The sequence below is a fragment of the Thalia democratica genome, chromosome 7 (assembly GCF_965202585.1).
Source record: "Thalia democratica chromosome 7, ktThaDemo2.hap1.1, whole genome shotgun sequence".
Classification (NCBI taxonomy): Eukaryota; Metazoa; Chordata; class Thaliacea; order Salpida; family Salpidae; genus Thalia; species Thalia democratica.
Window position 1 is genome coordinate 34087517 of NC_139171.1, and position 72089 is coordinate 34159605.

The 72089-nt window shown below is 26.7% G+C and overlaps 3 protein-coding genes across 3 annotated transcripts; 2 read left to right on the plus strand and 1 right to left on the minus strand.

Moving 5' to 3' along the window:
* Nucleotides 1-485: 485 nt before the first annotated feature.
* LOC145840159 (E3 ubiquitin-protein ligase HACE1-like) lies at nucleotides 486-24606 on the minus strand. The gene is made up of 22 exons (XM_082947309.1): nucleotides 24484-24606; nucleotides 23318-23372; nucleotides 19288-19377; nucleotides 19127-19231; nucleotides 18956-19046; nucleotides 18102-18218; nucleotides 17804-17983; nucleotides 17519-17647; nucleotides 11578-11703; nucleotides 10213-10273; nucleotides 9380-9511; nucleotides 6790-6904; nucleotides 5946-6030; nucleotides 5598-5747; nucleotides 4995-5102; nucleotides 3812-3960; nucleotides 3163-3344; nucleotides 2763-2857; nucleotides 2436-2541; nucleotides 1968-2092; nucleotides 1397-1578; nucleotides 486-757 (listed from the first exon to the last, which is right to left on the minus strand). Exons 1-22 carry the CDS (start codon nucleotides 24557-24559, stop codon nucleotides 655-657), a joined length of 2562 nt encoding a protein of 853 aa, XP_082803435.1. The 5' UTR covers nucleotides 24560-24606; the 3' UTR covers nucleotides 486-654.
* Nucleotides 24607-35177: 10571 nt separating this feature from the next.
* LOC145841286 (uncharacterized) lies at nucleotides 35178-36552 on the plus strand. The gene is made up of 2 exons (XM_082948652.1): nucleotides 35178-35404; nucleotides 35717-36552. The coding sequence occupies exons 1-2, from the start codon at nucleotides 35178-35180 to the stop codon at nucleotides 36495-36497; spliced, it is 1008 nt and encodes a 335-aa protein (XP_082804778.1). The 3' UTR covers nucleotides 36498-36552.
* Nucleotides 36553-52624: 16072 nt separating this feature from the next.
* LOC145840460 (KIF-binding protein-like) lies at nucleotides 52625-70124 on the plus strand. The gene is made up of 12 exons (XM_082947724.1): nucleotides 52625-52822; nucleotides 55460-55556; nucleotides 58488-58594; nucleotides 60090-60274; nucleotides 62348-62554; nucleotides 62968-63078; nucleotides 63953-64098; nucleotides 65272-65370; nucleotides 65624-65763; nucleotides 66626-66754; nucleotides 68992-69108; nucleotides 69727-70124. Exons 1-12 carry the CDS (start codon nucleotides 52641-52643, stop codon nucleotides 69911-69913), a joined length of 1707 nt encoding a protein of 568 aa, XP_082803850.1. The 5' UTR covers nucleotides 52625-52640; the 3' UTR covers nucleotides 69914-70124.
* The last annotated feature ends 1965 nt before the right edge of the window (nucleotides 70125-72089 follow it).

Here is a 72089-nt window from a genome sequence, read left to right on the forward strand (position 1 = left end):
CCTGGTTTAAAAATTAAAAATAGTATAAAGTTTAAAAGTGGTCTCTGAAGCATGTAAATATTTCAGTTAAGTTAGCTTCAGTGCTCTTAAACAAATTAAATTACTCATGAATACTTTTTTATTCTTCTTTAAAGGTTAATTTGATTACCAAAATAAATAAATAAAACTTTTGATTAATTTGTAAATTAGAACAGTAAACAACAAAAATATTTATCTCTTTCAGCTGAAGATTGTTTAAGATATTTTACTGCAATAAATCAGTAATACTTGGAATGTTAGAAAATAAACATTTTAAAATAAACTAGAAAAAACGTGCATAAAAAAACTGCGTGTTTTGATATAAAGCTAATACACTTGGAAAACACGAAAGACACAACAAGAATATTCAGGTGTAATAAAAAATTATTAATATCTCTAAAAAAGGCATTAACTTGTAGTCAAGTAAAAAATAATAATACAAGTAAGAACAACTTTAGCATAATGTTGACACAGTGTAATTTTAATAAAAACAAAATAAACTTTTTATTAAAAATTAACATTTTAAATAAACTTTTTAATAAAAAAACAATAAAACTTTGTAAGGTTAAAAACTATCTATAGTGCTTAAACAATAATAACTTATAATGAGTAAAAGAATTGAGGAACAAGCCTTGGTTAAGTGAAAGAATATCCTAATTTTCCATTCTCTGCCACAATCATCAGTTTTTCAAACATTTCATCAGTGTTCTTGTACGGTGGCAACTTCAACATGTTCAAACTGGAAAACAAAAACTTATTTGTTTCGTTACAGCCTTCAGCAGCAAAACATTTCATGTGTAAAAATACAAAAAAGCTCCATATTCAAACTTTTGTAAAGTATTGTAGCTAATAAAATTAGCTACAAATAGATTTGCAAAGAAACACAATAAAATCGTAAATAGAAGATAAAAAAATACAATTAATATGTCGTTTATTTTTCTTCATTATCCTTACTAATTGTTGTAAAAATTAAACTTTACCTATGTCATTGTTTTATATCAAACCAATTTTTTTAAGTTGTCTATGTGACAAAATTGAAATATTTAAATAAAGTCAAAATGATATAAGAAAATTTAAACAAATAGCATTAATACACTCACTGAAAGTTAATTTAATTTTAAATCTTCACTATCAATATTTAGGTATGGTCAAGAATAAGCAAATTTTTAGTTTGCAGTGTTACTTGGGCTTTTACAAATCAGTAACACTTTTTTTTTGTGTCAGATATTTCAGTCCCTATTTAAAAAAAAACTCTTCAGCTAAAATAAGGAATACAAACAAAATTTAAGATTAGGACGCAAACTAAATCCCAGTTTCAAAAACAACTTTTTTGAAACAAAAAACTCTACAGTGAATCGGAACTGGCAAATATTCTAACCACGTGCTGGCGGTGGGGAGTCGGGCGGGATCCTTGCTGGCGCACGGCGTCAACGCGAACTTGAAGTGGTGGTACTGGAAGAGGGAGGGAGGCATCCGGGACCTCCCCGTGCAAAAGTGGAGGAGCTGGCTCCTGTTGACGTTGGTCATCCTCCGCACCGCTTCCCAGAACATCACCACCGTCTGATTGGGTAATAGTATAATTATATTTTTTCAGGGTTGCCAAGTATTGTTGAAAAAATTCTTTCGTGTTTTTTGTGACTTTTGTCCAAAATTAAATGTTTTTTTTTCAAAATTATTTCATAATTTTTCAATTTCCAGTTTTTTCTAGGTTTTATAGCAACCTGTTTTCTAAATTAAACACAAAAATTTTAGACTAAAATGGCAGAAAGTTTATTTTTGTTTTCATAGTTTTTTAAAATAAAAACAAAATATTTATTTTACTTATGGAGACTTATTCTTATTTAATTTAAATTTACAGAAATTTATAAACTTACATTTTATAAAGACCTTTTTTCTAAATATGTTAATTATAATCTAGATGTACTTTTTTGTTTTGTAACCAAACTCACCGGGTGATCGAGGTCGAAGTTGTCGTAATATTGGGTGATGGACATCCAGTAGTCCACACTGATGTCCGTGGAACCGGTCAGTATGAAGTCCAGTTCGGTTTCAGTGAACAGTTGCAAGTATTTCGCTGAAAAAATAATAACTTGATTTCTTGTGCGCTTTTGGGTAAGCAGAGTATTTTTAGTCAAGCGCTAAAGTGAAAAGTTATAAAAAATATATTTTACAAAATAAGTTAAATCGAAACTTTAACAATAAACTCTAAGAAGTGCACTGAAGCGTTCTGGTTATTTGAATAAATTTTCTTCTAAAATTTTTTATCATAAACTTTCCTGCTATTTATTCTTAGTTTATATCAAATTCCATACTCATAGTTACATAAAATAACTGTTTTTCTGTACATGTTGTACCAATTTCAAAACTAGTTTTACAAAGAAAATAATTCTATTAAAAAATTCGGACTAGTTAGCAACCTGGCACGACTTCGTAGAAACCGGTCAGGAAATAATCGATTTGAGTCCTGATGGCTCCGGTCATTCTCAGCTCGGTTACAAGCTGCACGTATTCATCCTTGTTGCTCTGCATATTGCAGTCAATAGCAGTTGTGAGTAAACTTTAAAACATCTTGATACTTTTTAAAAACAGTTACATTTCTGTCAGTGATTATTTCACGGTATTCATTTAATTGTTCAAGTTTTTTATATTAGCTTACACTTCTTTATAGATATTCAACCACAGTAAACTTAAACAGGTGCAATGAGCTGTATAGAACATATATTTCAACACAATTAATTTTTTACCTGGGTAACTGAAATTTTAGAACCGTTCGGTAGAAGTTCGATTTCCCTCATCGCGCCAAAAACATCCGTTTCAACCTGAAACGTCAGACCAAGACCTGTTGGAAAAAAAATGTTGTTATTTTCAAAGCAACGTATGAGTCGTTGTAAATATTTGTTTATACTTAAAAAATCATTTGAAACTTATACACTATCTTTAACTTTTTAGACATTCTTTACAAAGAATCGATCGCTAGAATATTTTTTTAACAACGAATTTAGTTTAAATAAAAATAGGCGCCTAGCTTTTATTTACAGTTGTAGAAAACACTTTTTAAATTCTCAAAACAGGTCGGCATCCCTGAAAATCACATTTTTTAGAATTTCGAAGAAAAAAACTTCTTTCACACACGCGAGAGCTCACCCATGCCGGTGATGTCGTTGTCGAGGATCCACTGCAGGTTTTTCGCGTACTCCTCGTCTATGCTCGCCACGTCGTCGTAGTTCACCTTGACGCCCAGCAGGTGCTTGTAGAAGGACCTGGTGAAGTGCACGTCCACCAGCTGCCGGTAGAACATCGCCAGACCGAGTATTTGACCCGCGAACCTGGGCATCGTGGATTTTTGTGAGGCAACAGGAGGGTTGTACAAAAAATATAATAAAAACAGCTTCCGGTAAATTTTTGCGACGCGTTTCGCCACGATGAAATAGTCAGTCTTACGGAGTTTTTTAAACTAGTGAAAGTTTTTTAAACTAGTTTCGGTGCTCTTGTTACTGAATTTAACACCGTATTTTTGTTCTAAAATATAAATTGAAGTTCTCAACTTATACAGGTATAATGAAACAGATCTTTATGATTTCATTTACAAATTCTAATACTTCAATAGTTTGCCTTGTATGACTCTTCAGTTATAACTTGAATCTTATTCAAACAAAATACTGTTTGAATAAAACAAAAAAAATGACTAAAAAGCCCTACACGGCAAAACATCGTTTTACATTCCGAACCTGTCAACAAAACCTCGGTAATTAGTTCATTTTGAACAAAACAAAATAAAGCGATGTGAACCAACCTGAAGTAGTTGAGATGATCGGGGTTGATGGACGATTGGGAGTTGGGTTGGAAAGTGCAGCCGTCGGCCGATTGCGAGAACAGACCGTACTCCGGGTTGACGATTTCGGCCAGCAGGACATTGAACCACTCCCGCATCACTCCTTCCCCCTGTGTAAAATGCATCACTTATTACGTCACAATACGTTTTGGGGTATTGTTTTTATTGTATTGTGATTCTATTGTCATGGTCTAAATTACAGAGACATAGACCACAGTTATAAATTACAAAAAACATGTATTCATTTTTGTGAATTTTAAACTTCTATAATTATACTTTTACATGGTTTAGATAGCTAAAACTCGTAATCACATAAAGTTTTATTTGTTTAAATAATATTTCAAAAATACTGACCACTAAATAATAATTTAAGATAAAAATTTCTGAAAAATATAGTAAACAATGAACTTTACCGCAAGATCAACAACAACAGCATCCGAGACAATCCTACGACCGGTTTCGTCCTTATTAGGACTCATCAGGCAGGAATAGTCTCGAGAAACCGCTATTGTGATCTTAAACAAGCGGGCTTAAGTACAAAGTACTGAAGCGACCGTTTGTGGGTAAAGTTGAAAAAAATGATTAAGCTTGTTTAAGATCACAATAGCGGTTTCTCGAGACTATTCCTGCCTGATGAGTCCTAATAAGGACGAAACCGGTCGTAGGATTGTCTCGGATGCTGTTGTTGTTGATCTTGCGGTAAAGTTCATTGTTTATTATCGATTGCATAAAACATCTCAACTTTGTTGATGATGGCCAAAATAAATACTGGCTGAAAAATATAGCAAAAGCAACTTTCAGAACATCATGTTTTCTTAATAACAATTAAAAAAAAAGTTTTAGAAACTTAAACAAAAAATGATAATGCTAAAACTTTTTATATTATTGAGTTTAATTTATTACTTTTATACATAAATTAATTAACTGGTGCAGACAATGCTAGACTAAAGAACAGAAATTTTGAACATACTATCAACTTATTTTCTTAGTTTTAAATTTAGGCAAAAGTTTTTACTCCTACGACTTTTGAAAAGTTCAAGTAACTTAGCATTATGCAAATGATTAACTTAATATTTTTTGCTCTATAACTCAGTATTCCGCTCGTAAATGCATACAATTTCTGTTTATTCACTAACAAACATACCATGCCTTCCTCATTGGTGAACTGAACGCTGAAGCCTCTCCTCAACTTGCGAATGTCGACATTTTCAACTGCCTTGCAGCTGTCCGTGAACACATCTTGCCTGTTCACCTGAAAACGAATTAACTTTTATTATAACATTTGTCGGTATGCATGTTTATAAGTGGTTTAAGTTACAGTTTTTGATAATGAAAAAATTGAAAAAAAAAATTTGTTTTAGTTAGGAAGAAAATAGGTTTTCAAGTTTTTTAATGTAAAATTTTCATGGAGATTTGGTTGCATCTTTGCAAAAAAGTTTAAAACTTTTATTAGCACAAAACTAATTGAAATCATTTAACAATATTCTTATAGAGGGCGAATTAAAACTAAGGTAGGTCTAAAAAAAAAAAAAAAATATATATAAAACTTTAAAATTTATATATATATTTACTTTAAAAATAATTAACAAAATCATTTTTTCTAGTAATACCATCATTACACATAATTTATGTTTTAAAACACTTAACAAAAAAATTATATATAAGCTAAAACTATAATAACAAAAAACTATATATAAGTTTATTTAACAAAAAACATATAACATTTTTTTTTCATAATTGTACAAACCTGTAAAGGTACAATGTTATTGTGGTCAATGCTGGCAGTGGCTTTGAGGTGGTCATAAAACCATTTGTACCGTTTCTCAAATTCCTGGGCTTTTATAAGAGGAAGAAACGGCTCCATTAGAAGCTGGTTGTCCAACAAAAAGCAAAAGTACTGAATGTTAAAAAGTATCAGTTTTAAAATTAAATTTTTTAATATTTAGACTGAACGAAATCAACACAAGGATTATACAACAACTAAATGTTTTAAACAATGGACTGTAAAATACTAAACAAGCACCACATAATTATCTAAATTTGTATACAAACAAATAGAAACAGTAGTAACATAAAAAAAATGATTAAAACTCACGCTGAATATTATATCAGGTTGTCGAGTTATTATTTTGTTCATAACTAGTTCGTGCTTTTTCATAAACTTTTCAAAATCAAGCTCGCTGGAAAATATGTATAAAGTTAATGACAAAATTAAAATTTATATATAAACATACAGAAGAATGCATATGAAGTAAAATAGACATACATTCATTACAATACAAACATTTGGCTTTGGATTATGAATATGGTTATAATTTTGAAAATTATTATAGAAATGAACTATAAACTATTATCTCATTAACTAATTCATTATTTATGATAAGTGTTTCAATTGTATACTATATATAGTACGTAATTTTATACATAAACATAGTAACATAATTAAAAGTTAAAATAATATGTTCATAAAAATAATTAAAACTAATAAAAAGTTAGTAATTTCAAAACCCTATTTTAAATTCGATTCACAATATAACAGCTAAACATACAAATAAATAAAAAGTTTTTTGAATAATATTTATTATCATAAATTATTTATTATTATTTGGTTAACTTTTAAAATATTAGTTTTAAAATATCATACGTGTTTTGCTGAAATACAACTAACTTTAATTTTACAACATTATATAAATACGCAAAACTAAAAGATTTTACTATAAAAAATATTTTACAAAAAAGTAAAACTAAAAATTACAACTTGTATAAAAATTACAAAAAAAGAAACAAATATGAATCAGTAGGGATTTATTTTTATCTTTTTTCTGGCGTGACTTTTAATTTCATGCCCGCACCTACAAAACACACCAACTCTTTTTACATTGAAACTGTTGACTTACACTAGCTTCTAGAAAACTGCAGACAAAAATATACAAACACACCTGTGATCTTGTTGACTTGATGGTCGCCTCAAGCCGGCAAGCGCTGAAGTCGAGTTCATGACTGACACCAAAATCGACAGTCTTTCGCTCATAACTGGCAATAAACCCGGTTCATCTGGCAATATTTTCAGCAGATTGTACAATCAATAGTTATTTTTATTCTAACCAAAGTTATCACTATAAATATTTAAAACTTGAAAATTGTTGTTTGTATTAACCAAATATTGAAGAATTCTAATTTACACATTAAAAAAAACTTACAAAGCAATGAAGTCAATGTTAAAATTCAAATACAATTGTTAGACGTGTAACCTACAACATTCACACAAACATGCTGATGACTCATTGGTATAAATTTTTGTAAATATTGGTGATTAATTGTGTTAAACAATACAATCACAAAGCTTGTTATGCAAAGAATTGTCAGCTCTAATATTGTATAGTTTAGATAAACAAACAATATATCTGTTAACTTAATCTATTTATTTTAATACATTTTAATTTTTTAATATATATCTGTTTATGATAATACATTAGTTTTGATGAATTCAAAAAACTATGTGTTTGACACCCTTATCAATATAATAAAAAATAGTAAATATCTACCATTTATAAGTATTTAGGAAATTTTAAATTGTACGGAAATAATATTTTAAGTAGAATAATTAGTAATTAATTTTAATTATTCAAATTAATATAATTTTTATTTTACTATGTAAGTAAAAGATTTGATTTTATAAATTTAGTAGCAATTTTATTAAGCTAAACATGCTTGAGCTTTTTTAAACAAAAACTTAATTTTATTGCATAATTATTTTATTAAGTCATTTTGTTGTAATTAAATTCGTTTGGAACAATTACTGTTGTTCGTTTTATATTTTAAACTAGTAACAAAGTATTTTATGTCGATGAAAAGAACTCGACAAATATTTAACAAAAACAGATGTAGCTTTAATTAGGTTTAATTTATAGTAAACATATTGTCAAAAAACATCATACAAATACAAATTAACATATAATTATATGTTTTTTAATCTATCTAAAAAACGACAAAGTTATACTACATTTAAAAAATAAACTGTTTTTTTTTGAATGACAATTAATTATGTATATTTTTAATAATAAGCTAGTTTTGCAAAATTACTCCATAATCTGCTATGTTAGTTTTTTAGCAACAAGTAAAATAAACTAAGAAATACTTTGGATGCTTTGTACTTTTTAAAATTAAATGATACTTTAAGATAAACAAAAAAAAACATCACATTCCATTATATAAGAAATACTTAAAAATCCTCAGTCATTAACTATGTTTTATTTAACCAAAATTAAATATATAACCTAAAACAACTTCATAATTACTAAAATATACTTATTCGAGTTATTGGGAAAAGTTTGTATATTCACTGACTTATACCAATTGAAAAACTACGTATAGCTTTTTTTTAGATTAGAAAAAAAAAACAAAATAATCTAGCTGGGTTTTAAAAAATATACTATAATTTGCTTAGCGACTACCATCTTGAAACTTTAATTTTTTTTTATAGTTTATCATACCTCAAAATTGTAGATAAGGTATAAAATAAAGAATATCTATTACAAAAATTTATAAAAAGTTTTTAGTTTTTTAGTTTAGTTTACAGTTTATAATCCTTTCGATAAAAAAATAAAAAAATATGTTGAGTTTATTTGAATATTTAAAAGTCAACTATATTAACTATTTTTTCACAAAATTCCTACATGAAATCCTTATGATATATAATGAGAAGAAACCTAAAATAGCATTTACTTGTCTATTTTAAAAGTGAATAAAAACTATGATAATATTTATTGTTTATTAACTATTTTTTCATGATTCTTTAAATCAAAGGTAGTACTATAAAGAAAATAACTAAGTGTTTGATATCATTGAATTTTAGTATAAGCTGATTTGAATAAGTACAAACACAAAAATTTAAAACTTTATACTTGAGGTTGAAAACTTTTAAGATAAAAACGGCTAATAATCAATTTAAACCTATTTTTATTTACTCATAAATTATGTAAAATAAAATACAATATTTTTTCAGCTCACAATACGTTTACAATTTTTTGAAATAAAAAGTATAAAAACTGCTACAAAAAATAATTTGAAATGAGTATAAGATATAAACCAAGTTTTACTACTGTTTGCTTATTATATTTTTATTTGTCTTTATTTAATTTGATATACTTTCATAATCAACTATTCTTCTAAAAAGTTAAAGAAATCTGTTTAATGTAAATAAAAGCATTGGATGCAAACTAAAACTGTTATGGAGTAATTTTGCAAAACTAGTTTATTATTAAAATATATAATTATTTGCGATTCAAAAATAAACAGTTTGTTTTTTAATGTAGTGTAACTTTGTCGTTTTTTTATATAGATACAAAAAATATATTTGTTTGTATTTGTATGATGTTTTTCGACAATATGTTTACTACAAGTTAAATCTAAGTAAAGCTACATATGTATACTTTTTATGAATTGATTTATCTAACATGTTACCTACAACAAAAACTGTTTTATGTATAAAAAGTAAGCTAACTATAGTAACTTCTAAAAAAAAATTACCTTGATTATTTTCTTCATTATGTTGTAGTTCAGGTAGCAGCAAGTTAAACCAGTTGTCAACAGAAACCCACAACAGGGAAAAGTTTTTCAGGCAACTCAGCGATGGATAGACATCTGGTCTTTCCGTTGTATCTGTAAAATAGATTTTATGAATTATTTGGAAAACATTCAACTCTAACTTTTAAAGTTTAAGCTTATAATTTATTTTACTTATTACATCAACTGAAATAAAATCTATTAAATAGGAATGTTAATTGTTTTAAAAAAGACTGTTTACAAATAGAATATATAATGTTTTTTTTTTACTTCTAGTCTAAATATCTGAAAAATTTATTACTTTCTTACATACTTTAGTTCTCTTAAATAATTGCATAAAATGACTACTTTATACTTTATATTTATTAAAAATATGCAAATATATTAGTAGAATTTTTTTAGAAATATACTCGTACTTAAAATTTAAATTTTTCATCAAAAGAAAATGAATTTTTTAATAAATTTTACTAAAGTACTTAATGCTATTTGTTACAACTAGGCTTTTTATTTACTTTTGCTTGAGAAATTAAATGGCCGTTTTTGTTTGTAAATATTTACAAATATAAAAAAAAAAAGGAAAACAAATACTTATTTTTTCTGATGTTTGCTTATTGAAAATAAGTTTTATTTATTGTTATACATAATGAATTAAAACATAACCATAAGAGTTTAAGTAAAAATAAAATCTTGAATTTTCATGCTATTAACTTATTTTAAATATTGTTAAACATTAAATTAATCAACAAATATAAACATAAGACAAAGGATTATTAGAAAAGCGATATAATTCGGAATACCTGATTGGTTGAAATCTAAATATCCTTTCAGAATTCCCATACCTTTCGTAAGCTTACAGTTCTGAAAAAAATACATATAAATAAATCTAAATTGGGTCAACTATTTCAAATCATGGTTTTCTAAATTGGGCAATAGCCTAAATTTTAAGCGATTTTAACCATCAGGGGGCTTCAACTTGTAATGCGGCGAAAAAGTAAATGGGTAACTTAACTAACTAGTAAGGGATGATTGTTTTTTTTTTTTTAGTTTCAGCCAAGGCGATATTTATAAGATGAATTTAGGAAACCCTGTTTTATATTATTTTCTGTCTATTTTACTGTTTTTTAATAAAAATACGAAACAAAACTGTTTTAGATGTTGTCCAATGAAAATTTTTAAAATTAAACTGTTTTGAAAAAACGGGGAAAAAGTGTGTAATTTATACACGAGTGTGAAGTTAGCTTGAATAAAAAAAAATGTCTAAACTTTGGATCTAATTATTTTCCTTATCTTAATAGCTAATTAAAAACTTTCTTTTATTCTAGAGAACGGTCCTTTGTCTAAAAACTAAAAAAATATCTTTTGGATTAGGTTTTCGTTTTTTGAGTGGGGCCCCTTAGATAAAATTGGGTTTTTAATAATTTTTATTTATTTTATGAGTTTGAGTCAAAAAAATAATTAATATTAATTTTTTTTTCTAAACCTTCTTAATAGTATGTGTATAAACGGCTATAATTTTTTTTTTAGTAACTGTCAATATTTTCTACACTTTGGCCTTAATTGGGTTTTTTTATGAATTTTTTAATTTCATGAGTTTGAGTTCATAATTCATAAAATAACCCAATTAGGGTCAAATTGTACAAAATAGTAACAAATAGTAAAAAATAAAAGACTATAGCCGTTTATACACATATTATTAAGAAGGTTTAGAAATAAAAATTATTATTAATTATTTTTTTAACTCAAACTCATAAAATAAATAAAAATTATTAAAAACCCAATTTTATCTAAGGGGCCCCACTCAAAAAACGAAACCCCAATCCAAAAGATATTTTTATAGTTTTTAGACAAAGGACCGTTCTCTAGAATAAAAGAAAGTTTTTAATTAGCATTTAAGATAAGAAAAATAATTAGATCCAAAGTTTGGACATTTTTTTAAAATTTATTCAAGCTAACTTCACACTCGTTTCTTATACAGACAATCTAAATATTGGCTGTCTAAAACCACAGTGAAATACATACTATAATAATTGTTACTATTTTTGCACTTTAGTTATAATCAACAAAAAAACTTTAATATTGATTATTAAAACGGTTATAGTAGGTTCTCTTTTTTTTCTCAATTTGTATTGCTAAACTTATACAATTTAATTGAATAAACTTACAAGCGAACTTATGCAGCTAGAAACACTTAAAAGCTGTAAACTGATGTCACAAACACACTTGCACAATTTTTCAGCGATCATATCTATGATCAGTTTGTCTTCGAGAGATTTCAAACAGTCTAAAATCTGTAAAAAAAAATTATTATGAGTTATGAAGCAAATTATATGTAAAAAAGTATTTGTTGCAGTATCTTATGTTAATTAAAACAACTTTTTAAAATTACGGCAGTATTTAAAATACTCATATAGATATTAGTACCGTAACTAAAAAAAGTAAATTATATATACTTTTTAAATTGGAATATAATTTTACACATTTGTTAATCCAGTAATAAATAAAATAAAGTAAAATGTTAAAAGTAACTTTTTTATAATATATACTAAATAAGAATGTTTTTTAACCTTAAAACTTTTAGAAGTGTACCAATCACTTTTAACAGAAACTTTTAACAAAACTTCTAACCATAAAACAAGTTTCCTAATTTTCTATAAGATAATATTGTAATAACTATCAGCTAGAAGACGCTTTAAACGCTGCTAAACATATGTATAAAAAATTAAATTAAGAAACTATATAGCTTTATTGTTTTGGACTACAATTAACTTAATCAATATTGCATAATTTACTTTTAATAGCAGTTTAAGGGTTGTGTTTTTATTGTAGATTTTGCGCTTACTTTCATCATAATAAAGTGAGCATTACACAATTATTTGTGAGATATATAGTTTACACCTACAAGAAATAATCAAAATTCTACGTATTCTACCTATTCTTAGTATGGATAATCTATTGAATAGAAACAGTTGTAGATATTTAGTACTACTACTAAGGCTACTTTTTTAAAAGATACGTCAGATATTTTTATAAAAAAAAAACTAAATAGCAATACAAAGTATAAGATTGGTCAGTTACTGTCAGCATTACCAGCTTTTTGTTATAAGTTCATACTATCATTAATAACTTTGCATCAGTATTTTTTTAGTTATGAGCGAAAATTCAAATTTTTTGATCAAAACTAAATTCCGGGCCCTTTAAAATGAACATTCGAATCATTAAAAATAATCTTATTAAGTGTAAACTACAACGTTACAAACGATTTGATTTTTAGTCATTAGATCTGGAATACAAAGAATATTTACTCTGCTCAAAATAGTAAATAATAACCCACTATAGCATAAACAGCCTTTAAAAAAAAGGGCAAGATTCACTGAAAAAGTTCTTTGTGGGCCAAATTAAATTTAAAAGGTAATTGCTGGCGACAAAACTTTTTTGAAAAATTTACAAAGAATGAAACATAAAATAAGTAGCAGATTACGAGGGGAACGGGTCAGAAAAGCACGGGTGACACTTTAGCACGGTGTGACACTTTAGCACGGGATGACACTTTAGCACGGTGTGACACTTTAGCACGGGGTGACACTTTAGCACGGTGTGACACTTTAGCACGGTGTGACACTTTAGCACGGTGTGACACTTTAGCACGGGGTGACACTTTAGCACGGCGTCACTTAAGCACGGAGTGTCACTTTAGCACGGGGTGACACTTTAGCACGGTGTCACTTTAGCACGGTGTGACACTTTAGCACGGGGTGACACTTTAGCACGGCGTCACTTAAGCACGGGGTGACACTTTAGCACGGGGTGACACTTTAGCACGGCGTCACTTAAGCACGGGGTGACACTTTAGCACGGGATGACACTTTAGCACGGCGTCACTTTAGCACGGAGTAACACTTTCGCACGGCGTCATTTTAGCATGGAATGACACATTTGTTTATGCTTATATGTTATGTTGAAAAATATAAAAATAAACTATGCAACATAATACTACAAGCTTTTAATATCTTTCAAGTTAAAGCTTCAACTAAAACTTTGTATTTAATATAGAATTACACTAGTTACTCTATGGCAAACCTCAACTTAATAATAACAATACAAAAATAATTTTAAGAAATCTATCAAATCATTTTATTAAGATATTTTAACTAACGTATTTAAATATTTACTATCTATTTTACTATTTTAAACGTAAAACTACTTGTTTAAACCTAGCAACAAAAGTACCTAGCAACTAATAAATACTAGTATATTAGTAAATACGTTAAATAAAAGTGTAAATGTGTAAAATTTATATATAGACTGCAACAAAAGTAAATAAAACTATTTTACAATTTTCTCTGTCTATTTAGGTTTTCTATTCTTTTAAATTTTAAGAAATAGTACAATTTGAAGTTTGATGAGTAAAATTTTTATTTGATTATTTTAAGCCGATTGTTTCAAAAGTGTTTGTACTCATGTTTGCATTTTACCATCTGCCGATATTGTTACTTTTATACATGCGGGTTTAGCGTTTAACTGACTTAACACGTTATTATAAGATAGGTCGTAGATAGTTTCTTAAGTTACTTTTAAATTAACTTGACATGTTAATAAAGTCGATGTATTAAATCCGAATTAAACTTTTACTATTAACTTAATATTTTATAGGTGCTAAACGAACTATTGTTTATTAAAAAGGATTTAAAAAACAGTTAACTATTTAAATTTAGACTAGTTGTAATAAAATCGAGTCAAGGAAATGGTGTATTTACAATTAATAAACTGCGAAACATAAAGATGATAAAAAACTAAAGAACATGAATGCCAACTAATCGAAATACCGAATCAAAGAAACAGAACACAAAATTTTCGTTTAAACTAAATTCTTGAACAACTGAGCAAGATAATAATGGCTTAACTGTGCAAAAGCACAGCCAAAATGAGCTCATAACAACGGCAACAAGTTACTGCCAAAACAGTACAATAAAATGAACCCAATAAAAAGAAAAGTAATTTTCCCCGCTAATCGACGCAAAGCCGTTGCAGTATTTATTTATTTTAAGCTTTTTATTAAAAAAAAATTTGAACACAATTTAAATGTAAGGTCTAAAAAATTTAACAACATAAATATAAGTAAACAAACTTAATTTGATCATTCTACTTTCTAAATTAATAACTATTTAAAAGTCATTTAAAGGTAAAATATAATAAAGAAACTTTGACAAGTCTGACTGTGGACTCGAAAAATAAAATAAGAAACCACTTAAATTATTTTGTTAAATGTTTCAATTTTAGTTCTTTTGTACAATTTATTTTCTTGCTTAAGTTACATCACAGACGTAAAGAGTTATTAAAACTAAATAAACTTTAGATTAATCTAAGATTTCAACGAAATTTAATGCATTATTTATAGCATTAACATATTTTGGTAAGTGTCAGTTTTTTTAAATTTTAAGTTTGAAAATGTTTTTATTTATATTACTTTGAGCACACACAAAGTTTAAAAACATTTAAGTTTTAGCATAATGTTTTAAAAGTTCATCCTTGGTGTGTTTATTTTATAGTTTGAATGAGTTCCACCGCCTCAAGTATTAAAGAATAAATTAAAAACTAAAGCATGTTAGTATTCTGCAATTTTTTTATTAAATAAGTTATAATTAGTTGTAAACCATTTTGTTAATAATACTATAGATTTAGACATTGTGTTTCTCATATCCTTATATTTGATTTAGCTTTTTTCGTTTTTAGTCTTTATAGTTAAAAAATTTAAAATGTTTTGAACATAATAGAAAGTATAAGGCTTGTTTATTATAGGATTAATTTTAACACTTAGTTCATGAAGTTAGCAGTTCAACATTAACATTATTATAAGTATTAGTGATTAGTTCAAAATAAATGTTTCTTTTATTTAAACACATAGTTTACTTATACGTTTAAGCTGTGAAAGTAAAAGTAACAATACAAGTTCTTGTGTTTAAAGAAAGTGTAAAAGAGTTTATGTTTTGTTTGTTTATGTTTTGAACAAGCTAGTATAGGTTTAAAAATGTATGTTTTGTTTGTTACGTAAATGTTATTTTAAACTTTAGTACTAGTTCCTAGTGCAAGTCCAAAAGGACTTGTGAGTTCGGCAATAAATGGAATTCCACTATCAATCAAAGGCTCATTACCAAAAGAAAAGTCATTGAAAAGAGCTGCAATGTAAGTAAAGTTCATTTTAGTACGGATTTCAATTTGTTTAAATTAGTATCAATACCTTTTGGACTAACAGCTTTATTTCCAAAAAGTGCATGATTTTTATTGTTTTTACAAAACAAAATTTTATTTTAGTATAGGCTTTAACTTATACCAGTCAATATCCTTTAGACGTAGAGCTTATATTTTGATAAAGTGTTTATTATTTTGTATTTTCATATAATTAAATTACATTTTAGTGTAAGTTTTAGCTTATACCAGTCAATATCCTTTAGATATAGAGTTTTTATTTTATTTAGATTATGAGTTTTTGTACTTTTAAAGTAAACCAAGTTAAAAGATAACCAAGTTTAAAAGTAAGCTTAGTAAGGTTAAAGGTTAAAGTAAGGTTAAAAAAAATTAAACTTAAAGGTGCTAGAGGTGAGCCATTGTTTCCAATTCCTTTGTGGAGTCAGTACGAACGAGTACTTACAAAAAGTGATCGAACGAACAATATTGCTGAAGCAGCGCATCGAGCTTTGTACGCAGTATTAAATGGAAACCATCCAAATCTGTGGAGTTTTATAAATATTCTGAAAACGACTCAGATTTCTCGGGATATGGGACTAGAACACCTTCTGGCAGGGATAAAACCAGATCCCAAAAGAATAAGGTTCAGACAAGCAGATGAGCGTCTGTTTTATCTGGTGTCAAGTTTTAATGAAAATAATAATATACTTGAATACCTACGCGGTATTCAATACAATTTTGATATAGATTAAATGTATATATTTGTAAATTTCGTTTGTGTTCGTTTTTATAATAAAATTTAGTGCTATGCATAAATTTTTTATTATTATTTTACATAAATAAAGTTATTTTAAACATGTCAGCTGAGCAAAGTAATTAAATAAAATGTAAGTAAAGTATTACTATATTATCAACAGAAGTAAAAAAGAATACAGTATAAGTACATTTATATAATTAAGGATTTTTAAAACTAGTTACCATTTGATTTACCAACTTCTTGTTTTTCAGTACTTATTTTTGTTATTAAGTATAGTTTTTCTTAAAAAATACAGGCCACTAAAGATGTTTTCTAACGTTTTGCTACCTACAAATGATTTTTCTAAATATAGTTCGAAAAGACTGCCAAACTTTGTCTTACAATTTACATCTTACTTAAATAATATTTTTATTAAAAATAATTTTGGAAGACACACTCTTTCTTGAAATCACACTTCAAAGTGCCTAAATTGCATAATTAACAGCATGCTGGTTATATAAATTAATTTTTAAACGTTTTATTAAATACAAACTGTACACGTATTTGATTAAGTTACTTAAAACTATCGATGGCGCTTAAGTGTCACTACGTGCTTAAGAATCATTTTGTGCAAAAGAATCAATCAGTGATAAAGTTACACTCCGTGTTAAAGTATCACCCCGTGCTAAAGTGAAACCGTGCTAAAGTGACACTCCGTGCTAAAGTGTCACACCGTGCTAAAGTGTCACCCCGTGCTAAAGTGACGCTGTGCTTTTCTGACACCTACCCGATTACGAGATAGCAAAAAATTAAAAAAAATGTAAACTTTATTATTGAAAGCTTAAAATTTATTATACAGTTATAGTTATTTTTAGCTGTAAAAAGAGAATTGGAAAAAGTCACTATTGTTAGTGAGCTGTTTTGATCTATAAATAAACAATAATCTTAGAACTATATCTTTTACCCAAAGGTGAAATTTATCTAACCCCTTCTCTTTAATACTAAGTTTAAATTTTCTTAATTTCTTTTTTTTTTTGTTTCAAAAGAAACAAGGATATTAAACATAAAATGTTTTTCTTAAATTAAAGTATTACTTTACATCTTTTATCATTCAAGTATAATCTTTTTGTGTTTAAAAAACTATAAATCTTTTGAATAAAAAAAATATTACACAAAAAACATACTCTTTTCAGTTCAAAATCCTGTCTGTTTACTGCAAGGTCAACAAAACTTGACACCACTTTATAAACATTATCTCTATTTCGACTGACCAGATCAGAAAATATCAACGACACGGCGACTCCATAACCACCCTATAATTTCATAACAACTGTTGAAACTGTAAACATTTTGACTGTCTAGTGCATTAAAAGTTGATCATAATTTAGTTCAAAAAAAAAAACGTTTTACAAGTTATATTAGTTTATCTTGAAACCACAAACTTCACCCTTGCACCATCACTGACCAACCTTCAAGCTAAGAGCGAGCGGAGTCAACCCGTCCTTGTCGCGCGATATCTTCGGGCTTCTGCTCAACAAGAGCTCAATGGAGCTCCTCTGGCCAGTTGAGCAGGCTGTGTGCAGCGGCGTTTGGAGGTTGTCGTTCAGCTTGTTTATGTCCGAACCTGCTGCTATCAGCGCTTCCATTGACTATAAAACAATTAATTGTTTTTAGATAGACTACTGAAAGTTTAAACTACAGTGAGCTTGATTGTTAAACTGACGTAATAGTTTGATGAAGTGTAAATGTAAAAGCAAAAAAAAAAACTTTAATGTGGCCGTTTCTAGCTGCAGAGTGCAACGCTGTGTTACCGTGAGTGTCAGTTTTATTGACGTCTTTTATGTGAAACAGAACCAAGCTGAGAATTTCAGATCTTCCGTTTACCTTGAAACAGTGCTCATTTACATATTAACTATTTTGAAACAATTAATATGTACTTGTTTATTTAGTTTATCTTGGAAAATATTATAACTATTTACTACTTTAAATTTAAGTTAAAACTACTTTAAATATAAATTGTTTTAGTACTTAAAAAATGTTTTTCAAGTTTTAATTTTAGAAACATATCTAATTATTTAGAGATTCTTAAATTTTGTATTACAAGTTAACCAACAGGTATCTAAGTGAAAGTACTCTGCTTTCATTAAATGAATGTAAAAATACACCAACAAAATCGATTTAAAAACATCAAGAACTGATAAATATAATAGATACAATAATTACTATAATAAAAAGTCTTATTTTGTATAAAAATACTATAAGCAAATACTTGAAAAACATATAATTTATTAACTGTTTTATATATCAAAATATTTAAACACTTTTACATAAAATACATGATTTGAATTATAATCTTTTTTTTATATTCATAAACGTCTTCTTTTGTTAAAACTAAACTTTAAACAACATATTTACTGAAGGATATTTCAAGTAAAATATGTCTCTAAAAAAGTTTTACAAAAGTTAATTAAGTATGATTAAAAATAAAAATAATAAAAGACACCATTGCATACTTCCCTTGTAAAAGTATAACAACATAAACTTTTAACTGTTCATATTTATATCTATGTTAACTCTAACTACTTAAACATGTCTGAATTGTTCATAAACACCAAACTGACTGAAGCCCAGTGAAGCACAGTTCCACCGTCCGTACCTGATATATTTGGATCTGCTCCGTACTCCAGCAACCTTTCCACGCAAGATTTGAATCTTCAAAGGTTCAAATTTGTGTTTAAACGTTCTTTATTTTTTAAACTACCACAAAACAGTCTGAGAAATTAAACACTTACCCGTTGCGTGAAGAAATGTGCAAAGGAGTGTGGCCTGCAATGTCTTGAATGTTCGGATCAGCGCCTCTTTTCAGCAGCACCGTCAACGACTCGGAAAACCCTGTGCTGAATGAGTTTTGTGTAAAAGATAAATGAAATTGTAGTGATTAAAAGCAGCTTACTTTGCAGCAATGTGCAAGATCGTCCTTTGTACATTGCCAAACTTGTGGTTGATGTTGAACGTTGAGTTCTCAAGGAGTTCATTCAAAGACCTGTGTGTATGCAAAATTTGTTAAAACAATTATTTTTTTAAATCCTCATTTAATTAACCATTTGAAAATTTGATTTAAAGTTATAACTGAAAAAAAAAAGCTAGATGTGAGATACTTTTAAATAAATTTAAAAAAAATGTTTTTATAAAACATATATAAGTTCCCCTTATTTGGTACCAACAGATAAAAATTTAGACTAATTTACTTAGCCTAAAACAGGGGTCGGCAGGCAGTTGGTGATCGCGGGCCAAATTTCAAGTTTACGAAGTCCTCGCGGGCCGAAGTTTTAGTTTTAGTGACATTTGAATAATCTTTTGGTTTTATTTTTAGTCACATTATAGAAAAGTTTTACTTTTATTCACCTTATCATTATAAATGACTACATAAAATGCTAATTTAAATAAACATTTACTAGAATAAAATTTACATTGACTAATATACTTAAGTGTTAATAACTATGTACTTTCATAAGCATTAATAAGTTAAACTTGATACTTTTGTAACTTTACTAACAACCTAACTCTTTATAAAAAACAAATTTGAAAGACAATTTATGGGTTACTTTTATATATTTGTTATACTATTAACCCCATTTTTCATATTTCTAAGAATATTTACTTCAAAAAAATGTTTTTGCGTGTTAAATAGTTTACATTCATTAAAAAATTTAATAATTAGTTAACTTAATAAAATTAATACCTGTTTGTATTCCAGAAAGCTAAAACAAATTCTTTAACATAATTAATTCTCGAATACTTAAATAAAATATCTTATTAGTAACTAGTCTTTTACATAGTTGCCACTTAAAAAGCAAAAATGTCTGAGTTGTATCAAACCAGCCTAAGTTTATTAAAAGTTGAAAAAACTAATAAATCGTTGTTAATTAAGCTTAAATACCTAGTAAAAATATCATCATCATCAAAAAGTACACAAAAAGTAAGAAAACAAGAAAAAACTACAATTAGTAAACTACACTACAATCATAAAAACTATTCTGGAAATTAAAAGATTTCTTTAAAGTATTTGAAATAAAAGTTTCACACAAACTCAAGTTTTTAAGCTTTTAAAATAGCCTGTTTGTGTAGCAACCCAGTTAAAACAAAGTTCACAGCATAAAGAAATAACGAAAATTATTAACAGTAAATAAATTACATGCCAAAAAAACTTACAAGTCAGCTGGAATGGACAATTAAGTTTCTTAAACAATTTTAGCAAAAGTATTAAACTTTATTTAGTCATTAACGAAATAGAAAAACTTGTTTTTTTATTAAGCATTATAGCAATTCCTTATCTGCAATAAGAATATTGCATTTAAAAATATTAATTGCAAAATATAAGATGAGCTACAAAAAAAAATAAAAAAAGTTAGTTAGGAGTTATTGCGAGAAACGATAAAAAAACAAATCACCAAAATCAGTTCCAACAAAGCACAAGAATATCTTTAGTAACTACAGAATTATCAGAAAAAATTGTTTAGGAAAGTTATAAAGTAGCAAAATTTATTATTTAAAATGAGATACCGTTTATAATTGAAAACTTTTTTAAAGAATTTATGTTGGTAGAAATGAAAAACTTTTGTTTATTTCTTTAATGACAACAAAAGGTCGTATTTAGGAAATGCATTAAGGTTATAAAGTCGCATAAATCAAATTAAGACTTTAATCAATATGTTAACAAGAGAACACTGATAGAAAAACTATTGCTCATCTGAGAATTTTTATTAGAGATGTTTATACTAACTTTGACATTTTAGTAGAATTTCTTGGTTTAGTTCCAACACGAAGCACAACAATCGGTGAAATTTTATAAGTAAAGCTGTAATGCACCAATACAAAGGTTTTAGAAGTACAATTCCTTTAGAATTTCAATTTATTTTAGTATAAAGTTTAATTAAAGTTTATAATGTGTGTTTAAGAATATATCAATATTAAAAAACACTGTTAAGCTACTTTAGTATATTTTTTAATAAAGAAATGTTTATTTGCTAAATTTTTTGTGTCAAATCGAAATTTCATTACTTTACATTGAAAAATTGTTTAAAATTCCAGGTTTATTCAAAAAATCTCAAATTCAAGGTTTTTTCCAGAACTTTTAAGCATTAATTTTCAAGTTCAAAGCTTTTCCGGGATTCAAGTTTTTTTGGCAACACTGATTGTTCACACTTAAATGTATACAATAATATAAATAATATATTGAATTATATCAGCTGCAAGACTTAAAATTTAACATATATTATAACTCAAACTAACACTGTGGATTGAGCAAAACATACATCATAAGTTTAATTTGCCACTCTTTCAAGCAAAAAGCCAGCCTAAGTCAACAAAAACATTTCTGATATTTTTGTATACAAAAAACAGTTCTAGCCAAAAACTTATAAAATGACTTAGTTGGCTTGAGATTTGGAGTCTACAAATAGCGAGAGTCTAAGTGTGTGTCATTATTTAGTTGTTTATTAGCTTGAATTTGAACTATTTTGATTAACAGTGTACAACCTTGATAAATTTACCATCCCTAAGTCTAGTTTATATTAATTAGGTAGCTCTAAAAATCAGCAAATGTGTGTATTGATATGCAAGGCATAAAAGTTAACTTAGTTTTACAAAAACAATGTTTGAAAAATGAAAATGTATACCTAACAAAAACTATATTAATTTATATCATATATACTGTTTTAAATGTGTCTGTACAAATTTAGATGATACATGTAGAAACAACAATGTTAGATAATTATGCATAAACTAAACTTAGACTAACAAAAGTATTAAATAAAAAGTGGTTTAAAATATGAGCATCTTTTTAAGTTGGTGTGCATATAAATTAAATTAAGTGCAAAGAAAACTTCTAAAAAATTAAAATGTGTCAAAAGAAAAATTAAAAAAACCTTATTTCTTATTACTATGTTATTTTAAATATTTTTACATTAAAATATAACATTTACAAATTAAAAAATCTATAAAAGAAACTTAGGTATAAAAAACAGTGAAAAAGAATATCTAAGCTATAAAGAAATGACACTTTAGTTAATTACTGTGAATTACTTTTGTACAAAATGGAAAACACTTGCATTTAGTTTATTTAATAAACAGATATTATATAACTAACTTATTAAGTTCAAGCACTCTTTACACTCTTTTTTCAGATAATTACTTGCTGTTGTAAAAAAGAAGTTATTATGAAACTCAGAAAAATATGCTGTTAAAATGCTAATTTGTCTTTTTCACATTATTAAACTAAAGCAGTAATTTCTTCAAATTATTTTTAAATGTTATACAAAGACTTAAAACCAAACTAATCAAATTAAATCGAGTTACCAAAAAAAATTTAACTTGAAACATATTTTTGCTCAGCTGGCCACATTTACATGCTCGCGGGCCACAAAATTTTCTTTCGCGGGCCGCATTCCATTCAAAAAAATAACGTTCTCGCGGGCCGCAGATTTACCCTTTGCGGGCCGCAATTGGCCCGCGGGCCGCAGTTTGCCGACCCCTGGCCTAAAACAAGGACCAAAATCTTAAACTTAAGTTAAGATTTGGTAGAAAAGTTATCTAAACTGCATATTTAAAATTTAAATAACTACATTTGTACAAACTTGTGTCATAAAAAAATACAACTGATATAAACAGTATCAATCAAATTCAATAAAACATAAGAGTTTACTTTTTTGAATATAAATATAAGTCAAGTGTAAGACAACATAAAAAAGTATGAAAAATAAAAAACTGTTAACAAAAATATACATTTAAAATACTTTAAACTAATTTTCGTTAGTATCTTTAAAAAAAATTTGCAGATTAAGCAGTTGATATCATATCATAAAAATCCTAAATTTACTTATTTGTGTATAATGAAAAATAATATTTTACATACTTTTATGTATTAACCATATCAAAACATGTTTAGTATAGTTTTTTTTAGCTTCAACATATTTAAAACTAACCTGTGCATATTTTGGAATATCATTGGAAGTAAAACTTTGACAGCAGCATCATTGTCTAAAATATATTAAGAAAAATTATTTAAAAAAATAACCAAATACTGTTCCACAGTGTGGCAAGCGTATTGACTGTTTTAGTGACTAAAAAATTAAAGAATAGTTTTATTTAGTTGTTTAGAGCTGGGTTTAGTTCTACACTGCTTTAAGTATACTAAAAGTTACGTCAGGTTAAATGTAGAAAATTTTTGCTGTTATAAAGTTAAAAAAAACACGAAAAATCCTAAAAATTTTGTCAGAGTTAAGGCCTACAGCAACTGTTAAAAAACAACTTAAAAGCTTTTATACAGATGCTTTTTTTAAGCTTTTTTAATTTTCTTCGGCTTAGTGTTAATAAAAAAAGCAAACATTTTTGAATATTTAAAAGAAAAAGTTGTTTATTTCTTATATAAAAAACTGTATTCTTTCTGAAAATTCATAGATAATTTTGGGGCAATATAAGGTATTTTTAAGAGTTGAATATTGTTGGCATATCTTTTTTATTTCTTAGCACACATGACGATGTATCTAAATACAAAATTACAAAGTTTCCAATCTATGGGTATATAAATACTTTTTTGGTTTATGAAAGTGATACTTTGATGCATGTTTCTTTATTTTTCTGAATTTTTTTTTTTTTAAATAAAGTCTTAAGTTTTTACTTAAAAAAAATTTGTCTTGTTTTTTGATATACAGAACACCATTTTTAAGAAAAATAATAAAAATATTTTTGTAATAAGTATTTTACAAATTTTTCTGTAACTTTCTGCAAACTAATTTATTATGAAAACTTTAAAAATTTTTATTCATTTTTACAATGTTAAAAAAAAACTTGTTGTATTTCAACTTAAATCACTTCTGAAATACTTGAAGCAAAAAAGTAACAAAATAAATTTTGAAACAAAGATCAAGTTCTATCTAAATATTTAATTTTTAGTTTGATTTTTATTCAGCTTAACTATTTTTTATAGTCAATGGCTGGGCTGCTTAAACCCCGTTTTTAGCATACTATGTGTTCGTCATAATAGCTTAGAACAGTTATAATAAACAACTTCATTATAAATAAGATTCAAAACATTGCGCGATAAGAACTAAAAAAATCCTTTTAATTTTGAATTTTAAAATAAAACTACCTTCTGGTAATGACACTGTTCTTGCTTTTCTTAATGATCTAGTAAGGTCATAAAGTTTTTGTTTTGGGCTCCACATAGCCCACTGATTTCTAACTTACAAAGTTTTTATGTTTTATTTTTTAGCTAAAACAATTATAAAAATTAATACTTGACTTTTAAAACCAGATAAAAACTAAAAAATTTATCTTATGAGAAAAATCACCAGTCACTTGTCTGAAAAACAGTAACAAAGTGTCAAATTATTTTAATTGTTTAAAAATAAACTAATTAAAGGGCATAAAGTAATAATAATGTTAATAGAATAACAACAAACATGTGTTCTGTTACAACAAGAATATTTTCTAGAATGGTAAGGCACAAAAGTTTTATTTATATTTATCAGAAACCTTTAAAAGTCGTTACACTTAACAAAATCGGTTAAGTACACAAATTAAATTAATTGAATCTTTGTGTTTCTTAAAAATATATATATTTGTCTGTGACTCTGAGCTACAACCTTCACACTTGTTACTTTTTAAGACTTTAAAATTTACTCTGTTAGTTGTAATTTATAGTTGCAAAAAAATTAATTAATTAATATTTAAAGTAAAATTAATAATATTCATTTTAATTTCATTTTTCACACTATAAGTATAGCTTAATATTTTGAGTACAACATTAATAAAATAAAATGCTTTTATTTTTATATAAACATACAGCTGCAAGAGGTGTAAAATGCAATTAATAAATTATTAGATATATATATTTTTTTTTATTTAGTATTTTTTTTACTTAACATAGAAAATTACTAAACTAAAAAGTTAGCACATTCAAAATATTCAAAAATTGTTGATGTCAAACATCTGTTTTTAAACAGACCACTTAAACATCATGATAAAAACAATCACAAAAGAAGAAGTCTCTATATAGTACAATGATAGACTTCATCTGTCCATTACTACTCAAAAAAAAACTATGAACTTAAAGTTTGGATCTGAAAGGAAGATACCTGTTTAGGTTAATCAAGAAAAAATTAGCCTGAGTTTATAAGAAAAAAAAAACTTTTAATGATAAAACTTGTTTGAATTTCTCTAATTGAGTTTTTTAACACATGAGTCCTTCTACAACGTTGCCACTCTTTTAGTCAACAAAATTTTCTTGAGTAACTAAACACTGCCCAAGTGACCTTAAACTGCCCTGAGTCACCCTGAGTTCTTTTTAAATCCTTTAAAAAGAAAATTTGCCTCTGGCGCAGACTTTTTACACCTCATGTTTATTTTCTTCTTAATAATTAAAGAAAGGTTGTATATTAGGGGTGGGCAACGTAAATAGTTGACGGGCCGGATCCAGAAAAATATAGTCCTCAGCGGGCCGGATCATTTCAAGTTAGTGATCTTTTGGATTCAGCTGGATCCTTTTTTAGATCCGGGTTCCATTTCAAACATATTATCCAGATCCGGCTAAATATTAATTTTAGACAAAGATCTGGATCCGAATGGAAGCTAATTTTAAAAAGATTTGGATCCGGTTAGATGCTTATTGATCAGGTATTTCAGAAATTTGAATCAATACATTAATTACCAAGGTTTTCAAGTATGAAATTTTATGTTAAATTTAATTAAGTATTCATAATTCTATATATGTTATAACTCTGGACCGAATTAATACTAGTTAGTCCTAAAAAAATTATAACTTGGTTAATAAAAGTTACTCGAGCCTAACATTTTAAGCTAAAACATAAACAAATTGCTAACTATTCGAAATTAATAAATTTTGGAAACCCTTATCTGGAGTTTATAGTGATAATATTTTTTTCAAAAATTAACAAACAATACAATATTAAACTTCAGTTATTTAATTTAATTAAGCTAAAGAAGATTCATTACATTTTTTTGCATGTATAAAAGAAACAAAACAAAAAATAATTCTGATATAATAAACAGTTTTACCATAAAAAGCAAAAACAATAAATAAAAGATCTCGATGAAACACTTAAGGTTGATCATGTATTAGAGTTGTTTAAATCTAGTTGCATGAAAGTTTTGGAAAATCTGCAAGTGCACTGAAATACCGATTAGATTTGAAGATAGCTTATCCTTGTTAATGTTTATGGTCGGAAATGTTTGTTTTTAAATGTATGAAGTATCGAACAACACAACTAGTTCCATGGTCATCTTTAGAAGTTGACAAACTTTAGCTTAATAAATAATACATAAAATATATCTAAAAACCTTATAAAAGCAACAAAAATTATATGTTTGATTTCAAATTTTCTTATTAACTTCTTTAAAAAAAATTAAGCCTAGATAACAAATTACTTTGGCTTGAAATTTTAACACTTTTTCTTTCAAAATATCAAATAGTTATAATTAACTTACGAAATTTAACAAAACTCTGTACTTTAAAAATATTAACCAAACAGTCACCTAAAATACTTTAATAAGAGTACTAACATAAAATAACGAAATATTGAAACAAAAAAGGAATTAATATATACTTTTAGCATAACAAACATTTTAGTTTAGTAGACTTTTAGATTAGGATGGATTTCACTAGTGGAAATAGTACTAAAACATAAAACTGTCACATTATACTTTAAATATTAAGTTTAAAGAATTTAGCAAGAATAATTACACTAAAAAGAAATCAATGAGATAATTTTGGATCATAAAAGTTTTTAACAAGTTGTGTAAAATCTGGAAGTTTATTTGAAGTAGATATTCTCAGTAATGACTGCAAATTGATATCAGTAAGATTTGAATCCAGCTTACTTTTGTTTATATACATGGTTAAGAATATTTGTTTGTATAAATATGTTAACTCAAACAGAACAAATAACTTCATTGTCATCTTTTTTAAATTAACAAACTTTTACTTGTTAAGTAAGTCATAAAATCTGTCAATTTTTCAGTTTTGAACTTTTCTTTTTGTGTACTGCCACATTGAAGTTCAACAGTTCTAACAATATTACTAAGTACATTTTCGATGTCAAAAGTCGACGGTGATGAAATAATGTTGAATCCTTCACATAATTGTTAAAAGTCTGCAAAACGACGACCAAACTTATTATCAAGTGAAACTATTGTCATCAATTGGTCATCACTAAACTTAACCATATAATTAATCAAAAAGTCCTTAATGAAAAAACAATAGCAGAAAATGTGCAAATGGTAGTCTAAACTTAAAACATTTGGCAGAAATTTAAATTTGAGCAGTTTGACTTAAAAAATTTGTTGATGTTTAAAAAGATATTTTTTAGTTTATTTTTTTAAACATTTAAAATACAACTCAATACTTATCTGGAAAGTACAGCAATTTTTGACACGTCTATTTTTTATGAAAACATTATGGTAGGTAAGATCATCAAAGTTAGTTCAGCAAACAATTGCTTTTGGATAATTTGAGAAAGGATTACTTCAACTGACTTGAAACAGAACAAGATACTATAACAAAATAGTGGTTTACCGCCACAAAATAATAAGCCATTTTAACAAACGCTTTCAGGGTCAAAGTCTTACAGTTTTGTTTAATTAAATAGTTTAAAAAAGGTTTTGTACAAGTTTTATAACAAATAAATTGGCTTGCCAGATTTTATATAAATTTTGAAAATGCTTAGCAGGCCGGACCATTCACTTGCGGGGCCGGATCAATGTTGTCCGCGGGCCTTCCATTTAAAATGTTGTCCGCAGGCTGGGGGCCGGTCATTTTCACTCTGCGGGCCGGATCCTGCCTGCGGGCCGTACGCTGCCCACCCCTATTGTATATGTATGTTTTTGCATAAGATATTTACTAAACTTATGAGAAAAACTGTTTTTGAAGATTCATAACTAAAAGTTGAGATAAATTGAGATTGAAAAACAAAATAAGACTAACTTTATGTAACCATGTTACTTAACTTTATGTATAATAGAAAATAGTTTGTTTTTTGATATTTTAATCAAATAACTTTTATCTTACTCTTTAATATAAACTAAAATCATGATGAATAATAATTTCAGATTTAAAACCAAAACTACAATTTTATTTCCGAGTTTAGTGAAGATCTAGCCGCAAAGCTTTAAAAATCAAATAAGCATTTCAAAATCAATAAAAAAATGTTCTTGAACTAAATTTGGTATATGAAATAAAAAATATTGAAACTGGATCAACAATATCTATATGCCCTGATTTTTTTTATCTTCAAATCCTGTATTTTTATAAAATATCAAAATTTCTTTAAGTACCCTGAGTGTGTGTCAACCCTGCTTCTTGTTGTTCAGTGATAAACCTTGGTGGTTTGTAAAATTTAAAAAAGAACAAAAAAGTCTGCTATCTATTCTTAAACTTGATTGAATTAAGAACTTAATTGGTTTAAATTTAAACTCATAAAACTAGAAATTGAAGTTTTTATTACACAATAAACTTTTTTATCATAAATATTTGCAACTTATTATAAATTTTGTTTTCGAAAAGAGTTAAAACTTAAAGAATTTCAGTGTAATGAGGAGTCTGTGTGTTTATAATTTTTGTATATATTTAATAAAATCATCCAAATGCAACATTTATTTATTGAAAAAGCTTCAAGATCTTCAATAGTACTTATACAAATTTCCATAACTCTATGTGCATTGTGCAGTAACTTTGCTAAACTTTTTTTTAACTTTAACCAGAACTGTCCTTGGTAAAGAAGCGTATTTATAATGTTTCATTAAGTATATAAAACACTTTTTAAAATACACAACAGATTAGATTACTTTTATCCTTTTAACAGCAGGATTATCGCTCTTTGGGGCAAAAAAGTCAGCATGAACAACCAAAAACTAGTCTGAGTTCATCATCAAGATAATCTGAGTTGGCCTGAGTATATTTGAAAAAAAAAACATGTTCCAAAAACTGAAATTAAACTGTTAATCAAGCTTAATTACCTTAAAATTAAATGTACCAAAATAATAACTTAAGGACTTGAATAAAACATTACAAAGAGAAATTTAAGTCATACAAATTAGCTTGAGTTCCACAAAAAAAAAACCTTAGTGAGCCTAGTTTTTTTATATAAGTTCAATCTAGCCAAAAATGACTTGATTAACCTTAGCTAACCTTATTTTTCAAAAACTGTAAAAGATCTGAGTTTTACTGAGTTACCTGAGTACCTCTGATACTATTCTACGAGTTTTATTGTTACTTAAGTGTTTTATGTACTTCAATATTTTTTATACCATGGGCTACTCTTTTGAATGCACACAATTCAAAAAGTTTTATTGAGAATACTTGATAGTTATGTTATGATAAGGTTAATGTTATATTTTTTTTTTTTATATAATAGTTGGGATCTCTTTATTTGTTTTTTAAAAATCAAAACATAGAATAAAGTTAATGTTATTAGCTTTCAAATCAATTAAATGTTGGGAAAGTTCTTGCTTACTACAAATTTAAGGTGATTGCTCTTTTAAATCCTTATAAACAAGAGGAAGTTTGTTATTTAAACTTTAAAAGTCGAAAACTTAATTAATGAATTAAAGAAAACAAGCTGGTTATACAGGTTATTGTAAAACTGATTATTGTATGTATATTTATAATTAAGATTTTTGATTAGAAAAAAATCATTCTCACTTTTATCTTTTTAGTGATAAATGTTTAAAGTAAGGATATAAAAAATTTCATACTATTTAGTTTATAAAATTGATATTAAAAAAATCAATTATTATTTATGATATTAAAAAAAAAACTTAATAAATGTTTGTTTAAAAAATAAATCAAAAGAGCCTTTCATTAAGAAAAAACTTTCACTATTCTAAATTTAAATTAAAATTTAGTAAATGTTTGTAATAATTTTTTCAGTAATAACTTTATAAGCTTTCATAGCAGCTGATAAGAGTTTATATTGGTAGCATGATCACTCAAATGACAGACTCCTTTATACTGTCTTTTTCTTTGTTTAAAAAAGAAATGCTTTAAATATTTTTACATTTATCAACAACTTTAAAAAATAGTAAGTATTATTCAATTATTAAAAGATGAAGATTTTTTGGTAATTACCTAGGATGATGTTGCACAAATATCAAGCTGAAGTTATATTATATTTGATGTCTTTTTTAACCATAATTTTATACTAAAATATTTTATAAACACATAAATAAAAATAAACTTATATATCATTAAAAACCAATAAAACATAATGTTTAATTGCTTTTGTTTAACAATATAATGCAATTACATCAGTACAATAATTTATGTTGATTATGATATTGTAAAATAAGTTTAAATAAATATTTTGGCTTGTAATAAATATATTTAATTCTTACTATGTATTAATATACATTGTTTAAAACAAAGTATCTATTTGGATTAAACTTATAAGGCTTAAAACATTGATTTTTAGCATAGAATTATGGTTAACAAACACATCAAATACAACATAATTTCAGCTTGTGTTGGTGCAACATCATCCTAGGAAACTACATGTTTTTATTAATACTTTTTGTAAAACTTAAACTGTTGGAAAGGATCAGGCTATTTAATGCTGTTTTACTTTATACTTCGAACTTTTACAATAATCTATACCAAACTAAGGTGTTTTATTATTCTAAAATGTACACTGTTATAAGTATATGTCCTGGACAAGACATTAAAAGGTATCCGTGGTGTGCAACTCGATAACCGTAAGGTTCTTTGTGCACCAGGTCCTAGGACTAAATATTTTGAGCATTATTTTATCTTTCAATGAAGTAACTAAATATGTCTAGTTTGTTAATGTTTTTTTTTCTTTACAAGTCTTTTAAGGTAAAACAGCTGTATACTATGTTGTTTTGTTTATGACTCACATGAACAGATTTAATTTTCTTTTGAACTGGGGAATACCTTGCTTTGAAAACTAATTCTATTTATAAGTCTAAAAAACGCTAATGAAAACTTTTTTTTCATACAGTTATTAAGTAAAATTTAATATTATTACTAATATTTAAATTTAATGGACATTAAAACTGTTTATATTTTCTAGTTTAATTAACACTTAAAACACTAAAGTTATTAGAACTTTCTTATATATTTTTAAAAACATTTAAAATTGTAAAATAATTTAGCTAGTTAAAAATAAACAGCTAACTGGTAAGCTACTAAAGAAGTTTGTTGGCATAACTTTCGGCTTTTTTTTTTGCTTTTATATCCGTTTAGAAAAAAATTGAGAAACTTATTTTTTGAAATTATAAATGGAGCACAGCACAGATACAAGTGGAAAAACTTTGAAAGTTTTATACTTTAGGCTAGTTATTAGCTTAAAAGCAAGTATAAAGTTTTATCATACCGTATTGATCATCATACCACAGACTTTCAGTAGACTGATTGATACCAAGCAATTAGTATGTTTAAGCTTTATGTGGGTTTCAGATTCAGACTCCAGTCTACCGAAAACTTGTGGTCTGGTGATTGAAGTGGTAAGATCAAATTTTATATTAACTTAAATATGTATCAAGGCATGGCAAACAATATTTTAGGTTTATTAGGTTTTGTGGTTTTTCGCCAGTGTTTTCTTTGATTAGCTAAACAAATATATTTTTCCTTAAAAGATATAAAACACTGTAGATTAAAAGTTATATATGTGATAATTATGTGTTTTAAGAATGTGAAAATAACAATAAGTAGTTAGTTTTGGTTTTGTATTTTTTAAGCATAATAACGCAAAGTTTAAATATTTACATCCATACAACAGTTCTTGTTTCATTTAAGCTAGTATGGTAACTTTTAAAACAAAGTTTTACTAAATTTTAGTACTTTTTTTCCGAAAATACACTAACTTGCTTATACTAATACAACAATAAATAATAATAGATAAGTATGTCTATGTACTATGTAGTACAACATAAAAACCCTTTAATTAAGCTACGAAAAACATATTTTAACTCTTAAATAAAAAAAAAAATTTAAAGTTTTATTTAGTAACTAGATTTTTTATTTCTTTATTGTCTAGTACAAATTGTTTTTTTTTTGGAAAAAACATACTTTTTTTTATACGTAACTATAACAAACATTTTAAGCATCAAGCTTTCAAAACGTAAAAAACTTTATTCGTAGTTTACATAAAAAAGGAATATAACGTACTATTTATTAAGATTATTTTGAACCTACTGTAAGTATATATAAAAAAACTTAGATTAATTGTTAAAAATTTTAAGTTAAACAATGGCTTTAAATTATTATTTGTCTTATTTTGCCTTAATTATAATTAAATATTATACATAATGACACCATTAGTTCTATATTTTATTATCTTATATGTATTTTATGCGTTTTTAATCGTAAGCTTAAAAAACTTTATAGCTTTTAATTTGTTTTTAAAACAATATTTAAAAAATAACTATGACAACTTTTTTTTGTTAAGTAAAAGTTAAGTATATTTTATTAAGCTAGTTTTGTTCGTTTATCATCATTAAAAAAATTTTTTTGTGAAAAATAGTAGAACATTTCAGGTCTAGATGTGTTATATTCTAGCCTGCTTGTATTTAGATATTAAAATAGTAAGTGTAAAAAAGTACAACTCTACTTCTACTTACAATGATAAAGAGAGATTTAAACAGTTTACAAATGTTTTTTCAAGACAGCTTTTTCAGAAAAAAGCGAATAGTATGCAAGCTATTATCCTAAATGATAGTGTTTTTTCTTATCCGCCAAAACTAGTTGTATACAAGCTTGGTTATTCACCCAAAACAAGATAGTAGTTGTATTTAGTTTTAATTATATATAACTATTAAAAGTGTCAAAATAGAATCCAAGTTTGATGAAAATAAGTTAGTTATTATTTCTACTGCTACTTTGTTTACAAAGTGACCACATTATTATTTAGTATAGTGATTAATTTTTAAATTAAGTTGTAGAAAGTTTTTAACTAATAAATGTATAGTTAGTCATGTTTTTATCTTTATAAATATGAAAGATTTTGTTCAAGAGATTATCAAAAACAAAACTGTAAAATTAATCTGTTGAATAAAATGTTTGACATTAACATTTTCAGGCAAAATATTATTGAGTTTCAGGTTTAGGGATTAGTATTTCTCACCACTTTTTTGTTGTTTCTAAGAATAAATAAAACATCTATATCTCACTTCCCTTTACAAAAATAAACACTTTTTGAAGATCAAGCAACTAAGTTATTTCATGCTAATTTCCACCTGCCTTCTTAACAATTAACATTAAGTTGACTAACAAATAATAATTATCTTCATAATTGAAAAAAAAGTCAGAAAATTACCTAGATATCCCTTGAAAAAATTGAAAATTATGTGTTAGTTTCTAGATTAAACTTATTATTTGTTTGTTGATTGAATTTTTTGTGAAAATATATTTGATATTATAAATATATTTTTTTTTAAATTTTGTTAATACTTTATAGTTATAGTTTGAAAAAAATGAGTTTTAAAACTATTATAGATAAAGCAGCATATAAAATAATATTTTTATATAGAATATTGGGTTAGAAGCACCAATGGGCACAAATTATTCAAATATAGTTTATAGTCAAGAAAAGTTTCCAATACAAGCAAATAAAAAGTTTTTATGTCCAGTTTTCCTGGAATTTTGAAAAAATATTTCTTCTTATATCAATTTACTTCCAAGTTTTCAGGATATGTTCTTTTTGATACTAAGAGAAACTTGTAGAAAGCAGATTTGAAAAAAAATTAAAAAAGTAAGTAGGATAAAAACTAATATTAGGAATGATAATAATTTTAGTAAAAAAATTGTAATTTTATTTAATAAAAATCTATTCATCTAAGTTGTGCACAACTTATAAAGATTAGACTGAAAAAGTTTTAAAGCAATTGCTCAAAAACTATAGGAGATACATTTTTAATTAGGTACTTTGTATTTGTTCTTTTATTTTTTAACTTAGTTTGCTAATGTCTCAAAAGTTACTTAGAATTTTGAAAGTTGTTAAAAATAATTAATAGCTTAGTGTTTAAAATAATTAAGTTACCCTACTATGGACTTAATGGGTAGCTGTCAAATTTGCATAACCATAAAAAATTGCATGAGGGGACAAAGTTGCACAAAAATACTTTTGCACAAGCAGAAAATTTTGCACGGAGACATTTTTGCATGAGTTGAATTTTTTCTTAAATTAAAAAAAAAGTTTTTAATAATTATTTTTTTTTTTTTTATCACTGTCACCCCATACCCTTTGTCAGTAACTTAGAATTTTTTTATTTTTATTTTTTATTCACTGTTACTATCACTGTTACCCCTAACCCTTACCCTTGGTGGGTAGGTTTAGTAACCTTTTGTGCAATTTAGTAACCACGTTCAATTTTGCCTTTATGCAATTTTGACCCGTTTTTGAACTTAATACATGTACTTGAAAAAAGTTTTTCAATATTTTGTTTATTTTAACCTTAATTTTACAATTTAATAGATAAATTTCAGGAGTAATCTAATACTAGCAAAATAAAAAGAAATTTAAATAAAAATAAAAAAAATTATGAAATAGAATTTGTTCTTATGTAATATAAAATTGATGCTTAAAAAAAATGAAATCCAAGGATTTTCTTAAAATAAAAATTATAATGTGCGGGATGTAGTTATTAAAAAATAATTTACTAAGTTCAACATAAAAAAACTATATATAAGCATCCAAGCTACATTACAATCATTAAAAAATGTCGTTTTAACTAATTTGTGTTTGCTTGGTATGTTAAACAACAGTTTTTGTTAAACTAGCAAAAAAAGTACCTTTCTAACAGTTATATAAAATGAGTGAAATATCAAACAACAAACGAAGATCTTCCAGGCTTAAAAATATTTTAAGCCCCCAAGTAACTCCCAAGAGGGCCAAGCCAAGTATGTCTAAACGAGCTCAAACAGAAAGAAAAGCTAAAAAACCTAGTTTGGAAGAAAACAATCTCTGCACACCTATAAGAAAACCTACATTAAGGAATTCTCTCCTTGAAAAATTAGCTAAAACTGCTCCTATTTCAAGGTTTTTATTTTATAGTTTTGTATATCTTTTATGATTTAGATGCCTACTTGGTTTATGTTTCTTCTATTGTTGAAATATTACAATTTTTTAAGAACAAAACATACTTTAGGTATATTTTTTGGTCCACCATTGTTTATAGAAAAAAACATTTAAATTTTTGTTATAAAATTAATTAAGACTAATAGATTTTTTGTATAATTTTTTTCAATAGCCTAACTCTTTTTTATGTATAATTTATTTTGCTATATAAACTTTAGTGGATTTTAGAGTATGTATGTATCTTTGAAAAGTAATTTGTGTTTATGTTTTCAGATCAACTCCAAAGACACCCAAAAGAAAGTCTTTGAAGGACACAGTTAAAATGCTTCACCGGCACCTGACCCCTCAAGCAAGTCCGCTCAACCTTGTTTTGAGTACGAGCGATCAAAACAAAAGCGAGAAGGAAACTGCCAGCAATAAATCAGAGATGGAATCTGCAAAGAAAGTTCCTTTGAAAGAACCCTCAAAAGCTTACAAAAACTTGAAAAAGTCGCTTGACAACACTGCACTGGAGTCCAACAAAAGTTTCATCCAGTCCATATTGAATGAATCAAACATTTCAGCGAAGCATGTGGCAATACCATTAAACTTTGAGAGTGCAGGAGTAGACGGTGGGGGTGATAATAATTTGACAATAGAACAAAAATCAGAAGGTGGAATTGAAGGAGACTTGGAAGACAAAGAAATACCTCTGGAAGAGCTGGACAGCCTAATAGAGGAGTGCGAGGACGAAGACATAAGAGACATAGTGATCCTCACCAAGCAGTCCATTGAGTGCGAAAAGCTACACGAGCAAGCGTCAAAGCCCTTCTTTCAGGAAAACAATTCTCTAAAGAGCGGGATGGAGAAGCTGTCTCTGTGCACGAGAACCCAGCAGGAGGAAAGCGTGGAGGAGGAAATTTACCTGCTGAATGAGAGGTTGACGCGACAGAGGGAGAAAATGGAGGCTGACAAGCACATGCAGATGAAGCGTGACGCCGTTTTCATCAGCCAATCAGATCCAGTCTTTCAAATGGACGCATTCGAACTCTGCTTTGAGCTTGCTTCTTTGTAAGATTGATTTGATTTTGAATGTTTGAAAGACATTCATGCACAGACTCTGTTTGATTGCCGCAAACTGTTTTTGTATGTTCTTTTGTTATTTTTGAAATAACTTATTTTTAGTTATTTTCTTGTTATTAGTTGCTGTTTTGGCTAAACTTTATTTCTTTTATAAATATTAAAATTAGTTTGGAAATTAAACAGATTTTTTTTTTGTATTGAAAATTTTCTAGTCTTAAATATTTTAGTTTACAAAGCTTCGTAAAAATGCTGTTTTGTTGTTTAGTTTCTACGTAAAGTAATTAAAATATAGAATTTAAAAAGTAATTTTTTTATACTTATGATTGTTTTTTATTTTACAAGCATGTTTAATACTACAAATTTTTTTTTGATAACTTTTATATAATTTTAAGTGTTATAACTATTTTATTGTCACTGTCAAAGACGTTGTATTCATCAAAAAATATTAAAAAAATAATTACTTACCAAATTACCATAGTGGTAATCAAAATTTATATATTTAATGTTAGGAAAAAAGAACAATATTTTCGAGTTGGTTTTTTCTGTGTGTGTAAAATTTTAAATGTTATAGTAAAGCTTACTTGTTAGAAAAATTAAATAACCACAAAGTTGATTTTGTTTTGATATTTTTTTAAAGAGCTTGACTTAGATTCTTATAAAAAATATTCTTATGTTGTTGTGAATTTAGCAACTAATTTAATCCAAAAACTTAAAAATATGAAAGAAGTCAATTCAGAAAAATGAAAATCCTGAAATTTAAGAAATTCCGTAAAAAACCAAAAAACCTGCAATTTTGAATGAAATAACAAAAATCTGGAGTTTTAATTAATTTTTCATGTAAAATTTCGAGTTTTATATTAAATACTAAAAACCTAAAATATACAATTTTTTTTTGCATTACTTGAAATTTTGTTATTATAAAACACATTTATAGTATTTTTATACCATTTAAGACAGTCTTTTCCTTAAATGAAATTTTATATTTAAATGGACTGAAAGATTCTACTTTTAAGAACTTGTAGGAAATATAGAGTACCTAGAAAAAAAAACCTAGAAAAAAAAAATTCAAAAAACTATTGGCAACCCTGTACTAATGGTTTGATTAAGAAAACTTTTTGTTGACTTAAACCCAACTACGAATTAGTGTAAATTTCATCAAATAATTTTGTTTGTTTTACTTGTGTTTTGAAGTATACGAATTATTAGTCTGTGTAGATAAGTAATAAAATTCTAAAGTTTATGGGTCCGCTACATGAAATAAGATTAAAACAATGTTGAAAAAATATTTTTGTTTATCTCTGGGTTACCACTAAGTCGAACTAGTTATATACAAAACTCATTTAAATAGTTTTGTATCAATATTTTAATTAAAAAAATTAAAATGTTTGTTATTATGTTAATTAAAGTTTTAAAACTTTAAAATTTCACACTCGTGCGTTGAGCAGTTTCTTGATGGTTTGTAATTTTCTTATTCCTGTGAAATAACTACTGTTGGTACTTTTCTAATATTTTAAAACTTTTAAACTATTTATTTATAGATGTTCTTAGAATACGTAAGTAAAATAAATATCTCAAGTTAAAAATATAAAAGCGTTTACTCATTTTAAATGTATAAGCTTCAAAAGTCTAAATAAGCTTAAAATAAATTAATTATGCAAAAAAAAGTCTTTAGGTCAAAATTTTTTGTGATGCTATTAAACTAATGAAATTTTTTTAAACATACTTTGAACTTTCACCTTCAGTTACGTAATAATAATTACAAGATTGAATTGTTAGATCAACGAACAAAAAAAAAACTTGTAAAAAGCAAGCAGTTGTTGCTAGTTGTTTTCGTTTTTTATACCTAAATTTCTGCTGAAAAACAAATTTATATAGAAAACTATTTTATCTATAGTTTATCATAGTTTTTTTTTTATTCTGAACATTAAAAGTACTGTAAATTTTAATAGAAAAACTTACCTAACACTTCTGTAGAGGATGTTAAATTCTTTTGCTATACTTCTGTATAAGCTGTTGAATTTTCAGCTAAAATTGTTTTACACATGTCAGTTATCACAAAATGAGCTTGTTAAATATTTTAGCTGATTTAGAAAAAGCAACATAGAAGCTATTTTTTATTTTCTGTTATCAGCCCCAGTTTAAACTATATGGGACCAAAAAGTACGATCTTGAAGTTTTTAGATAAAAGTTGTTTTACATCTGGCAATTATCACAAAAACACATTGTGTGAAATTTAAAACGATTTGAAGAAAGTTTCACGGAGGTTTAATTTAGATTGCTTTTTTATCAGCATACGTTAATTTTCACTTTTTTTTTTAGTTATAAATTTTTTCCGTAAATCTTTTTTCAAATCGGCTTAAGTTCTGCACAACGTGGTGATATAATCAGTTTATTGCGGGGTTTTCCAAACTCATTTTTATAATTACCTTAACCAATATTGAAAAATCAAATGCCGCCTTTCTTATATATTGCCACATTATTAGTTTTTTACACATTTACTACTATTTGCGCCTGAACTAACTTTTGCCTACTTTGGGAAACCCTAGTTAGCGAAGTGCAAGAATCAAAACTAAAAAAATAAAATACTACAAGACTGAAGCGTGCAAGTGTTTGATTTGATAAAACCCAATTTTTTAAAATGTTATTTCTCAATTGAATAAAAGTGATCCGCGTATAAAACTATTTTTCTTAATTTAATAAGTGTAATTCAATATTAACACCAGAGACGGGACTGTTTCGCACAATAGACCACGTTTGCACAGGTGTAAATTTTGCACGAGCCGTAAAGTTTGTACAGTTTCACTTTTGCACGAGTGACCGATTTTGCACACGAGTAGTATTTTTTTTACAAATAGTTCTTTTGCGAGGGGAAAGTTTTGCACGAGTAGTCTTATTTAATCGGAGCATTAGTTTTGTACCGTGCAAAAGTGACTGCTTTTGCAAAAACATCAATCCAGGCAATAGTGACCACTTGTGAATTTCTGACATCTTCCTTTTAGTACCATATCAATGAAAACTTATCTTTTAAAGCTGCAGCTTGTAATTCAAAAGTTTTGTTTTATCTTGTTTTGTCCAAATTTTTATTGGCATTTTAAATTGGAAAACTTTAAAAAACTTATGCGAGGTTTCTATTAAAAAAAAACTTCATTAATTTTATTATAATTATGATAATGTAATAAACTTATAACTAATGCTTCTTACAGCTGTGCTTAAGCTGATAATTTTGTGTTTGTGCTTATTATTACGTAATGTTTACATTCTAGAAGCACAACATTAACGTTAGAAAACGTAATGAAGAAAAATCAACTGTATTAACGTAAGTAATATTTCTGATTCATAAACATGTGGAGTAAATAATTTTATCTGTTTTTTCTCATTCTGATAGTTATTGAGGGACAGCAAAGGCTTCAGTTAAGAGCTGGCATGTAAAGTAAATGTACTAGACGTAAAAAAATGTTTAGTTGATTTTATTACTTTATTAATTTTACTTCAAAAAATGTTGCAAAATATGTCAGCCTAGTTGCTAAAATTAATAAACAAGTTTGACAAAATTTATGTAAAATAACCAGCCTAAGTATTTATTTAAAGTTTGTAACTTTAATTTAAAGTGTTTATAAATGGGTTCAAGTGCAATAAAGTTAAAATAACAACATACCTAAAAAGTAGTATGTATATTTGTTTTCTCTACTTTTACTGCTTCTTAAAACTAGAATGTCCACTAAAATAAATTAAAAGTTTATTAGTGATATTTTTTAGCTCCTATATAAAATCACAATAGAGATAAGGGGAAGTTTTAATTGAGTAAAGGTTTAAAATTTTGTGAAGTCAAATCCTAGTTATCACTGCACAACAAGACACTTTCATCACAGCAAGTTCAACGTGTTTTTGTCAGGAGGCTACTGCTAAGTTAAACCTGAAAGTTTCAGCTGACTCATCAGTCGAATCGACAGAACCGATTTGAGAAAAGCAAAATAGTATCCTCCAATGATATACTACCAAATTCCACCCGATGTTTTTATATTTTCTTTGTTTATTAATTTATTCTATATATTTTTTGAATTTTTTAAACTTATTTTACACTATCACTGTTACCCCTAACTCTTACCCTCGATCGGTAAGCGGATCTCAAATTTGACTGGGTGGATTTTGAACGTGTTTTAGTGATACATATAAGAGCGAGCTACATGGCTGGAAAGACAAAAAATATATTTCCAGTGGACACGAGGAGGTTTTCGACTGTCTGACCTCTGTTGAAAAATACTCGTCTTCCACAAACAGTTGGAGCTATGTAACTGAAATGTGTGATGGGCGGTGCACCTGTGTATTACAGCTTGAAAAACTCCTGCACTTCTTGTTTGCAGTTCAGCACAAAAATAACTAAAAATGAAGTGAGGTTGCTAGTATGAGCGAGGCAAAATGCTGGACAGCTCCAACAGGTTTTAAAGAAAAAATTGTCGTTACTGACGGATATAGCGGCAATACTCGTTTGAGTACTGTAGACTCATATAAGGTTGCTGCCGATCAACGGTGTTTAATGCCAAGTATGTTTAGTACAAGAGCAAAACACAGTTTAGTTGTTGAAAACAAACTGCCTGTATTTCTTACGTATGTGAGGTTTTTGGCGACGATTTTAAGCAATTCGTCGCTATAAAAACGAAGAATATTTGAGTAATGTTTTGTTTATCTTGTTAACCAGTTCGTTAACTAGTTCGGTTCTTTGTTATCAGAAAAAAGAAGACAGTTTCAGGTCGGAAAAGTCCTTTGTTTATGAATTATTTAACTTCTCTTCGCTGAAATTACCGTGGTTTTCAGTGCATTTCCAATTATACTGGATATTTCTACTTTAGCGGAATTAAAAAAGGACTTAAAAAGGACTAAAAAGTTTTGTTATGATCTTTCAAGACTTTAAAAGGTGTGTGAGTGGATAACCGAAAGGTTTTTTGTGCACTAGGTCTTAGGACCAAATATTTTGAGCGTATTTTTGTCGTTCAATAAACTATATATATATTTTCTATTACTTATTGTAGAGACTTTTATGGAAAAGTTGTGTTAGTTAATTTAAAAAATGTTATGTAACCCCTTATTTTAATCAGTAGAAAATGTTGTATGTGTAAATGATTTATGTTTTTAAAAAGTTATAAACTCCTAATAATTTACTGTTTTCAATTTAAAGATTTACAACAATAATTTTTTTTTTGTAATTTTAGATAAAATGCATGCTGTTTAGAAATTATTCTGTTTGTTTAATGAAATATGTGTACATTAGCTTTTTTATTTCTATAAAATACGATATTCTTCTATTCTATAAAATACGATGTATAAAGAAAACTTTTTTAAGAGTATATTATGTGTAGAACAGTAGAAAGAGTTATTAACTTAAGTAATACTTAAATATATTTTAAAAGCTCTTATAGTATTAATATTAAAAGATATTTTAAACTAATTTTAAAATATAAAAATGAATCGCTTGACATATTGAAACAGATTGTTTAAACGGAAATTAAAACTAACAATAATTAAAACGATGTATTTATTCTTTCAAAAATTTATTTTACAAACTAAGTTTTGGTCAAAGACTTAAAGACTTTCGGTTAAAACCAAAACATATAATATAAAAATAATGTTTTAAAGGGTTTACTATCATTTCTAACTCGCTATCATTTCTAACCCGATCATTTCTAACCCGATCACTTCTAACCCGATCATTTCTAACCCGATCATTTCTAACCCGATCATTTCTTACCCGATCACTTTTAATCCGATCACTTCTAACCCGATCACTTCTAACCCGATCACTTCTAACCCGATCACTTCTAACTTGATCATTTCTAACCCGATCACTTCTAACCCGATCATTTCTAACAAGATCATTTCTTACTCGATCGTTTCTAACCCGATTTAACCCAATCATTTCTAACCCGATCATTTCTAACCCGATCATTTCTAACCCGATCATTTCTAACCTGTTCATATCTAACCCGATCTAACCCGACAATTATTAACCCAATCTGTATTAATATATTTGCTTATTATTGTTTTAAAATAAGGATTTGTTTTAAAAACAAATTAATCCCAACTAAGTTGTTTTTTTAATGAAATTTGGTTAGTTTTGTTTAAATAAAACTTAATATTCAGATAGCTTTTGTTAAAATTTGATTTGTGATATTCATTGCTATTGGAAGTTTGTTATCCTACGCTAGACCTAGGCATCAAAATCTGGCCCATTTGAACTGAATGACACTTAACAAAGAAATGCAAATTTATACACTTTAAAATCAAAAACTATAGTTTTATTTATAAATTATAGTCAACAGCAAAAAAATTAACATTTTAGTTTAATACTAATTGACTTATTTAAGATTAAAAGGAGAAGATTTTTAACAAATTTGGTTATGACTCCATAATAAGCAAGTTTAACATCAATTCTTTCATCGATCAGTGAGTTCCAATAACACCAAACACAGCTGCACAATATTTCAATTTAGAATTAACTTTTGATTTCTTTTCAACAAAAAAAAAACATTCTTTTAAAGTTTCAGCAACACATATTGAGATGATTTAGTAAATTATTTTAATATTTTAGTGCAGCAATCAGCAAAATAGTTTGAATTACGCACTTCTTAATTAAAAGAAGGTTCATAGTTACTTTAATAAAATTCTTTTAGAACATACTAGAATGTCAGAATTCAAACAAACTACAAAAGTTCATGAATAAAATTTATTCTTGTTCAAAAATCAACCGGGTATACACATCCTGACTTTTAAAGTTAGGTTCTGTACATTTGTGCTACCGTTTGGTATTTCATTGTTTTTTTATCAATTATTTTTGTCGCTTTGCCAAAGCATAATCGATACAATTAAAATATACATCATTGGAATTTAGGTACAGACAATTGTAAAAAAAATTAAAAAAAATTAAGTGCATTGACTAACCACTAAATTTAAATTCCAAAGCACATTAAGAATACAGGTTAAGAAAATATCTATCGAAAATATTGAAAAACCTTATATTATTTACAGAGGAAAGGCGCTGCTAATAAAATCAAACTATAGAGTTACCCAAATTCAGCATGTTATATCAATGTTTTATAATGGTTTATTTTCGTCTTAATTAGTTATTTAAATAAAGTTAAAAATGGATTTTTTTTTTATCTGTAATTCATTAGTTTTAGAAAGCATTAGGAAAATTATAAGTCTCCTGTATTCTACAGATTAAGTATTAAGTTTTGATAGTCGTCAATGTAAGAAATATAATGAGTTTTACAGCCGTTAAAGACTACTCCGTACTTTTTCTTTTAAGAGATTCTATATGGTTAATATACATTTTGGAGACCAGATTGGCAAGTTGCATTCAAATTTAAAGCTAATTTGTATAAAATACAACTTTTTAAGAACATTAATATCAGTATATATGAAACTCGAAATAATACAGTTAATAAAATTTAGGAATCGTAATTAGTATGGCGGTTTCATTAAAAATTATCATTACATATTAAATTCTAAGTTCTTAAAACGAAAGTGTATAATGTTTAAAAAGTCAAAAGTAGAGGTAGACGTTTTACAATATTTAGAACCCGTCATTTACTACAACTTAAATTTAATTTTTTTCTTTTAGCCAATGGTAAACTATATTTAATATTCAACAGATATGTTATATAATAAACTTAACTGTAAAAGTTAAGTGTCGAAAACTTATCATTTTGCTTTTTTTTTCTTTCAAAATATAATGTATACAGAGAAAAACAAATTTACATTTATCATAAAAATTTAAAAATTTTCAAAATTGCAAAAACGGTTTCTCACGATTAATAATAGAAACTTCTTTAAAAAATTTCTTGGTATCTTTCAAAAGTTATTGTTTCACAGGTTTCCAAAAACACAAGAACTTAAGATTATTCAGCAATAATTAAATATCGAATATGAGTATAAGTTACTTAATTAATTTGTGTATTTTTAAAGTTTATAATAAAATAATAAAATTTGTTTGTATTGTAAAACTCTAATATAGGTTTCTAGAATATTAGAAGTGCAAAAATCGTTTTTAGAAGTTTAGAGGTGCAAAAAACATCAAAAATAAAGTCAAAAGACTTCAAGCTGGCTTTACTGTAATGATTAAAAAGTAAATATGTTGCGTGTAGTAAGCGTCTGAAAAAATAGTTGATTAAAGGAAACAAAACACTTGTTGTAGTTTTTATAAAATCCTGCTCCTAGTTATACTTGATTTAACTATAATTAATTTATTACTCTATTTCAAAATGAATGTTTTTCAGTACATATTTCGTCTATATTTTATTTCATATTTCTATACTTTATTACACGTTATTTCAACTGTTCATAATAAAATAAATTTTAAAGAAATTTTTGTCTACTAAAGTACTAATTTAAGTCGTAATTAAAATATTTTGTATATTATATAGATTTAAGCAAAGGTTTTAAAGAAGATAACCTGGGCGAGATTTGACTAACCTCGGACTTAATATACAATAAACATGTCTGTTTAGTTATTAATGACTTTTTTTGCTCTAGGACTAAGTAGGAATTTATTAATGATGTGAAATCAAGACGGTCAATCGACGTAATATACTTATGCAGTTTGTTATACGACATAACTGTTTTAATATCTCGGTTATACTTAAAAATCAGGCTTTTTTATTTTATATAACAAAAGTATTTAATTTCTACTAGTGTTTGTTTAAATTCCATTATCTTAATAGGCCTATGCAAGTTGTATAACAATTTATAAAAGTTATTAAAATGAAACTTAAAGACAACTTACTATAAAGCGCTAATACATTAGTCAGCAATAATACAACATTTACAACAGACTTACATTGTAGTTTTTAGACCGTAATATAACGGTTTTTGTATCTGAATATTACAATTGTAAAGGTTTAATTTTTAAAATTTGCTTATGTTAAATTTATTATAGTCACGTGAATTATTAAAAGATCCAACTTAAATATAATTATAACTGCTTACTTTAAAGTCCTACAAAGAATAGTTCAAAATATTGTAGAGTAAACGATTTAGTGAATTGTATATTATTAACGAAAAACGTCTGTTAAAGTAAATTGAACGAACAAAAATATATGAAATAATGAAAAAAATTAAAAGTATATGTAGGATTAAACATTAAAAACTAAGGTGATAAAAATAATTAAACTTATGTTTAGGTAATATTAAAATTAACGTTTATACTGACAATGTTTTTTACGTAACACATTAAATCATAATTTTTTAAAGAAACTGAAAAAAGAAATACTTAAATAAATTTATTAAGACTAGTTAGTTTTTGAAGAAATCTAGACTACTATTAAGAAATAAAAAAATGAGTAAAATTGGTTAGAAATGATCTTGTTAGAAGTGATCGGGTTAGAAGTGATCGGGTTAGAAATGATCGGGTTAGAAATGATCGGGTTAGAAATGATCGGGTTAGAAGTGATCGGGTTAGAAATGATCGGGCTTGAAATGATCGGGTTAGAAGTGATCGGGTTAGAAGTGATCGGGTTAGAAATGATCGGGTTAGAAGTGATCGGGTTAGAAATGACCGGGTTAGAAGTGAACGGGTTAGAAACGATCGGGTTAGAAGTGATCGTGTTAGAAGTGATCGGGTTAGAAGTGATCAAGTTAGAAGTGATCGGGTTAGAAATGATCGGGTTAGAAGTGATCGGGTTAGAAATGATCGGGTTAGAAGTGATCAAGTTAGAAGTGATCGGGTTAGAAATGATCGGGTTAGAAGTGATCGGGTTAGAAATGATCGGGTTAGAAGTGATCGGGTTAGAAGTGAACGGGTTAGAAATGATAGCGGGTTAGAAATGATCGGCGAGCCCGATTCGGCTCCCGTTTTAAAGAGTAAAGTTTGAGTCTATTTTTTTTTACTTTAAAAATAAAAACTATAAAAATGTTAAACTCAAAGTTTTCTAACCTCTAAAAAAAGAACTATCTGTTCAGAAAAAGTTATGTATATATTTTTAGTAAGTTTTTTTAATTAAGGAAGTTTCAATGTTTTAGTTACTTAGTTGATCTAGCTTAGGGCTACATTACTTTTGGGGAACAACCTAAGCAGATAGAAACGGTTTAAGAAAGATTAAAGTTTATTGAAGTTTTCATTCAACATATATATCAACATATCTTATATTTCACAAGTAACAAAGAATACCATGCTTATAGTTATAGTCTTTTTTTCACTGCAAAAAAGTCAGGCTAGACAAAAAAAAGGTGTTTTTTAATATCAAGTTCAGATGGTTGTAAAATTATTAATACACTATTCAAAACAACCAAAAATATTTTGGTTAGTAACTCAAGGGGTAGGGAGTACTTGGGTGATGTTTGCTGGACTTATGAGTACATTTTATTTGGATTTATTTTTGCTTCATTAAGAAGAATCTGAAAAAAAAATTCAAAAAAATAAGTTTGCAGCCCAAAAAACTAATTTCACCCCTAAAATCACATACTTTTTGATTTTTTGACTTGAACAGTAATAAAATCAATTATACATGACCTGGATTTGTAATTTATGTCTTAAATGAAAGCTTATACTTATTGACATATTTTTAAAGACATATTAACTGCTTTTGATGTATTATGATGTCATAATCACCTTAAATGTGCAAAATTTATCTGTAAAATGTAGGCTTAGGGATTACAGCACATTTTTTTGGTCATATTGTAAAATTCATATAATTGCATATGATTCAGATGTTTTGTTGCTTAGTTAAAAAGAATCTAAAAATTTTTATATATTTCCGAAAAAAAGAATTTGCTGCCTAAAAAACTGACTTAAACCCCAAAAATCACAAATTTTAGGTTTTTCGACTTAAACAGTAATAGAATCACTTATACATGTCCTAAACTTATAATTTATATCTTTAACGAAAGCTTATAATTATAGGCATAAGTTAAAGACATTTCAACTGCTTTTGTTGTATCATGACATCATTATTACAGTAAATATGCAAATTTTGTCTGTAAAATCAGACTTTTTTTTTTAATATAAAAAGCAAATTCTTCTGCTGTTTTACTTTAAGTTTGTTGATTTAGAATATAAAATGTGTTGAGTAAGCTAGGCAGAAAGATATTACTGATGTAATGTCATTTCAATTGCATGTTGATATATATATAAAATACATTTTAAATCACTTTCTGGCATTAGAAATTATAACTATTGAGAGCATTTTATATAAGAGTAAATATAATAACAATTAACTGCTATGAGTTTAAAACTAAAAAAGACTAAATAAAAAGCTTTGAAATTAGAGAATTAAAATATTTAAACAAACTAACAAATTAAGTTTTAATTTATTTAGATGTACCAGACTTTATAAACTTTAACTAATAGTAATTTGAAAACAATAACATACTTAAAGCTAAAAAAAAATTAATACAGATAAACATTTATTGTTTAATTAAATAAAAATTCTTAAATTTAAAGAATAGAATTACACTGATATTAATAAATTTCCATGCACTTCTTATGATATACAAGTCTAGATCTTTCACTCTTAGACAGGTGCTCTCAATAGTCATAATTTTTAATGACAGAAAGTGATTTAAAATGTATTTTATATATATATCAACATGCAATTAAAATGACATTACATCAGTAATATCTTTCTACCTAGCTTACTCAACACATTTTATATTATAAATCAACAAATTTAAAGTAAAACAGCAGAAGAATTTGCTTTTTATATTAGAAAAAAAAGTCTGATTTTACAGACAAAATTTGCATATTTACTGTAATAATGATGTCATAATACAACAAAAGCAGTTGAAATGTCTTTAATTTATGCCTATAATTATAAGCTTTCATTAAAGATATAAAATATAAGTCTAGGACATGTATAAGTGATTCTATTACTGTTTAAGTCGAAAAATCTAAAAATATGTGATTTTTGGGGTTTAAACCAGTTTTTAGGCAGTAACTTTTTTATTTTGAAAATATATAATTTTTTTTAGATTCTTTTTAACAAAGCAAAAAAACATCTGAATCATATGCACTTATTTGAATTTTACAATATGACCAAAAAATGTGCTGTAATCCCTAAGCCTACATTTTACAGACAAATTTTGCACATTTAGGGTGATTATGACGTCATAATACACTAAAAGCAGTTAATATGTCTTTAAATATATGTCAATAAGTATAAGCTTTCATTTAAGAGATATATTATAAATCTAGGACAATTGTAAGTGATTTTATTACTGTTCAAGTCAAAAAATCAAAAAGTATGTAATTTTTGGAGGTAAAATTATTTTTTTGGGTGGCAAACTTATTTTTTTGAATAAAAATTTTTTTTTTCTCAGATTATTCTTAACAAAGCAAAAATACATCCAAATATGTATGTATTTGAATGAATATTACAGTATGACCAATAAAATGTGCAATTAAACTGTACTCCCTACCCTTAGTAACTCTACAATTATTAACATGTCTGCTAAGTTTGAACTGTTTTTATAAAAAATAAGGTGTTTGAGTTCTTTGGGTAATTGACTATACAATGAAAAATTAAATTTAGAGTTTTTTAAAGTAAATTTCAGACTATTGTGAAATTTTTAATACATTAATAAGAACATAAAAAAAAGGGTTGGTAGCTGTAAATTTTACAGCATGTTGGTAAAATTTAAACAGTGTTTATATTGGATTGTTTGTGTTAGAGTGCTTTGGGTGATGGCCTATAATTTGAAAAAGCAAACATAGAATACTTTTCAAGTAGTTCAACTGTTTTGAAATTTTTAATACATTAGTTAGAACACTAAAATACAATTAGGATCATAATTGTACATTTTACAATATGAATTTAAGATTTTAATTGTTTAAATAGGATCGTTTGAGTTAAAGTGCTTTTGGCAATGAAGTATACCTATAGCTACATTTTTATACTGCACACTTCTCAGTGTAATATTTTCATTTCAATATTTGATTTTATAAACTCCTTTAAGTTCTTTAAGTTTACTAAAAACCAATCATGTAATTTCAACTACTAACTTTTTATTGGCAAGAACTTTACTATAGTAAAGTTCAGTTTTTTTAATTTAACTTAACATTTTTCATTTATTTTTTAGGGTTGCCACACACTCAGGATACTCAGTAAACTCAGGATAAACTCAGATAGTTTAAAATTTTTAAAAATATCAGGGTGACTTCATATAACTCAGTATAACTCAAGCTAGTTTGTAATTTTTAAACAAACTCAGGATTACTCCAACCAGTTTGGTTAATTTATCAAAAACTCAGGGTAGTTTGATTTTTTTTTCACAGGTTAGGTTTTAAAATTAATTTATTTCTTAACAAATTTTTCTAGATAATAAGGTTTCTACACACCCTGGCTCAGGATAACTCAGGCTAGTTTTAAATTATTGAAAAACTCAATCTTTTTTTTTTACAAGATTCAAACTAGTTTGTTTAACTTTACTAAATCTTAGACTAGCTCTTTAAATTAAATGTTTTTTTAAAATCAGTTTTTGTTATGTTATTTTCTTATTATTTTGGTATTTGTAGGTATTTAAGCACAATTAACAGTGTTTTTTATATTTAAAATTTTGTTTTAAAGACATGCTTGTTCTAAATTATAAGTCTTTTTATTATTTTTAAGATGTTTTAAGCAATCGAGCTTGATTAAAAATTTTTCAGTTTTAGCTCTAAATTCTTTTTTATTACTTTCTCACAAGCTCAGGCTGATACAGGCTAGTTTTTGATCATTCAAACAGATGTGTTAAAAAAAGTAGTAATTCCTATATTATTATTAGGGTTGCCACTTTACCTGGAAACCTGGAAAAACCTTGAAAAACCTGGAATTTGACAACTCAGGCAAAAAAATCCTAGAAAAACCTGGAATTTTTAAAGTTTTCACATGTTCAGTAGTAAATTTAAATTTTACTCAAAAAGTCTATCATATAAATAAAAAAATTTTGTCATCATCAAATTTTTTTTTTAGTATAAAGCATATTTTAAGTAGCTTTTTTAAGTACCTTTTCATTTTTTTATATATTATTTAACACAGTTTCTTACCTTTAACTTAATTTTATACTAAAAATAGATTTAAAAAATAGACTCAAAAGTGTGTACTTTTAAAAACCTGGAAGAAAATTGGAAAACATGGAAAATTTTTTGATAAAACGAGTGGCAACCCTGTATTATTTAGAAATCTTTACAAAGAACTATATCCTGTAGTTGAAAAAATACATAGAACAAAAGTGATTGCCACAAACATATAAAATTACTGACGTAGTATTTGACTTTCTTGAAAAAATATTAACTAAGATAAATAATTTTTCTTTTTCTTTTTGTGTGTCCTTTTTATTTGGCTCAGGTTTTGATGCCTGAGTCAAACATTGCACAATAAACAATATAACTATAAAAAATGTTTAAAAAAACTTAGTTTTAGGTTTTACTTGTTTAAAAAAAAAGCTTTATAATAAGTCCTTTATGCTAAGGTTTTAAAGTAGGGTGGGCAACGCTTTTCAATAAGGGGGACAGACTTGGAAAATTAAGTCTTTGACAGGCCGGATAATGGCCTTTTAGATCCGGATCCAACTGGATACTAATTTTTAATCCGGATCCATATCTGGTTGGATTCTAATTTAAATAAAATTTTTGGATTCCCGCAGAATCTGTTTTTATGGATATGGTTGATCATTTTTTTGTATCATTCCAATTCACAAAACTTTCTCAAGTCTGACAACTTGAGATGTAGATTGAGACATGTCAGATGTTATAATGTCTATAAATAGAATTGAAATGGTTATTGACAAAGGTACGTTTGTAAAATATTGTACTTTAATAAACACTTTGCTTGGGGTAATTTGGCAAAAATTAATTCCAACTAAGTTAAAACAATATAAAACATTACGACAAAATTAATTTAGATTAAAAGAAAATGATTTCCTATAAAAAAAAATACTGTTTATTTTACCTAACATTAGACAAAAAAGTTTTAGAATTATTGCTTTAAAATTTTAGAAAATAATATTCTTTTTCTGTATTTTTAATTTGATCCTTTTGCAAGGAACATATTGTGTTTTCCAACTTAGCACTGTTTTATCTCAAAAATTTATTTGAATTATAAAAATTGGGTAAAAGCTACTGCTAGCTAAGTTAAAGACCTTTAAATCAGCTTGTGAAAAAATAACCCTTCTTACCTAAGGCTTTAAAAGAATCCTATAGTTTATTTGTTTTAATGTTTTTATTTAATTTAGTTATATTCAAATTTCATGCAAAAGTATAGTCCTAAATGTTTAGAATATTTTTATCAGGTTTTAACATTTTTTATTGCTAAAAAACGAAATAGGTCTTAATTAGCTTTAAAAAAAGGTAAGTATTTGAATTTAATTTTTGATATATAATTTAGCACTATTATAATAATTTGATATTGCCACAAAGTTATTTTTTATATCAACTCAAATAATGAGTTTTTTTAAACTGACGAAGAAACAGGGTTTCCACTACACTGAATTTCACTGAATTTCTCTAGGTAGTTTTCACTAGATTGCAATTAAAAAAAAAAATAAGCAGAGTTTCCCAAACAAAATGAAAAAAAACACTTAATTTTCTTAGATTATAACTTTTTTGCATACTGCTGGACCAATTATCAACTAAACATAAATTTGTTTAGTATAGACTTGTAATTTTTAAGTCAAGTATGCTAACATTAAGGTTGTAAGCTTAAAAGCAAAACAGTTAGAGTTCTGAAGTTGATGATTTTAAGGAAATACTGTAAACCAATTGTATTTTTTAAGGCTTTTTATTTGTGTGTTACTTTGCTACTGGGCGGCACATTTACCATTCAGAAGCATTAATTTACTAACATCTGCTCTAGTTTGCTACATAGCAACTAGTTAGGGTATAACCCTCAATTTAGTACAACAATAAAATTTATTATTTTAGAAATTATTTTAAACCTATTTTTTGACTAGTTATACTATTTAATTGTCTTTTAAATGAGGGCATAAACATATTTAAATATTTAATCTAAGAAGGATTATATTATAATTTAGTTTGTGCTAATAGCGGTTTAGTTGTAGTGTTTTATTTTCTATAATCAAATTTTTAATCAATTGTTTTTTTTTTTATTTTTATAATTTGTTAGCTTCATTTATACGCATAGATCCTTATTTTTTAACTTTGTTAGTTAAAATGGTTTGTACTGAAGAGCAACGAGAAAGGTACAAAAAAGCTAGAGACCTTAATGATTTCAATGATGACCCAAAAACAAACCCATTCAAGTCAAAGTATGAAAGTCGTAAAATAATACAAGAGCTAAAAGAAGAAGTCATTTCGAAAAGAAATTCAGAAGAAGATTCCAATAGAAATTTGAGGTAATAAGTTTCTTTAGAGAAGAAAATAATTAAAAAAAAATAATTAAAGTTTAGATTTTTGAAAAAAAAAAAAAAAATTAAAGTCATAAGTTAAGAAATATAAACTAAAAGTCATGTTTATAAAAAGTTCAAATTGCGAAGTGGTTATAAAAGTTTATATAGAAATTTAAAACTGGTTATGTTGTTTTTGTTTAGGCTTTTGTAAGCTTAATTTGTTTTGATATTATGGACTAAAAACAGTATAAACTTAATTTTAAAAAATTCTGTATAGTTCATTATTTATTTTACTAGCTTATTATTTAATTAAGTTAACTTCGTTTTAGTTTTGTGTATGTGTTGTGCATAAAAAATAGAAATATTGTTTAATTTATTCTTGTAATTTATTTTTAATAAATTTATTTAAATTTTTTTTTGTTATTAGTTTATTTATTTTAGTAATTTTGATAAAATAATTTTTAACCACATTTTAAATACTGATTGCTGTGAACGAAAAATTATTCTGACTATTTTGTTTATGTGAATTTAGAATGTTTTATAAAACTTTAGATGTTTATCTAGAGATAGTATAAAAACAAGGTTGCCACACACTAAAGCTACTCAGGATAACTTAGGCTAGATTGAAGTTTTGAGAAAACTCAGGTTAGTTAATTTTTTGTTAAACTCAGGCTGGTTTTGATGTTTTTCTAAATTTTGGGTTTTATTTTGTACTTCTTATCTTTTCTTTTACCATTGTTTTTTTATAGTCATTATGTTATTGTTTTAATATTTTCAGATGATTTGATTAACAGCAATTTTGTGACTCCTAACTAATACACTCAGGCTGATAGTGAGTTGTTTAATTTAAACTAGACTAGTTTTTAGTCACTTATGCTGAATTTTTTGCATTAAGGAGGGGTAACTCTGTAAAAGTTAAATTCAGTAAACAGTACAATTATTTATATAAACTATTTATTTATTAGCATTAATTTTTTTGAGTTTTATTTTGTTTTGATTAAACGTTTTGTTTTATTTATTACAGAGTTGTTAGGATAAGTATCAATTATAAAGTAAATTATGGGGAATAATTCAAATATGATGTTAAAATAACACGATAAAAAACTATAGTCAAACAGTTTTATGACCATTTAGCAGAAATAAAATATTTTCATGGATTGGTTTCTAGTATACTATTTTTATACATTTTTGCCAATTAAATAAGTATAGCAGGAAAAGGTCAGAAAAATTGTTGTTTTTCTGGTTAGGAGTGTTTTACTGACTAAGATAGTAGTAGCCATGTAAAATTTGATACTGCATAAGTATGTAAATATAAGCAAATAAAAAAACCTAAACATTAATTAGTTTTTGATTAAAAGAGGTGCACTGAAATTAATTTTTTAAATTTATTTATAGCAGGGCACAACAAAACTATTTTCTTAAAATTATTATAATTTCTGTTTTTGTCCAAAATTCTTTTTTTTATAAATCAAAAGAGCTTTAAAATGTTTGTTCTATCAAAAAAATAGTTCTTAATTTTGTAATCTTCTTGTTTTAGATTTTTTAAACAATTAATCAGCTATACTTCATACTCAGTTTGCTCAGGATAACTGAGAGTGTCTTGAAATTTTTAAATGTTTTAGAATTACTCAGAGTATAATGATTTTTAAAAAATGCAGCTAACTCAAGATTGTTTACTCTTTTTATAAATAACTGAGGATAGATGAAATATTTTTTTTAATCTCAAGAAAGATTTTTTTCTAGATCTTGAATGAGATTTAGTTGATCTACTTGCAATACTTTGTTATTTTGTATTATTATATTTATTTAGACATCAAGTTTAGAAGCACATGTATATAGTTTTTCTTTTTTACTATTTAGCAGAAAAATGAACATTAGCTATGAGTAGTTTGCATCAAAAACAAAAAAAATTTTTTAAGAATTTCAAAAACCCAGGATGACTCAGGACAGTTTAAGATCATATAGGTCATGTTTTGACTCAATGAGTGGCAACCCTTAATATCATAAGTTGTATAATTTATTAAGCTATCTCATAATCCAGTATACTCGGATATCTCAAAATCCAGGAGTTTGCAATTTAAGCCTGTCATGTACTTTTCAGCTAGAATAATACTTTTATAAAATGGTAAAAAAAAGTTTTTGTGGTGTTTTTTTCTTGAAAATTTTATTATTGAAAATGTTGAATATAATGTATTTCATTGGTTACCATAAATACATTAAATAACTGCAGATAATGAAAATTTTTTGAAGGAAAATTTACCTGCCTCTTATAAAAGGCTGCCAACCAATGTAATAATTAGTCATTTTATGTTTGTTCATGTGATTGAAATATGGAAGTACTGCAAAAAACTAATTAAAAAAAAGTTCCTAACAACCTCAGAAAAACTGTATACATTTTGCATTAATATATAAGTGTATGTTTTGGTCTAAATGTTTGTATAAAGTTTACTAATCTTAGCCTTAAGTCTTATATTCAAAAAGAAACTTTGATGCATTTAAGTATTTTGTTCAGCTTTTAGTTTTGATTTATTTTTAAATTGAATTCAAATGTATGATATCAAACACAAGTTTTGATGAACAACTTATTTTAAACCAACATTAATATTCAAAAATTATTAATGTAAATATGCTATCATTCAACAGATATTTAGAAGCCGCATTGGAATATAACTTGGGTGTGAATTTCATTTATACGGAAGAAACAGCTGCGGGCGTTGAACGCTTGAAAAATGTACTTGAGGTCGGTTTTTGTCTTAATTTTTATTTTATTTGAGATATAGTTTAGTAATTTTACCAAGAAAACGAGTTCTTTGTAATTTGTGAGTTAGATTTTAATCACTTGTGGGCCAAAATACAAAAATTAAGCATTCTAAAATCTGTACTAATAGTTCTGCTATTATTTTTTTAATCAGGCAAATTTTAATCTTGTATACCACTTATCTAGTTTATCTTGAAAAAAAATATGTAGCCTTTCTGTTGAACATTTGTTTAGGTAAGATGAAATGAGCAGAATCAACACTGTTAATAAACATATCAAAGCTTGTTATTATACAGATTTTGAACAAACTGACATTTGGCTTTTAGTTCTAAATAAGTTGATATTTTCTAAATATTTGACTCCTTTTTGATACTAAATAGGTTATAATAACTTTATTAAAGATGGTAAACAATTAATTGTTCATCTTATAGTCAAAAGGTTTTGTTATTTTGTTAAGAGTATCTAATTTATCTGATGATGTTATGTTCTATATGAAAATAGAATGTTTGTTTTAGAAACTGGCTTACATTTTGCAGTAGCTTTTATCAACACTACAAATAAAGCATTTTTCAGAGTTTGATATCCTTTCAGGATGATTAGAACACCACAAACCCTTTTCTCAAGGTAAACTAGGTAGGTGTTATGCAAACCAAATGGTTTGTTTCACTATTTTAATAATAGTAAAATAAAGAGTGAGTACTTTAGAACAGGGTTTTCAAAAGTTAGCCAAGTGGCCCCTTGCGGGCCATTACATAAGTTTAGGAGGCCATCATCAGTAAAGGGGCCACAGGGGGCAATTAGGTCATAATTTAAAACTTACATTAGATATTCTAAATTAGATGAGGAAGAGCAAAAAAAAAGTTCTTAGGCATTTTTAATAGTAGTTTTGAAACTTATTCTAGATAATACGGAAAATTTTTAGGAAATTTAGGGGGTCATAAGCTGTAAAGGGGGGATCCACAAGGCCATAATTTCAAACTTACGCTAGATATTCTAAATTAGATGAGGAAGAGCAAAAAAAAAGTTCTTAGGCATTTTTAATAGTAGTTTTGAAACTTATTCTAGGTAATACGGAAAAATTTTAAGAAATTTAGGGGGTCATAAGCTGTAAAGGGGGGATCCACAAGGCCATAATTTCAAACTTACGCTAGATATTCTGTAGAGTTTTTGATGAATAGCAAAAAAAAGGTTATAGGCGTTTTTAACGGTAGTTTTTTGAGAAATCTTGTTGGAGAGGGGGCCATATCTTTTTTAATTTCTTTAAAGGGGGCCTTTTGAAAAAAAGTTTGAAAAATACTGATTTAGAATATTTCAAAAGTATAATTTTGCTTAACAATTTTTAAAATCAATTCGCAAACTGTTATTTTAAAATAGAATCAAGAAACTTTTTTTTGATATATTAAACAAAGATGATCACATATAAAAATTGGTAACAATTTTAAATAACAAATCGAAATTCTTAATAAAGATCAAAATTTTATACGTACTTTTTGTTTATCTTGTGTTTTTAACAGCACTTTTTGAAAAAAAAACTTCTTAAATTTGTGTTCAAGCGTTAGTTCTTAAAAGTATCTTAAGTTTACTAACACTTTACTTCTAACACCAATAATTCTTATTTTTATATAAAAACAATCAGACAAAAATTAGTCATTTATTATTTGTTGCTTTTAACTTAAAATCTATTTGATAGAACAAAATTTTTTAAAATCATTTCATATGTAGAGTAGTGTGCTTATCAGGGGCGTAGCATGGGGAGGGACACTGGCGCATGCGTGCCACCCAAAAAAAGAAAAGAAGTAAATAAAAAGAATGTAATATCTTTATCCTTTATTGTTTATTTTTCTGATTAATTTGCCTTTTTTCAACTATGTTTATCTAGTATTCAAAAAGTTAAACGAAATTTTGAATACCAATTAACAACAAGTTAGGTAATTACCCAGTATACTGATTCGGTGCGCAAACAAAAGTGCGCACCAATGTTGATGAAAAATTTTATAACTTCATTAACTTCATAAGAATTCAGACTCAAAAAGCACGCAATTAGTGTAGTGCACCGCTGTAGTATAACCTTATGGCAGATTTTTCTACAAAAAATTTACAAAAATACTTCACCCTTAAAGAAAAGTTAAACAATTTTACCAGTTTTTGTTTTTGCTACAATAAATGTTAAGACTACTGCTAGTTTTTATTTTTGTAAACATACAAGGAAAAGCGTGTTGGCCTATGAGAAATAAACTTTGTTTGTGATTTTTATTTTAAACAAATACAATTAGATGAATTAAACCTAAAAAGTATACTTTTAACTATTTTACAAAGTTGTAATAAACTGTAATAACTGTTATAAGATTGGTATTTTTTAACTTCTGTGTAACTTTATTTAAATTATGTGCAATGAGGTGTTGTTATCACTGTTGTATTGTATACTAAAGAGATTGATATTTTTTTGTAAATAAAACAGATACTTTCGTTTTATTGAATATATTCATTTTTAAAGGTATAAAGTTTACTGTAGGTAGTAAAAGCAGTTTTTATTTAGTGCAAGTATAAGTAATTCTAATGAAATTTACACTTTTTTTTAATTGTTAAATTTTGTAATATATAAGAATATTTTAAAACAGTTACTTTGCACTTATTTTACTTAATGAATTTATTTAAATTATCTTACTTATGAAAAGATATTTTTAATTTAGGGGATTTAAAAATAAATATGCTCACCCACTGACCAAAATACCACGCTACACCACTGGTGCTTATATATAAATTTTTTATTTAAAAGTTGTAAATATTTTCTAGAATGTCAACATTTCTTATTGCATTATAACAAATATTAAGGTTTTGATATTGGTCTCCACAATTTTTTTGTAAAATTTATTTATTTTTGAATATTTTTGTCAAATGTATTTGAAAAAGCAGATAATAGAAGAAAAGGACCATTTGAACTCTGCAGTAGTGAGCGTTGTCATGGCAACTTACAACGAGCTGGGTGTAGTTTGGTCAGCCAGGGAAGGCGCCGTTGATAAGTAAGTCAATTATTAAAGCTATATTTCAAGTTTTACATAACTACAAAATCTTATTTTATAAATAGTTATTTTAGATACTTCAATGAATTATTTTAAATAAAAAAGTTATGATGTATCAGAATATTATTGTTATAAAATTATGATCAAAACGTTTTATTAATAATAGTTTTTCTTATATCCTTTAGTGCATACAATTGTTTTCTTTTTATTTATTTTTCTAGAGTTTAATAATATTAAGCAAAATTATTAATGTATGATATTTATTGCACGGTTTTATAAATGTACAGTGCGTTTATTTAACATACAAGCACAATTTTTTGTTTATAGCAACACTAAATTTGATTTTTCTACATACAGCATCTGACATTAATACTCGCTTCTTGTGTTTTTGTTATTTATAAAAATTATTAAAAATTGTTTTCTTAAATGCAATTGTTAGTTTACATTTTTTACAGAAATATTTAGTTTCACCTTCAGGTAGGACTAAGATCCTGCTAAAATGATTATTTTTTTTTGTATCTGTACATTAAGTTAAAACAAATAAGTATGTACAGACTATTTTACTTTAAAAGCTCAGTTTATACATTTTAGAAAATACATATTTCTATTTGAATAAGATTTTGTTATTAACTAATGATCTCTTTTTTTGAATAAACATTGCTTTGAAAATAAAACCTTAAGATATTTGAAGTTATATTATTTTTTTGTCAATAAGTTAAGATCTTTTATTGTAATTTTTAAAGATAAAACTTTTACATATACAAAATTTAATTAGTTTTGTTTGAACTAAAATTTTTTTTTTACAAATAACTAAGTAAAAAATATAAACAGAAATTTATACTTGTTTAAACTTTAAAATTTTATGCATTATTATGACAATTTAGAGTTAAATTTTTAATTTTTGTGACACGGAGTTGGTTTACTGTTGAAGTTTATGTTTATTTTTGGATTATATAGTACTGCCAGTAAACTTCTACGTATTTTGTAATACTAAAGCACTGATGTCAGTTTTTTACCTCATAAATACCACTAGAAAAATAATTATTTTTAGAATAGTTTGTTTTGCTAATTTGTTTAGGATAATTTCAAAATTAGATGAAATAAATAAGTTGTTACATTAAACAATTGTATTCCAGTTTAATGTATTGAAAAAGTGTTTGGAATAAGTAAATATTAAATCTTTAATTAAAAAAAACTATTTTTATTAGTTTCAATGAACTATAGTATTGGCTGCAGTAAAAAAATAAAACTAGACAGTATAAAGTATTTGCTTACTTATTTGTATTTAAACACATACTTTACTTTTTAGCGATTTACTGCGAACAACTTTTACAAATTTTCTGAACCGATAAAAATAATGAAAACTTATTCAGTTTTGTGCCCTACCGCGCTTTCATAATACTAAAATAAAAGTTTTTTTTTCTAGCTCTAAAAACCATACAAAGTGATTATACCTCCAAAGCCGAACCTTTTTGAAACCGAACAATGTTTGCAGGTCGTACGATTACCTGTCGAAGGCGGAGAGGTTGTACGAAGATTACAAGGAAGCCAGCGACGCGGAACCGCTCACGGTGCACAACTCGCTCGATGCCAGTTTCAGCAGCATGGACAAGCTGAAAATGTTCGAGGCGCTTCACACTCACACTCTCTATTTCCTCGCTCAAGCCCACAAATCCAGAAGTTTGTTTTGATAAGTTTTACTCAACTTGGACTGCCATGTTTGTGGCAATGGTTAGAAGTTGATGCACTTTTTTATGTGTGTGATATTCACCATTAGGTCTTGCTACAACATGAAAAAATAGTTAGAATAAAGTAGTGTTGTTCTCTTGTCGAAAAGTAAGACAAGTACTATACTAATATCACTTAAAACTATATTTTAAGAACCAGTTCTGCTTCTAATTAATTTTAAAGTAGAAAAACGTGCTCTTCTTCTACTTACCTTGTAATTGGTTGATCAGCGGTAGTGGCATCAGTCGTCCAAAGAATCACAAAATTCTTGGTTGGATATATTTCCTTAAAAATTTCTATTAAACCCATGTGAATCATTGTACTGGCTTCTACCATTCTTGTTAGAATTTGCGATTTTGCTGTAACATACATGTTTGTATCTGCTAGGTTGATCATGACATCTGCCGCTCCTGCTATAATGTCTTGGAATGGTGCTTCAGCCCTAAATGAAGACGATTGGTAATTACCGAAGAGCGGTTTTGACTATATTCAGTGTCCGTCGCAGCAATAACTCAATCATCTATAGCCTTGGCCGCTAGTTGACTTAGACCTTCCATGTTTTCTCATTTGGTGAAAAGTTTTTATCTGTCACCAGCAGAAAAGTAAACCTGCAGTTTCCCACCACAAATTTAATCCACTCTACCTTGCTAACGTTTTACTTTGTTCTGTTGTCACATTTACCCTGAAGCTAGTTTGATAAGATTGTGGTGTGTTGTAGGTTTTTATGTGGCTCTAACAATTTACCATATCAGTATTCCTTTTCACAAATATCGTACTTTAGAAAAATATATTTTGCTTTCCACTTCTCACAACGTGATCGATGTTGCTGTGAGAAAAGTTAAGGCAAATGGTGGGAGTGCAAATGTATTTCTCTGACAATCTGCCGTCGTCACTTATTTTAGTATTTAGAGATATTTGTCCTCTACAACTTCCTCCACATTGACGATTTGGTTTTCCTTTTCGACCATTGGATCTTCCGCGTTGATTACAGGATCCTGCATGTTTATTATTGGATTTTTCTTGTCGACTATTTGATCTTCAAAATTAATCACTGGATGTTTGTTTCCAGCAGTGGCTAGATATTTGGTGCCAGCCACTAATTTCATCAATTCAACTAGGCAGTTTTCGGGTTTTGTAAAAATTCGCGGATCGTGAACAAGCATTAAATCTCATAGCTTTTGTTGCGCACGTAGAAAAAGCTGAACTTCTTCATGTTAAACGCTTGTAGTTGACCCTGACTTAAACGACTGCCATGTTCTCATAAAAGTTAGCCGCGTCTCTTGACTGATCCCCTGGTTAACTTTTGGTCGAACTACCGATGTTGTATTTGTAACACCTAAATTGTCGAATGAAATTGACAATTGAGTGTTGATTTAAAAAAAGCTGTCTACAATGTTGATTGATACATCCAGTTTTTGGTAATAACAACTACAAATTGGACAGTCAATGGTAACCATGATATTCAGCTATTTGGGATCATTTATGAAGAATAACTCCACATTTAAATTGGTTTAATTTAGTATGTTTTAAATAATAAACCATGTGTAACGATAATTATAAACAACACAGTACAATAGATTGAGCTACATACATATTTAATTGGTTTATTAGTTTTAATAAATTGTCTGCTAAAGTAATAAATACATAAATTACGATCAAAGCTAAATTTATCTACTTTTTTTTCTCGGTACTGCTTAAAAAAAAACTATGTTGTACTTACTTTTTAGTTATAAAAACATATAATCTTAACACTCATTTTTTGCTTTTTAGTTTCATAAAACCGTAACAGCACTTTATATAATGAAAACCGTAAAACATTTTTTAACTTCTTTTTGTAACACTTTTTTTTTGTGATCCTTTAAAAATTTTTTTTTGTGCTTTATATTGTTCTGATGAAACGTGTTAAACGTTTAAACTTACTAAACAATACGAAAATTAGTTGTTTTTTCTGTATTATAAACAAACAAATGTTTAAATGTTTTAAGTGTAAAATATAAATATTAATGTTTTTAAAAATCTTCACAGACGAGAGCGACAAGTCGGCGCTCTACTGCCTCCGAACCCTCCGAAGGCAGCTGGAGTCCGGCGCCGGCTACGACAAGGCGGAGTGGTCGGTTCACATGGCCGGCCTGTCGCAGTATTACGTCACAAAGGACCTGCACTGGGAGGCGAGGCACTGCCTGGCGTGCTCGCAGTTCGTCATCGAGCAAGCCGAAAGCGGTTGCGAGGAAGGTAGTTTCCCCGTTGATAGAAAAAATATTTGTTCAGAAATCAAATCAGTTTGCTGTCCACGTGATTTTTATCTTAAATCTGATGTTGTTAATTGTTATATTTACTTTCAATGTTTCTTACTGAGTGTACAATTTGGAAGTGGTTTTACATTATTTGTGTGTTTTCCACACCAAATAAAAAGTTTGGTGTGTTTAAAAGCAAAAGTTCTTAAATTTAGACTAAAATGTTTAGTTTATAAATGTTTTCTATAAAAGTAGTATTCAAAATTTAAGTTGATTAGAAAATATTACTTGCTTTTTTAGCTGAGTTTATGTTTAAAAATTTTTATCAAACATGTTTTAAATTAATATATATATAAACATATTATAAATCTCATTAATAATAACAACTTAATTAGAAAAACTCTTTAACAGATGAAGAGACGAAAAAAATAAAAGAGAAAAAATCAGATATAGCTCGATGTTGGGTCAAGTATTGTAGAAATTTACTTGAAGTTTCTAAGCAAAAGTACTCAGATGATATAAGTTGGTCTTTTTTACTTTTAAGTTTTCTCGGAATTTAAATGTATAGTTTAGCTGTTTCTTTTAGATATTTTTTTTAAAGTATAAATAGTTTGAAATATCGATAAGTAATATAAAATTAAATAAACACTCTTGTTTCTTAAAACTTTGTTGGTAAACTAATTTTGTCTGTTATGATTATAAAAATGGCTAAATGCTCTTTGGTTGACCTTTAAATAAAGTTGTAAACCTACTTTTATTTTCTAAGCTAGAAAGCTATGAATAAAATAAAGCACCCCAAATGACAACCTTGAAAAAAATTGTTATTATTGTAAAGAAAATATATAGTCTTCAATAAATATTGCCTCAAATAAAAGTAAATTACATTGAGGGCATCTTTTAGTTACAACATCAGATTGTACTATATTTTAATTTTAGTTCGCAAACTTATAATCTAAATTATACTTTATTTATACCAGGGTTCCCCAAACTCAATTTCTTTATTCCCCCTTAATTATTTTATTACTCATTCTCCTCCTTACTTTATCGCTCACTTTGGGAAACCCTGTTTTAAGCATATCTCAGGGTAAAGCATTAAAAGGCAAGCTAAAATTAGAAAAAAGAAGCAAAAAAATAAAAAACCTATGCAGTCCAAAATTTCTTAATCTTCCTCACCTTTCTGCTCCTTTACTGTTGACTAAGCTTACTAAAACATCCCAGAAAGGATTATTTCCCCATTTGGCATACCCTGCTTTGTACAAAGTAGTTTTAAGCAAGTTCAACAATTGTATGTGATAAATTACTTTAACATACTTATTTTAATTTCTATATGCTAAGAATTTTTCAATTATTGCTTTGAATTTTCGCAAACCACATTTTCAAACACTAAAATTACCAGATGAACTAGATGACGGCTTAGTGCAATTGTCGATTGAAAACAGCAAGAATGATTCAGAGTACAAACCCAGTTTTGAAGCATTTAGTTTAGAAACTACTTCCTACGAAGACCAAATTCCCTACTCACCTGTTTCTAATTTTGACCAGGTTTTTTTTTCATTTTTTAAACAATTGATACTTAACGTTTAAAATTAAAAAAAAATCTAAATACTTGAAATTTTTAAGCATATATCAATATTTCTTTCTAAGTTTATGATATAGATTTGTACTATGTTAAAAAAAAACTCATTTTGTACGTTAGTTTTTGTTTTAGTAGAGTTTTGACTAGTTTTAAAAATACTTAGCTAAATTTAGTTTAGTTTTTTAACAAATAATATTCTGTTTTTATTGTGGTTAGATTGAGTTAAATTCTATATAAACTTTTATTGTTTATGATGTTGTTTCTCTTGTTTTAGAATTTAATTTTGTTACTGTAAATAATTTTGTGTGAACTTTTTTAATTGACTACTAGCATATATTTTTTATTACTTTGTAAAAACTTTTATAACTGACTTACATTTTTATAGAGTTCTTCTACTTTTTTTTGTAGATATTTGAAATCCTCAACCATTTTCTTTCAAAATGTTTGTTAAACTCTCTTAAAATTTTTGTGTTTTTGTTTTAAATTAAATTTTTAGTTTCTTTTGCATACTTCATTTAATCATTATTTACCCAACTGATAAATTTTTACAAAAGTAGGATAGTTTTGTTTTTCAGTTTTGTATTAATACTTGTATTTTTAACTACCCGTTTGAGAACTTTTTGTTTTATTTTCATTAGTTTTAACTTCAAGTATTTTACTCTGTCGTATATGCAGTTATTACTTTGAGTATTACAGGGTGGCCACAAAACCTGGAATCCTGGAAAAACCTGGAATTTGACAATTCAGGCTAAAAATCCTGCAAAAGCCTAGAATTTTAAACAATTTTTGTATTTAAAGTAGTAAATCTGTTTTGACAGGATAAATCTATCATATAGATAAAAGTTTTTTGTCATCATAAAAAAAACACATTTTAATTAGTTTTACAGTATCTTATCAATGTTTTAACCTTAAACTTAACTTTAAACTAAAAATAGACTAAAAAACTTGTACTTTCAAAAACCTGGAAGAAATTCAGAAAACCCGGATATAATTTCTCAGAAACCTGTGGCCACCCTGGTATTCTTATTAACTTAACATTTTAAAGAGGTATCATGTAAAAGTAACATCAAAATAGCAAGTATAAAAGAATAACAAATATTTTTTTATAAAAACTAATTAATATACAAATAAAATTACAGGCAAAAACACTTTTTACGAAAGGCAAGCATTATGCGGACGAAGCTTTAAAAGAATTCATACTAGATGGATACGTCACGGATCATATAGAAATAAATCAGGTTTTTCGTTTATTTTATTTAAAAAAAAGTATATCTTCGAGATTTCAGAAGTGTAACATTTTTTTTAAACAAATAGTTTATATTATATATATATATAAAACTGCTCTATTTTAACTTCTCAGACTAAACTTGTGAATTGTGTGTGTTAAATTCTAAAGTTGTCAAAACTAATTTAAAGCACAGATTACTTTATTCTAGACTAGACTATGAAAAAATAAACATTTATTTACTAAAAAACTTAAAAAAAATTTAGGATATCAGTCGCTTATACCAAGGTCTTGTATTTTTCGAGAAAAATTCTTCAACAAAGTGCAAATTACACAAAAGAAGAATAGATCTGATTCAGCCTTTGTTAGATGAACTAAATCCTCAGTATTATTTGGCTATTTGTCGGTTGGTATTTTTATTCTTTAAAAATTCTTTGTTTTTCTAAAATATGATTTAATATTTATTTAACTGGAACTTATTTATACTACAATTTAGAAAAAAAATAATTTTACTATTTAAAGTTAATTTTGAGCTGTAATGTACTTTTTTATTTTAAACATGTAATAATATATATGTTATAAATATAAAAGATTTTTATTTTCTTAAATATTTTAGGCTTTAGAAGTTATGTATATTTTTTATCAAGCTAAAATATATGCGTTAAAATCTACTTTATAAAATTGTTTTAGTAAAAGTAAAAAATCGTCATTACAACAAATATTGTTCTGAAGAAGTTATAGATATTACAAGTATAATTAAAACTCTGCACATTTGTATAGTGACTGAGATTTGTTAATAACAAAAAAAGTTGCAACCATTATAAAGTAAAAAGATAAAAACTCTCAAGGAAATTTTTGGTGTTTCTTATAATCAATATAATTTTATTTTAGAATTGTAAGCATAGGTTGTATTATAAAGTTGGTTTTGTTTGTTCATGTGTTACACTTTTTACATTAAATTTTATTTTCTCACCAAATTACATTTTTGTTCATTAAAAACTCTGAAAATAATTAAGTAATTCGGTAATTCTCCTTATGTAATTTTTTTGAAATATTCTTAACAAATCAAAGTACAGGTTTTGTTATATTGCAGGAAATGTTGTATAATATAATTTACTCTAATATTTACACAGTTTGGAGACAGTTAATCAATTACTAATTAAATTATTTCGATTTTCATTACTATTAGATTTGTATAAACTTTAAATAAAAATAAGTTCACTAGAATAAGTTTAATATAACGAATTATTTTGTTTTCCGTTGAACAGGCAACTTCAATTTGAATTAGCAGAAATTTACGCTGACATGATGGACCTCAAATACAGAATATCCGTGCAGGAAAATTCAAGGCAAAATGTCGGTGTGATCAGAAAAATTAATCACCTTTGTCAGTGCAGGTAAAATTTTTTTTACATATTTTTAAATGGGTAGCTGTCAAATTTGCACGAGGGGACGGAGTTGCACGAAGACACTTTTGCACGGAGACATTTTTTTCAAATAATAACTTTTTTTTTTTACTATCACTTTAAACCCTAGCTCTTACCCTCAGTCGGTAAATAGTTTTTTTTTTTTTTTTGACATATATATATATATATATATATATTGATTTTCTTTTACTTTTACTGTTACCCCTAACCCTTACCCTCGGTCATTAACTTTTTTTTTTTAATTTTATGTTTTAGTTATTTTTTCTCTTAAAAAAAAATTCTGTTTTTTTTTACTCTCGTGCAAAAATGACCCTCCGTGCAAAAGTATCTTTGTGCAATTTTGTGCCCTTGTGCAATTTTGTTTTCGTACTATTGAGTTCCTTCGTGCAATTTGTTTTTGTGCAATTTTGACCCGTTCCCGTTTTAAATACATAGATAATCTGGATAGTTTTTTTTTAATCCACTTTGTAGTAATTTATTTTTTTCTCAGTTAATACCTTGAATTGCAATGTGCTAATTGATTTTTAGTAAAAAAGTACTATTTAAGTTTACCATGGATAAGCAGTTTTACAGGGTTCGTGCGCGTCAGGCTAAATCAGGCTAAGTCAGGCTAAATCAGTTTTTTTGAAAAAAGTTGAAAAACGTCAGGCTAAATCAGTTTTTTTATTTAAAAACTTGAGAATCTCAGTTTTTCTCAGTTCAAATGTTTGAAAATTATTGATAAAAAAATAGAGAAATCTTTTTAAGATCAAATTGGGATGTGAATTTATTTCTAAATAAAGATTTAGTTATTAAAGACAAAATCAGTCAGTATTTGTAAAAATAAATACTTAAAGCCTTTTGTTGAATCTCTAAAAAATTTTTAAAAATCTTCATTATTTTGCTTTGAGTAGATTATATACGTCATAATTATGAAAAATCATAAAAAAATTACAGTCATTACAGTTTAGTTCAACAACTTAGCTGTTTGTTTAAATTTGTTTATATCAGCTATGTATTTCAGAGCTTGATTGGTTTAACTGTTTTCTAATTTAAAGGCTTTATACCAAATACTTTTTAGATTAAAACTCTTTACTGTTTGTTTAAAGTTATTGGAGATAATCACAACACTAAAACTTAGCTTTAAGATATAAGTACAAGTTTTGTGGGAGTACAAATTTTAGGTACAATTCATTTTTCTTTACAAGAACAAAATATTAAAGGTTTTTTTAATAATTTAAGTGCAAGCTTTTTAAATCTGATATGACATCAACAACGACTTTATTTATTTAGAGTTTAGGATTTATAATTATGTATCAATTTTAAGTATTAGTCAAAATATTATAATAAACATTTTTTACTTATTTTAATACTGGTGTGTAAGCATTTCATTTTAAATTTTAATAAAACACAACAATGCACGTCGTTTTATTATAAATCTTCTGGTTATAATGTTTTTAATTAGCTATTAATATATTAAATTTTTAAACTAGTAATAGATTAGATACAACACTTATTTTAAAATTTATCACTGAATTTGTTATGCACCTTTTATGTCAATCACCTTTTTCACAATTTAGTCTTATTTTATTGAGTTGTAATTAAGCTATGAGTTGCTTTTTACAGATTTTTAAAGCTCTAAATATTTTTGAGATAAAGCTTGTTGAAGTCGAAGACTACAACAGTACTAATCAAGACCCCCCAATAAATAAAATGACTTCTAAAGGGAATTTTCCTTACTTTGAAAAAATGTCAGGCTAAAATGGTCTCAGTCAGGCTAAATGAAAAAAATTTCGCGCACGAACCCTGGTTTTAACAAATGTACATTTTAGGGTACCTTTTCACTAAGGATGCTAAGTATAGTTTATGGTAGTTTGAAAAGCTTTAAAGTCTTTAAAGACTATTTTTTATTTGTAAAACTTCAGTTCATTCGATTTTTCTGTAGAAATCCCAAAAAAAATTAAATTTTTATTCAACATATGACTATTTTTAAGTATATTGTTTTATGTATGACGTATTTTAATAGTATTTAAACTGTACCATCATTAATCTCTACGGCTGCCATTACTCCAATATTAAATTTGGTATAACTTCATTATCTTCTAAAAGTAGTACTGAGTCAGTTTTTTCTCAAAGAAGCTACCCTAGCAGTCTAAAAACTAACTAACAAATATAAAGATTTCGATTTGAATGATCTATAATGATCTGTATAAATTATTATGTTGCAGCATCAAGTACTACGGCATGTTTCTGTCAACGATGAAGGCAAACGATGGCAGCTATCCTTCGAGATTCGAACTTGACTGCGAGAGGCCTTCATTGGTGGCGCACTTCTGCACAGCAAGGTGATTTAGTGTTGCTTGAAATAAATTCAACAAGTTGTGTGAATTAAACATTTTTTTGTACACCCAAGTTAAATTATTTGTGTGTTATAGTTCACTACATGCTTTTTAAAACTGTAGCTGCTTTTAAAATATCTGAAAATTTTTGCTCTACTTTATGGTGTAATTACAAACATAGTTGATTAGATAAATGTTCAAGTTTTGTTAATTGCTAACAGTTGAACACAATCTAACAGCTCGTTTTGCTTAGTTAGTATTGGAAGCCGTATTAAAAGTTTATAAGCATACAACGGTAGTTTATCGAACAAATTTTGAAGCAAAGGTGCTATTAAACAAATTCTAACAATAATTATTAACAATACTTGATGGTATACTATCAAAATCCACCCGCGTTCAAAATCCACCCAATTTTTTTTACATTTTCTTTATTTACTAATTTATTATATATATTATTTGATTTTTTTTAAATTTTTAATTTATTTATTTTTCACTATCACTGTTACCCCTAACTCTTACCCTCGATCGGTAAGCGGTTCTCGAATTTGACAGGGTGGATTTTGAACGCGGGTTGATTTTGAATGTGTCCCTGCTTGATAGCTAAAACTAAAAACAATTGCACAGGTTGTATTCGAAACTGATCCCGCCCAACATGGACAAGAAGCGGGAGTATTTGAGGAAGTCGTTTGAAAATTACAACTTTGTCGTCAACTACGCCGAGCGCAACGAACAGTGCGTGGAGCGCATCGAAATCGAGCTGCAGATTTGCAGGGACTTCGTGCAAATTCTCCCCTCCACCCTCGGCTTTTGAGCTGACGGTGTTTGCGTGCTTGTGAAAAAAAAAGCAATTTTGTTTATAATTTGAACAGTTTTGAACAGTTTCAACACTCCACTCACCGCAGTTTCCGATAGTAGTTTTAAAATTGTTAATTGAACTAAATTGAATTTTTATTTTTTTTAATACTGTGGTTTTCACGTCTTAGAAAAAACACAACACTAGTAAGCTTGGCTTTTATTTGTAAAAAAAAAGTTGATGTTTAAGGTTTAATATTTAAAGCAGAAAATTACAAAATGTTTATATGAAGTATATATAATTTTTTTAAAAGTTTTAGTTAATATTTTAAACTCCATTTTTAACAATAGTTGTAATTTTTTTTTTAATCGACTTTGTGTAACGATCTTAACTTCAACAATTCAACTCACTAGTTTTGCAGATTAAAGTAATTTTTTAAATTCAAAGGCTATCATTTAAAGATTGTTTTTCAATTTTTGTTCAATGTAGATACAAGTTTAAACTATTATTTGCACATAAAATAATTCGAGATAAATCAAACTAATATTTTAAACAATTAAAGCTACTTAAATTAAAAAGTTAAATAAATACCAAGACAGAGGCCACCATATAAGTCGCGGGCCTATTTTTCTAAAAAAAAATTGGTTGCGGGGCAGAGTTGCTTTAAACAAGTTGTAGTATCAATAAAAAAACGAGCTAAAATTATTATCAGGGTTGCCACAAGGTCAGGAAAAGTCAGGAAATCAAGAAAAGTCAGGAAAAACTAAAAAAAATGACAAAAGTTAGAAAAAAAAGAGGGTTTAAAAAATAAAGATCAGGAAAAGTCAGGAAATTTAAGAAAAAGTTAGATATTGGCAGTTCAAATTTACAAAATTCCTTATTTTCTAAAACCTTTAAATGGTAAAAATCAATTAAAAATTCTTATGTCAGACTAAAATTGTAAAATGTCCTAGAAGTTTACATAATTACTTAGTTTCCAATGCCTTCACCTGGTATAAATTAATAGAATTTTCTTTATAAAACTGCAAAATTTTTCTAACAACGTATTGAACAACTACCCTACTTAAACATCAGTTTTTGTATGCCTTTTGGTATTGATTATCTGTGCATGGTTGCCAAAAATCCTGGAAAAACCTAGAATTTTTAACATGTGTAAAGTAGTAAAGTTTTGATTTACCTCCAAATATTTATCATATTTTTTGTCATCATCAAAAATTTTTTATTAAAAATACATTTAAAGAATCTTTAAGATATCTTTTCCATATTTTTATACTATTTAACAAATTTTTTAACTTAAACTTAATTTTAAACTAAAAATAGACCCTAAAACGTGTAATTTACAAAAATTTTGAGAAAATTTGGTAACCCTGTCTGTGGCAAGGAAACTTTCATTGTGATATACACACAACAGTTTATATTGCAGAATTTATGAATTAAAGTGTTTTTTGTTTATGTAAATAATAAAACTCTTTATAATTAAGCACTAAGTTTAGTGTTTTAGGTTATTTTACAATTTTTATACTAAGTCTGACTTTATTTTGCTGATACAGCTGTTTATTGAAAATACATTAACCATACACAGACGGTTCAAGTGATGTAATAGAAGTTAGATGATTGAAAATAGCAAAAAACTGTTGTTTTAACCTGTATAAAAATAAGATTGAAAGCTTTAGATAGTTTTAAAATTTTAGTTATGTATTTTAGAATAATAAAATTAAGAGTTTGTTTTAGAAAAGTCCGGAAAATTTTAGTAAAAAGTCAGAAACTTTACTCAGCTTGATCTGTGGCAACCCTGTATTATCCAATGAGCTATAATGAAGCGCTAGTAGTTACTAAATATTAAACTAAGAGTTTAGTTGTGATATTTTAAACAATTTTTTTTTTTAATTGATTTTAAAACTTTTCTTCAGTTGAAAAGTACATTTTGGACCAAATATTATTGCTTTACTGGCCCTTTTGGTCCGCTGGCCGCTGTTTGCCATCTTCTGACATAGATTAGACTATTTTAAAATATGTAAAATAACTCTAAGATTTTTTTTTGACAATACAAAGTTGTTTCAAATAGAATTTTTAGCGAAAGCAGTTAAAGACACAACAAATTCAAGTTCATTGTTCGAAACTACAAGCTATAAATTGTATTTATGAGTAGAATACTAGTGCTACTAAAGTATCTAGCAGCACAAATTGGATTTTG

Bases quoted from the DNA above. Each gene is read 5' to 3' on its own strand.
- LOC145840159 (XM_082947309.1), bottom strand. From the start codon at position 24,559: ATGTGGAGCCCAAAACAAAAACTTTATGACCTTACTAGATCATTAAGA. The intron at 9,512-10,212 runs GTATTCCGAATT...TCTATTTTACAG, and splicing joins TTTAGATTTCAACCAATCAG to ATACAACGGAAAGACCAGAT. The intron at 5,103-5,597 runs GTTTGTACAATT...ATTCGTTTTCAG, and splicing joins ATAACATTGTACCTTTACAG to GTGAACAGGCAAGATGTGTT.
- LOC145841286 (XM_082948652.1), top strand. From the start codon at position 35,178: ATGAGTGAAATATCAAACAACAAACGAAGATCTTCCAGGCTTAAAAAT. The intron at 35,405-35,716 runs GTTTTTATTTTA...TTATGTTTTCAG, and splicing joins AAAACTGCTCCTATTTCAAG to ATCAACTCCAAAGACACCCA.
- LOC145840460 (XM_082947724.1), top strand. From the start codon at position 52,641: ATGGTTTGTACTGAAGAGCAACGAGAAAGGTACAAAAAAGCTAGAGAC. The intron at 58,595-60,089 runs GTAAGTCAATTA...CAATGTTTGCAG, and splicing joins AGGGAAGGCGCCGTTGATAA to GTCGTACGATTACCTGTCGA. The intron at 64,099-65,271 runs GTTTTTTTTTCA...ATAAAATTACAG, and splicing joins CTGTTTCTAATTTTGACCAG to GCAAAAACACTTTTTACGAA.